The sequence below is a fragment of the Hypanus sabinus genome, chromosome 31 (assembly GCF_030144855.1).
Source record: "Hypanus sabinus isolate sHypSab1 chromosome 31, sHypSab1.hap1, whole genome shotgun sequence".
NCBI lineage: Eukaryota > Metazoa > Chordata > Chondrichthyes > Myliobatiformes > Dasyatidae > Hypanus > Hypanus sabinus.
In genome coordinates, this window is record NC_082736.1 from 36,875,540 (window position 1) to 36,947,628 (window position 72,089).

Sequence of the window (72,089 nt, forward strand, 5' to 3'; positions counted from 1 at the left end):
CTCTCTCTCTCTCTCTCTCTCTCTCACTCACTCCGCCAGCTCCGCTGCCTTTCTCAGCATTTGCACGGCTAAATAAAACAATAGAGTGGAAATAATCCATGATACACTCAAACTGTTGCACTGGTTTCTGCTCAGTATTTTGCCAACTTGCTGTTCCCTGTCTCTCTTCTTGCGAACTTGGTGGCGGTTGTGATCCTGTCCCGGGGAAAGTGCGGTCTCTCCAAGTCTGTCACCTGCTACCTGGTGGGAATGGCAGTTGCCGACCTCCTGGTCGTTATGTCAAATCCACTGCTCAGGATGACTTCTGAGATTTATTTTCCCGGATCATTCCTGCGAATCACTCATGTCTGCAGAATCACTCTATGGTTGGTTTTTGCGAGCACGGCGACCTCAGTCTGGCTGACCGTCGCTTTCACCGTCGATCGATTTGTGGCTATTTGCTGTGAGAAGCTGAAAACAAAATATTGCACCGAGAGAACGGCGGTTGTGGTTATCGGGACAGTGGGTGTGCTGGCCTGTTTGGAGACAGTCCCCTGGGTCTTTGTATTCGAGCCCAGAGAAATAATTGATGGTGTTCCCTGGTATTGTGTTCCTACACTGAGCTTCACAAACTCTCCCGCATGGGTGGCATTTGAAATGTTTCACCCCATTTTAAACCCTTGTGTTCCATTCATTCTGATGTTGCTGCTCAATATTCTGACTGTGAGGCGGATTCTAGCGGTCAGTCGAGTCCGCAGGGGCCTCCGGGGACGAAAGGCTGGAGAGAACGATAAGGACCGGGAGATGGAGAAACGACGCAAATCCATTGTTTTGCTCTTCAGCATAACCGGTAGCTTCATATTGCTGTGGGGAGCAACGGTGGTATTTTCTATCTATAGACGGATTTCGATGAGTTCAATTGATTCTGTCACTGATCCCCGTTACATCACACAACTTACTTCGGTAATGCTGCAGATTCTCAGTTCCTGCACCAACACGTGTATTTACGCCCTGACTCAGAGCAAATTCCGAGAGGGACTAAAGAATGCGGTGAAATACCCATTGAATCGGATCTGTAAACTTATGAAACGTTAGAAATAAATGATCTAATGTATTTCAATTCAGCTGCCTTCGCGTTCCCTATTTTATTCCCCATCTGTGGGTAAATGAAAACAATGTGATGAAGAGAGTTACGATACAAACACCAGGAAATCTGTATGTCCTCGAAATACAGAACAGCACACACACACAGTCAGATCCCGTTTAAGTGTCACGGCCCGAAAAATCGATTGTTTACATTTTTCCACACACAAAATGCTAGAGGAACTCAGCAGCCAGGCAGCATTAATGGAAAAGTGTAAACTGTTGGCCCTTCATCCGAATTCTGTCAAATGTCTACTCTTTTCCATTATGTGTGTGTTGTCTCATTTACAAAGCAGCTGCTTACAGTTGTTCTGAACAGCATCACTGGCCTCACCATCCCAGAGAAATCCACTTTGCACAACACGTGAATCCCTGTTAACCTGAAGCTTGAGGCGAACCTGTTACCACTTTTCACGGTTCTGACAAACCCGCCTGATCGTGGAGCATATTTTCGTCAGTATCAAGCACTGCTTTCCTGTCATAATCCGTCCTTTCCTTCACCCTCCTTTGCTCCTCTTTTTCTACTTGTCTGTTCTCCGACTGTCTGCCAGCTTGAACTATTCTGTCACAGAATTTTAACTCTTATTACAAGTGAAGGCAAAATACGATTACTTTCACTTACAGTTCTGAAATACAGAGAGAAGGTGGGGGAAGAGAGAGAGGGGATAGAGAAAGAGAGAGGGAAGTGAGAGAGAGAGAGGGAGAGGAGAGAGAGATGGTGCATGAGAGAGAAAGCGAAGGAGAGCGCGAGGAAAGGAGACATCCCGAGTGAGAGTACGAGGCCGAGCGAGGGTTTGTGCGTTGGAGAGTGTGAGAGAGAAAAGTCGCGAGGGAAAGAAAGAATGGGAAAGTGAAGATAACCCTTCGAGGAAGATTGTGGAAGGAAGAGAGAGAGATGGAGAGAGAAAAATAAAGAGAAAGAGAAAGAGGTTGAGACTATTTTGATAACTGTAATCCCCAAAAGACTTGGGGGAGATTGCTAAACTGAGGGAAAATTAATGATGACTTTTCACTAAACTATGGCTGAAGAAGAGTGTAACGTTCTCCTTCGGGTGTAACGAACGCCGAATTTAACGTCCGGATAAACCACAGCCAATGCAAATCAGATCGCAGTAAGATTAACCATTTACTGTTCACTCTTCACATTAACATATGGTGAAAACTGTTGATAAAACAATACAAGATTGATACAGTATTTGTTCCTTCCTTAATATCACATTTCAAGTGTAAATACTTGCAAAGGTGACTATAACTACATTACACTAAGGTGCAGTATACAGGGAGAGTTTACCTGCTCCATTGACTACTTTAAATACACTTCCATGCAAACTATCCGCGACTCTTTAACTAACGAAAGCATAAACATTATCTACCGTCGTTACTTCTAACAGGATCGGCATTAACATCTTAGTTCAATATATCGATTATCTATTAACTTACAGCGTTGCTCTCACTGTGATTTCTCATGCCTGCAAAACTGCTTCTGCTCAGGTGAGCCTCGTGGAAAGCCCCCACCCTCGCGCTAATTTCAAACCGGTGTTTTCCCACAAGACGCGGCGAAACCGGATGTGACGTCATCGCATGCCGATATATTTTACATGCAATGAATATACTTTAAACACTCCTAATTCTAACTAGAAAATACTATTGAATGAATTACTAAGCGAAAATATTATAAACTAAATAACTGTCGTAAAGACAGCACAAAGAGTATAGCTGGGACCTTAACGTCCAATGATACACATTGTATTGAAAGGAGGAAATAGCAGAGGTACTTAATGAATAATTCAGTATTTATTATGGAAAAGGATTTTGGTGATTGTAGTGACGATTTGCAGCAGATTGAAAAGCTTGAGCATGTAGATATTAAGAAAGTGGATGTGCTGGAGCTTTTGGAAAGCATCAAGATGGATAAGTTGCCGAGACCGGACAAGATATACCCCACGCTACTGTGGGTGGCGTGGGAGGAGATTGCTGAGCCTCTGGCGATCATCTTTGCATCATCAACGGGGACGGAAGAGGTTCTGGAGTATTGGAATGTTATGAATGATATTCCTTTATTCATGAAAGGGAGTAGAGATAGCCCAAGAAATTATAGACAGGTGAGTCTTACCTCAGTGTTTGGTAAGTTGATGGAGAAGATGCTGAGAGGCAGGAGTTATGAAAATTTGGAGAGGTATAATATGATTAGGAATAGTTAAAATGGCTTTGTCAAAAGCCGGTCGTGCCTTGCAAGCCTGATTGAGTTTTTTGAGGAAGTGACTAAACACATTGATGAAGGTAGAGCAGTAAATGTAGAGTATATGGATTTCAGTAAGGCATTTGATAGGTACTCCATGCAAGGCTTATTTAGAATGTAAGCCGGCATGGGATCCAAGGGAACATTGCTTTGTTGATCCAGAACTGGCTTGCCCACAGAAGGGAAAGAGTGGTTGTAGACTGGTCATATTCTCCATGGAGGTCCGACAACAGTGGTGTGCTTCAGGGATCTGTTCTGGGCCCCTTACTCTTCGTGATTTTTATAAATGACCTGGATGAGGAAGTGGAGGGATTGGTTAGTAAATCTGCCGATGAGACAAAGGTTGGGGATGTTGTGAATAGTGTGGAGGGCTGTCAGAGGTTACAGCGGGACATTGATAAGATGCAAAACTGTGCTGAGAAGTGGCAGATGGAGTTCAATCCATATAACTGTGAAGTGGTTCATTTTGGTAGGTCAAATATGTTGGCAGAATATAGTATTAATGGTAAGAGTCTTGGCAGTGTGGAGGATCAGAGGAATCTTGGGATACAGAGGACATTTACAACGATGTTGCCTGGATTGGGGAGCATGCTTAAGTGAACTCGGCCTTCTCTCCTTGGAGTGCAGGAGGATGAGAAGTGACCTGATGGAGGTGTATAAGATGATGAGAGGCATTGATCGTGTGGATAGTCAGATATTTTTTCCCAGGGCTGAAATGGTTGCCGAAAGAGGACACAGGTTTATGGTGCTGGGGAGTAGGTACAGCGCAGATGTCAGGTGTAATTTCTTCACACAGAGAGTGGTGAGTGCATGGAATGGGCTGCTGGCAACAGTAGTGGAGGCAGATATGATAGGGTCTTTTAAGAGACTTTTGGATCAGTACATGGGGCTTAGAAAAATAGAAGGCTATGGGTAACCCTGGTAATATCTAGGTAGGGACATGTTCGACACAACTTTGTAGGCCGAAGGGCCTGTATTGTGCTGTAGGTTTTCTATGTTTCTATGTTTTGAATGTTTCTATATGGCTGGGTACGATCATCTCCCGCCTTTGAGAGTAATTTAAAGACTAATGTTTCAGAATTCAAACTGTTTTTGTGAGGGTTAAAGGCAAGGATGCAAGATATGAAAGCATTGGATGATCAAGAATGCTGCAGATGCAGTCAAAAAACAAGATGAACCGTAAGGAAAGTTTTAGAAGTGAATATTAGACAAAACAGAGCAGAATGATGTCGGTGATTGGGAGCAAGACTGGAGAGAATAACAAGACATTTTGTATATACATTGGAAAGAACAGCGACCTGCCGAAGAAGGGAGAAATGTAGAACAACTCTTGGGCAGAGGAGGAAAAGCATGCCTGGAGCTGGAAGAAGTGGGCAAAGCAGCAAATGAATAGTTCACGTGAGTGTTCATCAAAGACTAAGTGATGGAAGGTAGAAAGATCAGCAAGGATACGCTGATATTCCACGGCACGTTGCTGAACAAGCTCACGGCATGCCAGAAAGGATAGCAGCATGGAGACAACTAACATTGGCAAGGATAATATCGACAGGAGCTATTTCTGGTTGACTGCCGGTGACTACTGGTGTTCTATAGAGGTCTTTGTTCGGACAGTTTATGCTTTTTAAGTTACATGTCAATGATTTGGATGATGGAATTGATGAATTGATACGAAGACATATGGTGGAGCAGGTAGTTTTGCAGAAGTAAAAAGTCTGCACGCAGAATTCTACATTTTAGGAAAATGGAAACTCTGGCACACACAAAAGAATGGCAGCTGAGCTTGCATTTGTGCTACTTTAATTTCTCCTATCTAATGAACCCCTCTCATGGTTGGTCGCTGCTCAACTCGAGAAACTGCCGCGAATTCTGCCTTTTAAACCTTGATGGCTAACCTGACTGAAAGGTCGCTCTATTTACGCACACCCTCTCGGTGATTGGTTGCTGGTATCTGAAAGGGTCCAGAGGAGGATGAATCCGAGATTGAACATTAGAAGTGTTTGTTAGCTCTGCACCTGTAGTCGTTGCCTTTTAGTAGAATGAGAAGGGATCTCATTTAAAACCATCGAATATTCAGTGATCTGTAAAGAATATGGAGAGAAGATGTTTCCTATAGTGGGAGAGACAGTGACCAGAGATACACCCTCAGAAGAGAAGGAGGTCTTTTTATAACAGAGGTGATGAAAAAAAAAACTCTTTAGCCGGAGGATAACGAATCTGTGGAATTCATTGTCACAGACGGCTGTGCAGGACAATTATATGGGAATATTTATGGGCGTGGTTCACAGGTTCTTGGATAATCAGAACAGCAAAGGATATGGAGAAAAGGCGGGAGAATAGACAGAGAGGTAAGATGGACCAGACTTTCTGCTGCCATGAGTAAGCCGGTAGAGCGACCCTCAGATTTAATACCTTCTGTTTGTGATTAGCCTTGTCTGCAGAATAGAGCCGTGCACTTTGTTACGAAGGATGAACAGCTCTGATGGGCAGAAGGGTGCAGAGTTGCCCATGCCCCCCACCCCCAGGAGAATCACAAACCGTTACTGTTTCTATGCTGCTAATGAGAGAGAGATGGAACAAAGACATGCCAGAACATCTGCTACTGATAAGAGAGGGGAGTGAAACTTGTTGATTCACCACATTATGACTTCTGACAGACTTATGGCTTCTGAGGGGGTTGTTTATCTTGTACCATTCTGTTCTTATAATTCCTCAGTGGATAGTCGGAATGGGCTGGAGTGATGGACAAAGCCAATCAAAATTGATTGACACCTGAGACCCCGTGAGTAGGGATAAAAGTGAGGTCTGGGGAGACACCCCTCAGATACACCAGGAGGCACACTAGTGAGCACTGTTTGAGTGTTGGAACCCACGGGAAGGTGTGGGGCATCGGAGACCGAACAAAGAATCGGTCAGTTTAACTCAGAGTGTTATAGTAGGGCCGGTGGGGGCTTATGTGTGTGTGTCCCCTCATGCCAGAGTGACGAGTCCACCACAGATGAACGGTCCAGCTGAAGGACAGAGGGGTCATACCTGAATGGCCACAACACATCGACGGATCAAGAACGTAAAGGAAGGTTTACCTGTCTGTAGCTGCTCGCTCGCTCACTCTCTCTCTCTCTCTCTCTCTCTCTCTCTCTCTCTCTCTCTCTCTCTCTCTCTCTTTCTCTGTCCCTCTCCCTCTCTCTCTCTCTTTCTCTGTCCCTCTCCCTCTCTCTCTCTCTCTCTCTCTCTCTCTCTCTCTCTCTCTCTCTCTCTCTCTCTCTCTCTCTCTCTCTCTCTCGCTCTCTCTCTCTCTCGCTCTCTCTCTCTCTCTCCAACAGTTACAAAACAACGACCAAAATCTACCTGAGCACGTATGAACTGAAGTGAAATTTATATTCACATATGACAATCCATTATCCCCTAGACATCGATAGAGCTTGTTTATTGTTGATTATTATTATACCCACATTTTTAGGTTTAGTATTGCTAACGTGTATTATCTTTATATTTGCATTATTGATATTGATTTGTGTATTTTACTAAAAAACACTGTTTGAAAATAGTACCACCAGACTCCAACGGATTTTTCGTTCTCTGCTGGTTAGACACCCAGTTCCGGGGTACGTAACAACTTATACTAAAAACGTGATGCAAACACGCAGTGACGCAGCAACGTTGGTCGATAGGTGGAGGGGTTTAATGTTTCGGGTGTGTACCCGTTTGTCACAACCGGGAAAGGGACAGTTTCATACAAGGTTAGCGGAAGTTGTACTGGTAAGAAAAGCGTTGATCATGAGTAACCAATTGATTGACTGTGACGTTTAGAATCGAGTTATTATCATGTTTCGTGTGTTCTGTGCTGTGAAAAACAACTGTGGTGGCCGACCAGCGCGGCAGACTATAATAATGGAAGGAGATCAAGAAAAGTAAAACAAACCTGAGCCTAAAGGTCAGGTGGATGACAGGAGAAGAAGGGCATTTCTGAAAAATGAGTAGAGGAACATACCGAATGCTGCTGTATCTCAGCAGATCAGGCAGCATCCATGGGGAGCAATAACCATATAACATATAACCATAAAAACAGTCACAGCACGGAAACAGGCCATCTCGGCCCTCCTAGTCCGTGCCGAACTCTTAATCTCACCTAGTCCCACCTACCTGCACTCAGCCCATAACCCTCCACTCCTTTCTTGTCCATATACCCATCCAATTTTACCTTAAATGACACAACTGAACTGGCCTCTACTACTTCTACAGGAAGCTCATTCCACACAGCTATCACTCTCTGAGTAAAGAAATACCCCCTCGTGTTTCCCTTAAACTTCTGCCCCCAACTCTGAAATCATGTCCTCTCGTTTGAATCTCCCCTACTGTCAATGGAAACAGCCTATTCACGTCAACTCTATCCATCCCTCGCAAAATTTTAAATACCTCATCAAATATCCCCTCAACCTTCTAAGCTCCAATGAACTTGTTCAACCTTTCTCTGTAACCTAAGTGTTGAAACCCAGGTAACATCCTAGTAAATCGTCTCTGCACTCTCTCAAATTTATTGATGTCTTTCCTATAATTCGGTGACCAGAACTGCACACAATATTCCAAATTTGGCCTTACCAATGCCTTGCACAATTTTAACATTACATCCCAACTTCTGTACTCAATGCTTTGATTTATAAAGGCCAGCGTTCCAAAAGCCTTCTTCACCACCCTATCTACATGAGACTCCACCTTCAGGGAACTATGCACTGTTATTTCTAGATCTCTCTGTTCCTCTGCATTCCTCAATGCCGTACCATTTACCCTGTATGTTCTATTGGGATTATTCCTGCCAAAATGTAGAACCTCACACTTCTCAGCATTAAACTCCATCTGCCAACGTTCAGCCCATTCTTCTAACCGGCATAAATCTCCCTGCAAGCTTTGAAAATACACCTCATTATCCACAACACCTCCTACCTTAGTATCATCGGCATACTTACTAATCCAATTTACCACCCCATCATCCACATCATTTATGTATATTACAAACAACAGTGGGCCCAAAACAGATCCCTGAGGCACCCCGCTAGTCACCGGCCTCCATCCCGATAAACAATTATCCACCACTACTCTCTGGCATCTCCTATCTAGCCACTGTTGAATCAATTTTATTACTCCAGCATTAATACCTAACGACTGAACCTTCTTAACTTACCTTCCATGTGGAACTTTGTCAAAGGCTTTGCTGAAGTCCATATAGACTACATCCACTGCCTTGCCCTCGTCAACATTCCTCGTAACTTCTTCAAAAAATTCAATAAGGTTTGTCAAACATGACCTTCCACGCACAAATCCATGCTGGCTACTCCTAATCATCCTGTCTATCCAGATAATTATTAATACTATCTCTAATTTAAAAATCCAATAAAAAAAAGTTAAAAAAAAGAATACTTTCCATTAATGTGCCCACCACTAATGTCAAACTGTCAGGTCTATAATTGCTAGGCTTACTTCTAGAACGCTTTTTAAACAATGGAACCACATGAGCAATACGCCAATCCTCCGGCACAATCCCCGTTTCTAATGACATCTTAAAAGATCTCCGTCAAAGCTCCTGCTATTTCTACACAAACTTCCCTCAAGTTCCTTGAAAATTGTCCAAGTTTCAAGCAGTGGTGAAGAGAGACAATGGGACAAACAAGGTGCATTGGAGACTGGCGTGAACTGAGCGGTCAGGTGGTTAAATGAGTAAAAGGCAAAGTGTTCAAGAAGCAGGAATCAAGATAGGAGTGTAGAGTGGACCTTGGAAGAAAGGGAATGAGGAGGAGACGAAAGAGGCAATAGGCAGGCGATGAGAAGAAAGGCGGCAAAAAGGAATGAAACAAGGAATGAAAAAAAAAGATAGGGCAAGAGACTGGAAAACCACCGGGTTAAAAAATAATGTTTATCCCTTCAGGCTGAAGATTACTCAGGCAGAATATGTGACGCTGCTCCCAGAAGGGGAAGGGGAATTCCGGATTAAGTGTTTTTTTACGAAAGTAATTCTTGGACGACAGTGACCACAATTCGATAGAAATCACCTTGAATTTCGTAGGAGAAGCTGAACCTGATTTACCAGGATTACAAACACGAAGAAATTTGCAGATGCTGGAAATTCAAACAACAACACACACAAAATTATGGTAGAACACAGCAGGCCAGGCAGCATCTATAGGGAGAAGCGCTGTCGAAGTTTCGGGCCGAGACCATTCGTCTGGACCAACCGAAAGGAAAGATAGTAAGAAATTTGAAAGTGGTGGGGGGAGGGGGAAATGAGAAATGATATGAGAAGACCGGAGGGTGTGGGATGAAGCTAAGAGCTGGAAAGGTGATTGGCGAAAGTGATACAGAGCTGGAGAAGGGAAGGGATCATGGGACCAGAGGCCTCAGGAGAAAGAATGGGGGGGGGGGGTAGCACCAGAGGCAGATGGAGAACAAGCAAAACACTTAATATGTCAGGGTTGGGGTAAGAAGGGGAGAAGGGGTATTAACGGACGTTAGAGAAGTCAATGTTCATGCCATCAGGTTGGAGGCTACCCAGCCGGTATATAAGGTGTTGTTCCTCCAACATGAGTTTGGATTCATTTTGATAATAGAGGAAGCCATGGATAGACATATCAGAATGTGAATGGGACGTGGAATTAAAATGTGTGGCCACTGAATGATCCTGCTTTCTCTGGCGGTAGGGTGTAGGAGTTCAGCGAAACGGTCTCCCAGTCTGCGTCGGGTCTCACCAATATATAAAAGGCTACACCGGGAGCAACGGACACAGTATACCTCACCAGCCGACTCACAGGTGAAGTGTCGCCTCACCTGGAAGGACTATCTGGAGCCCTGACTGGTGATGAGCGGGGAAGTGTAAGGAGCATCAGCTGCAGCTCATTGAAGACGGTGTTAGGGATCTGGAACAACAGTCCGATGGCCTTTAACTCGTACGGGAGACTGAGAAGATTATCGATTTTTGTTATAGGGAAGTAGTTTCCCGAAGTTGCGGCAACACACATCAAAATGCTGAAATGGTGAAAATAAGGCGGTGGGGGCTAGGGAACATAAAATCATGTTCGTGAGCTTGCTCCAGCACCACCGAACTCGTTCCTGCATACCTTGACACTGTTTTATCCCTCCTTGTTCAATCCCTTCCCACCTATGTTCGTGACACTTTTCACGCTTTGCATTTTTAAATGATTTGAAGTTCGTTGCACGCCCCCCCCCCGCCTTATTTTCCATATGAACGTCCAGGAAGGTCTCAATGCTCTCCGCTTCTTTTTGGATTCCAGACCTAACCAATTCCCCTCTAGCACCACGCTACTCCGTCTAGCGGAATTAGTTCTTACTCTCAATAATTTCTCCCTTGACTCCTCCCACTTCCTCCAAACCAAAGGCGCAGCCATAGGCACCCGCATGGGTCCCAGTTATGCCTGCCTTTTTGTTGACTGTGGAACAGTCCATGTTCCAAACCTATCTGGGTATCCGTCCCCCTCTTTTCCTTCGCGACACCTACGACTGCATTGGTGCTGTCTCCTGCATGTATGCTGAGCTCGTTGACTTCATTAACTTTGCCTCCAACTTTCACCTTGCCCTCAAATTTACCTGGTCCATTTCTGACACTATCCTCCCCCTTCTTGATCTTTCTGTCTCCATCTCTGGAGACGGCTTGTCTACTGAAATCTATTATAAGCCTACAGACTCTCACAGCTACCTGGACTATTCCTCTTCCCACTCTGTCTCTTGCAATAATGCTATCCCCTTCTCACAATTACTCCGCCTCCGTCGCATCTGCTCTCAAGATGAGGCTTTTCATTCCAGGACGAAGGAGATGTGTTCCTTTTTTTTTAAAAAAATGGGCTCTGCCCTGACCCCATCCGTCCACCACCCCACTCGGGATAGGGTTCCCCTTGTCCTCACCCACCACCCCACCGGCCTCCAGGTCCAACGTATAATTCTCCGTAACTTCCACCACCTCCAACGGGATCCAACGACCAAGCATATTTTCCCCTCCCCCTCTCTTTCTGCTTTCTGCAGGGATCGCTCACTACGCTACTCCCTTGTCCACTCGTCCCCCCATCCCTTCCCACTGATCTCCCTCCTGGCACTTATCCTTGTAAACGGAACAAGTGTTACACCTGCCCTTAAACTTCCTCCCTCACCATCATTCAGTGCCCCAGACAGTCCTTCCAGGTGAGGCGACACTTCACCTGTGAGTCGGCTAATGTGATATACTGCATCCGGTGCTCCCGGCGTGGCATTTTATATATTGGTGAGACCCGACGCAGACTGGGAGACCGTTTCTCTGAACGCCTATGCTCTGTCCACCAGAGAAAACAGGAACATCCAGTGGCCACACATTTTAATTCCACGTCCCATTCCCATTCTGATATGTCTATCCATGGCCTCCTCAACTGTCAAGATGAAGCTACACTCACGTTGGAGGAACAAAACCTTATATACCGGCTGGGTAGCATCCAGCCAGATGGCATGAACATTGACTTCTCTAACTTCCGTTCATGCCCCTCCAACCCTTCTTACACCATCCCCGATATATTTAATTTTTTCCTGCTACTTTTTTTCTCTCTCTCTGCCCATAAATCTGCCTGTTCTCCATATCCCTCAGCTGCTCCCCTCCCCCTTTCTTTCTCCCGAGGCCTCCAGTCCCATGATCCTTTCCCTTCTCCAGCTCTGTATCCCTTTTGCCAATCACCTTTCCGGCTCTCAGCTTCACCCCATCCTCTCCGGTCTTGCCATATCATTTCGCATTTTCTCCTCCCTCTCCTACTTCCAAATCTCTTACTATCTTTTCTTTCAGCTAGTCCTGACGAAGGGTCTCGGCCTCAAGAGTGAATTTGTGAAATGCTTATAAAATGGTTTTTCAGAGAAGTTTGTCGTTAAGCCTACTAGGGGGTCATGTATACTGGTTTCTGTGTTATTGAATAACCCTCAGGCGATCAGAGAGCTCCAGGCAAAGGAACGCTTAGGTAGCAGTGATAATAACCTGATTTATCTCTGACGTTGCAGTATTTTAGCGGAGTGCTAAGTGCTGGCAAAGGAAAGTTGAAAGGAAGTACTTGCAATGATGACAGTAGTGCGGACCTAAAGATACCTGTCAGCATTTCCCTTCAGGGAAAATCTTGCCTGACAAATTCTTCGAATTTTTCGAGATTTAACAAACAATACAGTCAGAGAACAATCGGTTGAAGACGTGCACTTGGATTTTCAGGATGCCTTTGGCAAGATGATACACATGAGGCTGATTAACAAGCTCCGAGCTCTTGTATTACAGAGAAAAAAAACAGCACAGCGTGGATAAAGCTGTGTCAGATATTTAGGAAGAAAATATTGGGAATAAAGGGAGCCTTATCTAGTTGGCTGCTGGTGACTGGTGGAGTTCCACTGCCCTCTCAGTTGGGACGACATATGCCTGTGATTTGGATGCGGGAACTGATAGCTTTGTTGCAAATTCTGTGGATGATATGACGATATATGGATGGACTGTTAGTTTTCATGAAGTAGAGAGGCTACGAAGGACGTAGGCAGATAAAGAGATTGGATAAAGAAATAACAGATGGAATATAGTGTTCGGAAATGTATGTGATATGGCCAAGCAGTTTTGTAGAAGAAATTAAATGACTGACTTTTTCTAAATGCAGAGAGAGTACGAATGCTTAAGGTGTAAAGACAATTAGGAGCACCTGTGCATGATTTCCTAAAGGGTAATTTGCAGGTTCAGAGTGTAATGAGAAAGGAAAATTCGATTTTAGCATTCATTTCAAGAGGACTGGAAAGTAAAGAGTGTAATGTTCAGACTACATAAAGCACTGGTGAGGCATCACTTGGAGTATTGTGAACAGTTTTGTGTCTCTTCTCTGGGAAAGAATGTGCTGAAACTGGAGGGTGTTCAAATGACGTTCATGAAAATAATTTCAGAATTCAACGGCTTGTCTTGCGAATAGACCATGGCGGTTCTGGGGCTGTGTTTACTAGAATTCAGAAGAATGTGGGATGATTTCATTGAAATCTATCCAATGCTGATAGAGTGGATGTGAACATGATGTTTCCTGTGGTGGGTGGGTCTAAGACCAGAAGACTGCCTCAGATGAGAGGGGTGTGCAATTAGAACGGATTGAGAAGGATTTACTTCAGCCGGACAGTGGTGAATCAGTGGCATTGTATGGGAGTAGAGGCCTTCTTTATTATACTTGAAGCAGTGGTTGTCAAATTCTTGATTTGTCAGGGAATGAAAGATAGGCTGAGACGGAGCGAAATTTTGGCTGAGAGGAGCCTTGGATTAACCATGATGAAATGGTGGATCAGACTCGATGGACATAATCATCGAACTCATGGATAAGTTTAGATGAACAGAATACTACCTTCAATTACCAATTCATAACAGCGGACTAGTGACTCGCAATAATTTAAAATAAAGGCGTCAGCATTTCCGAAATGCGCTGACCAAACCACTGCAGAACATCTCACATTGGTGACTGGTAATTGAAAAGTACCATTGCTGCTTCGCCAATCCCACATATAGACTGTGTACAGTCGGAGGTAGATCATCTCTATCATTTCACGGTTATGATATAGAGGTTACTGACGATGCTGACAATCGAGGGTAATAAATTACACAAAAATGTCGTAAGCCAGATGGGAAAATTATAATTTTCGGCTGTTGCATGCATTTATTTTTTAAATACCATGTATGTTTTTATACCACGCGGAGATTTTGTGAACAGTGTAATTCCGGTTCAAACGCTTAGATGGCTTCTAATCAGACAAAGACGAAAATTTGATGATATTCCAGTCAATAATTTTCCGTGAACAGAATTATAAACTAATCGCACTTGCTTAATTCCCGCTAATCTGTTCTACATTGAGATTCCGAAACAGCAGTTGCTTGTGCTCCGATCAAATTCTCTTCCATATAAATGTTTTGAATTTGCAAGAAGGAACGATCGTGTTTGCATTTTATTTGCAAATCTCTCCCGTTGCTACAAACAGGAACTTCAGTCCATTTTTCAGTTCCGTCCTGAATTTTGTCTGCGTCAGTCCATAGATACAGGTGTTGGTGCACATACTGAGATAAGCCAACATGTATCCACATACTTGCAGGATATAGGTCGGTTTACTCAAATATCTGTCTGTGTAGAAATAGTTTTCGACTTGCCATTTCAGAGATAGCACGACATAGGGCATCCAAAGTAATATAAAATTGGCTGAAATAGCGAACAACAGAATCATTGACTTTCTCCGGTTTGCCACCTCTGGATCATGGCGATTTTCGCTGCTTTTTGCAAACACCTGGCGAACTCTGTTTGTCGCTATAATCCGTTTGACTGTTGAAATATTGAACAGCAGCATTAAACAGATTGGTAATAAGGGACTAATGATGCTGTCAGATACCTGGTAGGCTTTCCACAGGGGTGATGTGAAATATTCAGCTACAGGGACACAACGTTCTCGATCCACTGCAAAATAAAATGGAATGGCCTGAGCAAAACTGGCTGCACTCACTGTTGCTATCACCACTGTTGCTGTTCTCTCGGTGCAATATCGGTTCCGCAGCTTCTCACAGCAGAGAGCGACGCAGCGATCGAAAGTGAAAGCTACCGTGAACCAAACGGAAAAGTTGGAGGCTGCGAGACTCAGGACAAGTAGCACAGAACACGCCGGGTTTAGCAGCAAGAAATTGGCATACAAATAGATAAAATTTATCCTCTGAAATATAATTACAACGATGACCATCATGAGATCGGCTACAGCCATGGCCACAAGGTAGAGAGTGATGCATTTGGACAGACCACATTTCCCACGGGACAGGATCACAATCGCCGTTAAATTAACTGAAATAAGTTATAAAAACACAATTACTATCAACGCAGAATGATTAGTGTGAATTTATACCGGATTGCTCTGTCCATTGTGTGTAGCCTCTGCCAGGGTTGCAGTCCACCTGCGCTCACAAATTTGGGATGCGAGTGGCCCAATCAAGCTGATTCTAGGTTATAATGCACCAGTCATATCTCGCCAGTTTCACGCCTTAACGATGCCATCAGCAGGAAAGCCGGAGGCCGGCAGCACAGCGCCCTCTCGCGCCTCTGGTCAGTAGTGAAGAAAGGGCCGGAATCAACCTGGGAACGGGAAGGTGAACACGAGCTGGCAGGAATTGATAGGATGGCGTATTGCTGAGAATGGCACTGGCAGTGGATAATGTATTAATTCTTCTTTCAAATACTTCTTTGAAACTGTTTATTACAGTAGATTATATTTAAAATTGAATTATTTAATAAGTACATCGACAAAAAGGTCATGATTGCATTTCATTGGAAATCGGGCGATATTTGGAAACGACGGGGGTACCTTGTGATGTGAAATAGCTGGTCAGGCAACCTCAGAGAGACGGAGATGACTTGACACTTGGAAATTAAAGTCTGACGTCATACGCTAAGCGCTCTGTCTAGAAAAACAGAGATGCCAGCCAAGCGAACAAATGTCCCATGAAATGCGAAACAAATTTGCGAACGGATACTGCATGAGAGCTTAAAAGTAATCCTACCTAGATAGGTGTATTCAATAAAACATTCGCAGAAAGTCAAAATGCTCAATATCATTTTGAAAGCAAGGGTCGGACATTGTTTCACACTTCCAGTAGGTAGTTATTTGGAAATATATTGAAATTGAAAAAATGAATAAAGAACGAACTGGGCGGTCTTTGTAATTAACAATAAGACCATAAGACGTCGTAGCAGAATTGGGCCATTTGGCACTTTGGGTTTCCTTTCTAGCTGATAAAATTCCCTTCTCAGCGCCAATTTGTTGCCTTCCCCAGACCCATTCATCCTCTTACCAATCAATCTTTGCCTGAAATAGACGTAAATACGTGTAATGAGCTTCCAGTAGAAGTGGCAGAGGCAGGTTCGGTATTGTCATTTAAAGCAAAGTTGGATAGGTATATGGACAGGCAAGGAATGGAGGGTTTTGGGATGAGTGCGGGTCAGTGGGATTAGGTGAGAGTAGGCGTCGGCACGGACTAGAAGGGCAGTGATGGTCTGTTTCCATGCTGTAATTGTTATACGTTTACATTGCTTCACCCCAGCAATCCGGCAACGAGCCCGACGGAGTCACTACTCTCTGGCTGAAGCAATTCTTCCGTATTTTCTTTCTGAAAAGAGACACCTGAATTTTGATCTGTATCGACGTGTCTGTCGCCCACCATCGGAAACATCCACACCACATCTAAACTACCGCGGCCTTTAACAATCCCATAAATTTTGTTTAGCTTACAGCTTATTCTTCTGAATTACAGTGAATATCGGCCAGAATAATCAAACTTTCTTCATTTGACAAGTCGTTCAATCCTGGAATCACATTCCTGAATCTTCCTTGAACCCTCTGCATTTTCTGCATCTCTTCAAAGATTTGGTGTCCAACATTACTCAGAATATTCCAAACCAGATCTCCCCTTGCTTCATAAATTCGCAAAATTGCATCTTCGACTTTATATTCTCGTTCTCTTGAAATGAATACTAACATCGCATTTGCTTTCCGCTCCACATACTCAGCACGCAAATTAAGCTTTGGGCAAATCCTGCACAAGATGTCTGAAATCGTATGCCCAGATCTTTGTAGTTTCTTAGCATATTCATGCTAGAAGCTTTCATCTAATACAGCGGGATCGAAGCCTGTTAAACTGTCTCATTGATGAGATCTTGTAAAAGCCTTCTAAAAATCCACACACTCAACATCAAACTATTCTTCCTTCTTCATCCTGTTCGTTATTTCGTTAAGGAATTCGAACAGACTTGTCAGGCAAGACTGAGGAAACCATCCTAACGACGTTGTATTTTTCATGTTCCTCCAAGTACCCTGGAACCACATCCTTAACCAATGCCTCCAACATCATCCCAACCACAGAGATCAGAATAAATGGCTTAACATTTCCTGTTCCCTGCCTCTCTCCCCCTTGAGGAATTTTCAATTTGCAATTTTCCAGTATTCTGGAAAAAACTCCAGATTCTTGTGATGATTGAAAGATCATTAATAATGCCCCCAATACGTATCCATATTCTTTAGAAACATTGGTGTGCACACCGTCCAGGTGACTTGTCGTCTTTCTGACATTTCTGTTTCACCGCACTTTATGTATCTTAAGAAACGTCTGATTTGCTTCTGTTTCATATTGATCCCTTGTTTTACTTTCATATTTAGTTTTCACCTGCTGAATGACTTTGATAATTGTCTTAATTTTTTTTTCAAAGTTTCCCACTCTAACTTTCGACTATTTTTTGTTCCAGTCTACAGTGGCATGGAAACGTTCGGGCACCACTGCTAAAAAAGAAGGATTAAGTAAGGTCATTGCCAGCTGCTACATCAAAGTTAATGCACCAACAACGACACAGGTTAAAAGGATGATTCAGAAATGTTTAAGATTTTTTTTTCTTTGCTAGGTTTGGATAATTGGAAAGATCCACCTAGTTGTGTAGCTGAGAGTAGTACCCTACTGATGTTTAAATCAAAACCTGACAGTTATTTCCAATATTATTCAAAAAAGTATGCAAGCTATTTAATCAGCGTATCTCAGTGCATGAACTGAGAACAATCGGACTGAATTCAATAATGTACATTAATAATCTGTTCTGTAGTCCCTTTTCAGACACAGCATCTTTTGAAGTACTGATCCGACATAACCAGCGTCGCTCAAATTGGCACTAAGAATAATGAATTTACAGAATCTTCTCTCTTTGGCCCTTCTGTTGGCTTTGAAATCACATGTGAGCCACGTTTTTGTCATCTTTCCTTTAGAATACTTGTTCCTCTTTAGGATGCATATATCATGTATTTACTGAGTTGCGTCAAGAATTATTGCCATTGTCTCTGTTTGTAAAAACGATCTATGCAATTTCAGTATTATCACTCTGAATATCGTCGCGCTGCCAACAAGTTTAAAACTGTTCAAGCAATTCTACCCAACCTACCGCAAAGATATTGAACCCGTTCGAGTTAGTGTGTAACTAGACCCCTGCACCTGACTCTCAGCCACTCAGTCACCTGCCTGATCGTCCCATTAAAAGCTTCACTGCTGCGTGGTAAATGCAGAAATTCAGTGATAACTATTGTGGAAATCCCGTTTCTCAAACATTTGAAGATCTCCCTCATACCTCTTCTCAGTTTCTCCTCACCTAGACTACTTGAAATATGTAGGTAATATGTACGAAGATTTCTCGTTGCTCACCCTCGTCCCTGAGAACACCCTGGGACAAATCCATTACGTCCTGGATCCTGTCCCCAGGCAGGCAACATCCGTGGTGTCAGGATGATAGGTCAAGCAATATCTTTGCTCATGTACTCCTTGTGAAGGGTCACAACGCGAAATATCTAATATTTATTCCTCTCCATGGATGGTGCCTGATATATATATATATACACATGGATCAAACTCCAATCATATATCGAAATAAAATTAAATCGTTGTATTAACGCGAATTACATTTAGAATCATAGCACAATAACAGAAAAGGTGCACTGGGCAGCATATGCACATTGCCCATCAAGATACATGTAATCTGCGATGTTACGAGCACAATCCGATATTAACATTACCTGGAATACCGAATGCTGCAAGCACCGGGTAGTAAATTCTGGCGAAGTTGAAAATTGCGGAATATCCCATTTTCCGCTTGTATCAGCGATGAGTTGCACAAATTGTCCCAATTGCCTGCATGCACTGATTCTTGGAGTTCTTTTATAGCAGTTAGAACCACGGTTACATCAGTTGGTTCTCCCATTAGTCACATTAGTCACAACCCAATGAACAAACACGAAATAACAACTGATTTTATTCATTGGGTCATTGTCTATCATATTTAACTATCAGATTAGAAAGAAAAAATTGCTTACGTTGATGAAGATTTCATGATTTTCACAAGTCCGCCAAATCTAATCACCGGCACATATGCTCCGAACAAGTAACCCTTTGTGACAATGAATACCACCGTTTCATCAACTGCAGGCATGGGAAATCCCTCCATACCTCTATTAAGAAGCGACGAACCTCTTTTTTCTGTTATGTACACCATACTCTGAGCAGGTGCTCTGTAAAATTACCTTTATCATCGAGTTGATTTATCGTTTTGTACTTGTGTAAATTATTTTGGGTCTCCTTTGGATCAGCATGTGCTGCTATGGACAGCACACCATAGGAAAGATGTACTTAATCTACAGAGAGAGCACTGCAGTTTTACACTGATTTTGACTGGACTACAAGGCTTGAGTTGCAAGGAAAGAATGGATGGGTGGGGACTGTTTTCCTCGGTAGCTGGTGGGCAGTCGAGAGGCCTGATGGAATGTTATAGCACACGAGAGGCATAGATGAGGTAGAGATTATTCATCATTTTTGCAGTTGGTGCATATCGAACTTCAGAAGTTACCGCTTTAAGGGAGGTGATTTGTGGAATATTGTGTAGGTAAGTCCCAGGTAATGACAACAAGTTACACCGTAGATGAACCGAGTTAGCACTTCGAAAAGTGTAAAATAGTGTGGGACACAAAACGGGAGACAGAAGACTTCTACAACATCGATAAGATGGCGACTTTAACGTATCTCCCAGGTATAACCTCCAATCCCACCACCAAGCCTACACAACCCCAACACCCACTGCACCGTACAGAAGTGTCTATGAGTTACCTAGGAGGACAATGAATTGTGCAAACCGAGTTCTAAACTAATCGGATGCTGACATATTGGATATAGCTCAACGCGCTATGGAATGAACACTCCAAACTGCACCAAATCCATGACCCTCCAGTCCACTCCCATCCACGTATCTATCCAATTTAGTCTTAAAACTTAAAAGTGAGCAGAGAAAAGCAGATAACAGAAGAAATACGAAGCGAAGTTGTCCAATAGATAAAAGAAGACACAATTTTTTATCTATATTTAAAGGATAAAATAGAGACGAGAATGGATGTCAGGCTGTTGGAGATGGAGGCTGGAGAGGCAGCGATAGGGAACGAAGAAACGACAGAAGAACTTAATAAGGACTTTCTTCGGTCTTGAAATGTGGAGGACACTGGGTGGGAGGAGGGTTATACAGAAGATTGTTTACATTTACATAATTTATTATTATACCGAAAATTGCTCTTTGCTCTGCCTATTCGTTTGTTTATTAATTATTGTACTGTCTTTCACAGTTTTATGCACTTTATGTAGTCCAGTGTAGGTCTGAAGTCTAATGTAGTTTTGTGTTCTTTCACATAGTCTAGTGTCGTTTTGTGTTGGTTTATGTAGCACCATGGTCCTGGACGAACGTAGTTTCATTTTTAATGTATGCTGTATCAGCAGTTATGGATAAAACGACAATAGAAGCGTTTAGACTTGACTTGACTTGACTTGAAGTAGTATAGTGTGCTAATATTAAGGGGAAGATGCACGGGGACGGGAAAGCCTGAAGTTAAATAAGTCAGCTGGACCAGGTTCACTACATTCTCCGGTTCTGAAAGAGATAACTAAGCAGATTTTAGAGGCATGAAGAATGATCTTTCAAGAATCACTAGATTCTGAATAGGCACCCGAGGACGGGAAAATTTCAAATGACACTCCAGTGATTAAGCAGGAAGGGGGTATATGTCATGAAATATGTCAGTTAGCCTCATTAAAGTGATTGCAGGGATGTTGGAGTCCACTGTACTTGGCAGCACATGATAAAATAGGCCAAAGTCAGGATAGTTTTCTGAAGAGAACATCTTTCCTTACAGATTTGCGGGAATTCTTTGTTGGAGTGTCAGGGTGTGGTCCAAAGGAGACTTCAGGTCGGAAAAGGAATTGACTCTGGGTAGGTTGTCGAGTAAGTTTCTGTGAGGTTTCCCTTTCCTCTTACTGTGTTAGATGCACTTAGTTTCGATAAAATGCCCGTTATGTGTTCTTCATGCTGGATAACGGAGTCCTCGGACATGCAGAGTCTCACATGGAAACTTATTTGCGTAAGGCGCATCTGCTGCAGCTCATTGAAGACGGGTTTAGGGATTTGGAACAGCATTCCAATGACCTTTAACTTGTTCGGGAGACTGAGAAGATGATCGTTTCTTGTTATAGGGAACTAGTTTTCCTCTGTTGTCCTTGAATGTTAGGAAAAGATTGGGATGGTGAATATGCAGATAGCACAGAGCAGCCCTGGGAAATTACCCTGAAGAATAAGTCTGTCATTTTGAATATTGCTGTGGGAGAATAATCTCCCAGGGTAAAACCATGGAGGTCAAGTAATTGGCAGCGAGCATAGATTCGTGGTGCAGAAGGGAAAGAAAGTTAAAAGTTGAGCAGTCGTATTAGAGGAATTAGTAGTGGCAGGTACAGACAATAGATTCTGCGGACATGAATGGGGCACCCGGACGTTAAATGCCAGAGTCAGGAACATCTCGGATTGCGTCGACAAATTTATGGGGCGGTGGCGGGAGCGGGAGCACCCAGATATCTTGGTACATACTGGCACAAATGCCATAGGTGTGAAAAGCAAAGAGGATATGAAGAGATAATTTAGAGAGCCAGATAGAAAGCTCAGAATAAGGACCGCCAGGATAGAAAGTTTTGGTTTGCTACCTGTGCCATGCGCCAGTGACGGTATAAAAAAGATAATTTGATTGAAACACTCGTGTCTCAGAGGCTGGTGCAAGTGGCAGGGCTTCAGGTTCCTGTAACATTGGGAAGTTTTCTGGGGGAGGTATGAAAGCAGGAACGGGTTGCACTGAGCGCAAGAGCGACCAATATTCTGAAGGTCTGGCTTGTTCGACCTGTTGTGGAGATCATACAATAATTCGGCAGGGGGATGGGAACCAAGTGATTAGGACGGATAGTCAAGATGAAAAGTGAGCGTGCAGTGGGATTGTCAGGACAAGCAGGGAGATGTTAGTAGTAAATTGCAGACGGCAGGGTAAATATTAGTGCATTAGGGATGCCGAATCAAAAACTGTAACACGTACAGTGTTCAAAGTGTTATAATTCAATGTACGGGGTATAAAAATAAGGTGGACAATCTTGTTGCACTTTTGCAGATTGCCGTGTATGACAGCACTCAATCGTGGTTGAAGGATGCTTGTAGTTCGGAGCTGGATGACATGTTGTATAAGATGACAAGATGACATGTTGTATAAGAGCGATGGGAAGATATGAAAAGGGGATGAAATTGATCTGCTGGTATCCGTGATATCAAATAATTAGAAAGATGGGATATAGGACTGGAAGATGTTGAATCTTGTTGGTTGAGTTGAGAAATTGCTGGGGTAAAAGGATGCTGATGGCAGTTATATACACGTCCCAAAAGACCAATGCTATAATATTCATGAGAATATATTGCATGCAGATTAGGAAAATCATCCTGGAGATTAAACTGAATTTGTGAAATGCTTATATCATGGCTTTTTAGAGTAGTTCGCCTTTAGTTCATGTGTAACTATACCCCTGCACCTGACTCTCAGCCACTCAGTCACCTGCCTGATCGTCCTATTAGAAGCTTCACTGCTGCGTGGTAAAAGTAGAAATTTAGTGATCACCATTGTGGAAATCCCGTTTCTCAAACATTTGAAGATCTCCCTCATATCTCTTTTTAGTTTCTCTTCACCTAGACTACTTAAAATATGTAGGTAATATGTACAAAGATTTCTCGCTGCTCACCCTCGTCCCTGAGAACACCCTGGGACAAATCCATTACGTCCTGGATCCTGTCCCCAAGCAGGCAACATCCGTGGTGTCAGGATGATAGGTCAAGCAATATCTTTGCAATCTTTGACTCATTTCGTCCTCGTGAAGGGTCACAACGCGAAACATCTAGTATTTATTCTTCTCCACGGATGGTGCCTGAGATATATATGTACATGGATCAAACTCCTCAATCAGATCTCGAAATAAAATTAAATCATTGTATTAACGAAATTACCTTTAGAATCATGGCACATTAACAGAAAAGGTGCACTGGGCAACATATGCAAGTTGCACATCAAGATACAGTTAACCTGCGACGCCACGAGCATAATCCGACATTAACATTACCTGGAATACCAAATGCTGCAAGCACCGGGTAGTAAATTCTGGCGAAGTTGAAAATTGCGGAATATCCCATTTTTTACTTGTATCAGCGATCAGTTGCACGAATTGTCCCAATTGCCTGCATGCACTGATTCTTGGAGTTCTTTTATAGCAGTTAGAACCACGGTTACATCAGTTGGTTCTCCCATTAGTCACATTAGTCACAACCCAATGAACAAACACGAAATAACAACTGATTTTATTCATTGGGTCATTGTCTATCATATTTAACTATCAGATTAGAAAGAAAAAATTGCTTACGTTGATGAAGATTTCATGATTTTCACAAGTCAACCAAATCTAAACACCTGCACATATGCTTCAAGCAAGTAACCCTTTGTGACAATGAATACCACAGTTTCATCAACTGCAGGCATGAGAAATCCCTCTTTACCTCTATTAAGAAGGGACGAACCTTTGTTCTCTGTCATGTACACCATATTTTGAGCAGGTGCACTGTACATTTACCTTTATCATAAAGTTGATATATCGTGTTTTACTTGTGTAAATTATTTTTGGGTCCCTTTTGGAGAACCGTGTGCTGTTATGGTCGAGTTGCAAGGAAAGAATGGTTGGGTGGGGACTGTTCTCCTCGGTAGCTGGTGGGCAGTCGAGAGGCCTGATGGAACTTTATAGCACACGAGAGGCATAGATGAGGTAGAGAGTATTCATCATTTTCGCGGGTGGGGCATGTCGAACTTCAGAAGTTACAGCTTTAAGGTGAGCTGATTTGTGGAATATTGGGTAGGTAAGACCCACGTAATGACGACGGGTTACACCGTAGATGAGCTGAGTAGATGAACCGAGTAAGCACTTCGAAAAGTATAAAATTCTGTGGGACACTAAACGGGAGACAGAAGACTTCTACAACATCGATAAGATGACGACTTGAACGTATCTCCCAGGTATAACCTCCAACCCCACCACCACGCCGACACAACACCAACACCCACTGCACCGTACAGAAGTATCTAGGAGTTCTCTAGGAGGACAATGAATTGTGCAAACCAGGTTCTAAACTAATCGGATGCTGACATACTGGATATAGCTCAACGCGCGATGCAATGAACACTCCAAACTGCACCAAATCCATAACCCTCCAGGCCACTCCCATCCATGTATCTATCAAATTTAGTCTTAAAACTTAAAAGTGAGCCGAGAAAAGCAGAAAAAAGAAGCAATACGAAGCGAAGTTGTCCAATACATAAAAGAAGATACAATTTTTTATCTATATTTAAAGGATAAAAAAGAGAGGAGAATGGATGTCAGGCTGTTGGAAATGGAGGCTGGAGAGGTAGCGATAGGAAACGAAGAAACGGCAGAGGAACTTAATAAGGCCTTTCCTCGGTCTTCACTGTTGAGGACACTGGGTGGGAGGAGGGATATGCAGAAGATTGTTTACATTTTTATCATTTATTATTATACTGAAATTTGCTCTTTACTGTGCCTATTCTTTTGTTTATTAATAATTGTACTGACTTGCAGTTTTATGCACATTATGTAGTCCCGTGTAGGTCTGAAGTATAATTTATATTTGTGTTCTTTCACGTTGTCTAGTGTCGTTTTGTGTTGGATTATGTAGCACCATGGTCCTGGACGAACGTAGTTTCGTTTTTACTGTGTACTGTACCAGCAGTTATGGTTAAAACGACAATAAAAGCGTTTTGACTTGAATTGACTTGAGCTGAAGTAGTATAGTTGCTCATGTTAAGGGGAAGATGCACGGGAACGGGAAATCCTGAAGTTAAATAAGTCAGCTGGACCAGGTTCACTACATTCTCCGGTTCTGAAATAGATAACTAAACAGATTGTAGAGGCATGAAGAATGATCTTTCAAGAATCACTGGATTTTGGATAGGCACCCGAGGAATGGAAAATTGCAAATGTCACTCTAGTGATTAAGTAGGAAGGGAGGTAGATGTCATGAAATGATAGGTCAGTTAGCCTCATTAAAGAGATTGCAGGGATGTTGGAGTCCACTGTATTTGGCAGCACATGATAAAATAGGCCAAAGTCAGGATAGTTTTCTGAAGAGAATATCTATCCTGACAGATCTATTGGATTTCTGTGTTGGAGTGTCAGGGTGTGGTTCAAGGGAGACTTCAGGTCGGAAAAGGAATTAACTCTGGAGAGGTTGCCGAGTAAGTTTCTATGAGGTTTCCCTTTCCTCTTACTGTGTCAGATGTACTTAATTTAGATAAAATGCCCGTTATGTGTTCTTCATGCTGGATAATGGAGTCCTCGGACATGCAGAGTCTCGCACGGATTATAATTTGCGTAAGGTGCATCAGCAGCAGCTCACTGAAGACGGTGTTAGGGATCTGGAACAGCAGTCCGATGACCTTAACTTGTACGGGAGACTGAGAAGATTATCGTTTCTTGTTAAAGGGAACTAGTTTCCATACGTTGCCCGTGAATGTTAGGAAAAGAATGGGATGGTGAATAGGCAGATAGCACAGAACACTCCTGGGACATCAACCTGAAGAATAAGTCGGTCAATTTGAATATTGCTGGGCGAGAATAATCTCCCAGGGTAAAACCATGGAGGTCAAGTAATTGGCAGCGAGCATGGATACGTTGTGCAAAAGAGATAGAAGGTTAAAAGCTGAGCAGTCGGAATAGAGGAATGGATAGTTGCAGGTACAGACAACAGATTCTGTGGACATGAATGGGGCACCCGGATGTTATATGCCAGTGTCAAGATCATCTCGGATCGTGTCGACAACATTATGGGGCGGGGGCGGGAGCGAGAGCACTAGGTATCTTGGTACATACTGGTACCAATGCAATAGGAAGGAAAAGCAAAGAGGATATGCAGAGAGAATTTAGAGAGCCAGATAGAAAGCTCAGAGCAAGAACCGCCAGGATACTAAGTTTTGGTTTGCTACCTGTGCAATGCGCCAGTGACGGTATAAAAAAGATGATTTGGTTGAAGCACTTGTGTCTCAGAAGCTGGTGCAGGGGGCAGGGCTGCAGGTTCTTGTAACATTGGGAGTGTTTCTGGGGGAGGTATGAAAGCAGGAACGGGTTGCACTGAGCGCAAGAGCGACCAATATTCTGAAAGTCTGGCTTGTTCGACCTGTTGTGGAGTAAATAAAATAATTCGGCAGGGGGATGGGAATCAAGTGATTAGGACGGATAGTCAAGATGAAAAGAGAGCGTGCAGTGGGAATGTCAGGAGAAGCAGGCAGATGTCAGTAGAGAATTGCAGACGCAGGGTAAATATTAATGCATTAGGGATGCCGAATCAAAAACTTTAACAAATACAGTGCTCAAAGTGTTATAATTCAATGCCCGGGGTGTAAAAATAAGGTGGATAATCTTGTTGCACTTTTGCAGATTGCCGTGTATGATATCAGGTACAGATCTCAATCGTGGTTGAAGGATGCTTGTAATTCGGAGCTGGATGTCCAAGATTACACATTGTATAAGAGCGATGCGTAGATAGGAAAAGGGGATGAAATTGATCTGCTGGTAAACCATGATATCCAATAATTAGAAAGATGTGATTTAGGACTAGAAGATGTTGAATCTTGTTGGTTGAGTTGAGAATCTCTGGGGTAAAAGGACGCTGAGGGCCGTTATATACACGTCCCAAAAGAGCAATGCTATTATATTCATGAGAATGCTGACATGCATGTAGATTAGGAAAATCATCCTGGTGATTTAACTGAAGAGTGAATTTGTGAAATGCTTATAACATGGCTTTTTAGAGTAGGTTGTCTTTAAACCTACGAGGGGTCCATATAGAATGGTTTGGGTGTTATTTAATAACTCATAGGCGATTAGACAGCTTAAGGCAAAGGAACGTTTAGGTAGCAGTGATAACAATCTGATTTATCTCTGACGTTGGAGTATTTTAGCGGAGTGGGTAAGCTTCCGGCCAAGGTAAATTAAAAGGAAGTACTTGCAAAGATAGAGGTACCGACTAGAAAAGGGGCAGTGTTGGATCTTCTGTTAAGGAATGAAATAGGCCAGGTGACGGAGGTATGTGTTGGGGAGCAGCTCGGGTCCAGTGATCGCAATGCTGTTAGTTTCAATATAATTATGGAGAAGGACAGGACTGGACCTAGTTTTGAGATTTTTGATTGGAGAAAGGCTAACTTTGAGGATATGCGAAAGGATTCAGGAGTGGATTGGGACAATTTGTTTTATGGGAAGGATGTAATAGAGAAATGGAGGTCATGTAGAGGTGAAATTTTCAGGGTACAGAATCTTTATATTCTCGTTAGGTTGACAGGAAAGGTTAAACGTTTTAGAGAGCCATGGCGTTCAGGGGATATTGGAAACTTTGTTAGGAAAAAGGGAGATACTGACAATCAATATAGGCAACATGGAGTAAATGAGGTGCTCCAGGAATATAAAGTATGTAAGAAGAATCTTAAGAAAGAAATTAGAAAAGCCAGAAGAAGAAATGAGATTGCTTTGTCAAGTAAGGTGAAAATAAATCCGAAGGATTTCAACAGTTATATTAATAGCAAAAGGATAGTGAGGGATAAAATTTTTCCCTTAGAGAATCAGATGGAGGACATTTTGAACAATTTGTTTTCTTCGGTAATCACTTAGGAGAAGGATGTTGAATAGTGTAAGGAAACGGAAAGAAGTAGGGAAGTTATGGAAACTATGACGATTAAAGAGGAAGTAGTACTGGCACTTATAAGGAATATAAAGGTGGATAAATCTTCGGATCTTGACAGGATATTCCCTAGGACCTTGAGGGAAGTTCGTGTAGAAATTGCAGGAGCTCTGACAGAAATATTTCAAATGTCAAGAGAAATGAGGATAGCGCCGGAGTATTGGCGTATTGCTCATATGGATTCGTTGTTTAAAAAGGGTTCTAAGAGTAAACCTAGCAATTATAGGCCTGTCAGTTTGACGTCAGTGGTGGGTAAATTAATGTAAAGTATTCTTAGAGATGGTATATGTAATTATCTGGTTAGGAAGGGTCTAATTAGGAACAGTCAACATGGATTTGCGCGAGTACGGTCAAGTTTGACAAGCATTTAATTTTTTGAAGAGGTTACGAGGAAAGTTGACGAGGATAAAGCAATGGATGTTGTCTATAAGGACTTCAGTAAGGTCTTTGACAAGGTTCCAGAAGGAAGGTTAGTTAGGAAGATTCAATCGTTTGGCATCAATATTGAAGTAGGAAAATGGATTCAACAGTGGTTGGATGGGAGATGCCAGAGAGTAGTGGTATATAACTGTTTGTCAGGTTGGAGGCCAGTGTCTAGAGGTGTGCATCAGGGATCTGTACTGTGTCCAATGTTGTTTGTCTTATACATTAATGATCTCGATGATGGGAAACTGGATTAGTATGTATGCAGATGATACTAAGGCAGGTGGCGTTGTGGATAATGAAGTTGGTTTTCAAAGCTTTTAGAGAGATCTAGGTCAGTTAGAAGAGTGGGCTCAACGATGGCAGATGGAGTTTAATGCAGATAAGTGTGAAGGGCTACATTGGTAAAGCATTGGTAATTCCGAATTTGGAGTATTGTCTACAGTCCTGCTCACCGAATTATAGGAAAATGTCAACAAAATAGAGAGAGTACAGAGAAGTTTTACTAGAATGTTACCTGGGAATCAGTACCTAAATTACAGGGAAAGGTTGAACAGGTTACGTCATTATTAAGAATTTTTATTAGGAATTTATCGTGGGGGATTATATGGGAGGTAGGGTTTGAGGGACGGAACAAAATTGTGGGCCGAAGAGCCTGTAATGAGCTGTACTATTTTATGTTCTATGTTCCATTCTTTGTAGCGTAGAAGTTTGAGGGCGGACTTGATAGAGGTATTTAAAATTATGAGGGAGATAGGTAGATTTGAAGTGTACAGGCGTTTTCCATTGAGAGTAGCGGAGATTCAACCAAGAGGACATGAGTTGAGAGTTAGGAGGCAAAAGGGTAAGGTTAACACGAGGGTTAACTTCTTTACTCAGAGTGTGGTAGCTGTGTGGAACGAGATTCCAGTAGAAGTGGTAAAGGCATGTTCGGTATTGTCATTTAAAGTTAAAGTTGGATAGGTATATGGGCAGGATAGGAATGGAGGATTATGGGCTGAGTGCGGGCCAGTGGGAATACGTGAGAGTAATCGTTCGCACGGACTGTAAGGCCGAGATGGCCTGTTTCCGTGTTGTAATTGTTATGTGGTTAATTATGACAGTAGTGCAGAAATAGTTTGAGCTACTGGGAAATTGTGTAAAGTGCAGGATAGATGTATTCCAAAAACAAATGAAAAATACTCAAATGAAAAAAATAGTACAAACGTGGCTTTAAAGGTAAGTCAAAGCTTATTTAAAAACAAAATAAAGGGCGTACAACAAAGTAGGAAGTAATGGGCAAGATGAATTTTGAAACCAAGCTAGCAATCTCCATCAATATGAAAGGAAAATAGATTTTGTCAAGTATATAAAATATAAAAGGGAGATAAGAGAGGATTAAGGCCTGCCTGTAAAGGACATCGGAGAAATAATAACCTGGGACAAGAAGATGAGATAGGAAATAAATGAATATTTTGCATCAGATTTTGCTGAGGAAAATACTAGCAGTGTGCTAGGTGTTGAAGGATCTGAGGGAAGAGAAGTGAGTGAAGTTACATTTACTAGTGGAAATGTGTTCAAAAGGCTGAAAGAACTGAAGATATATAAGTCTCTATGACTGAATGAACTGCAACTTCGTGTTCTCGAACAAGTAGCTGTCGAGATTGTGTGAGGAATAGCAATGATCTTTCAGGAATTATTGGAGTTTGGCGTGTTTCCGGAGGATAGGAAAATAGCAAGTGTCGCTCTTCTGTTTCAGAAACGTGGCTGGCACCAGAAAGCAAATTACAGATCAATTAGACTGACAGTGGAAAGCAGATGTCAGAGTAAATTGTTTAGCATGAGGTTATGGAGATCTTGGTGACACAGGACAAGATAGAAGAAAGTTACTATGTTTTGTTGGGGGAAAACTTGCCTGAACAGCGTGTTGGAATTACATCAGAAGATTGAAAGTAGGATCGATACAGGGGTTTCACTAGATGTTGCATATTGATATTTTCAGAAGGCCTTTAACAAAGTGCCAAACATTAAGCTGCTTACCAATTTAAGAGCACGTGGTATTCGAGTAAAGTTACAGGCATGGGCAGCGTGTGGGGAAAATGTGTTACTTTTCGATTGGATGTCAGTGAATTGTGGTATTCCGCAGGGATCTGTGTTGGGACGGCTTCTCTTTTCGCTGCATATCAATAATTTGGATAATGGAGTAGATGGGTTTGTTGCCACGTCTGCAGATGATGGGAAAATTCGTGGAGGGAGTATTAAGAAAACAGAAAGGCTACAGATGGAGTTGGAAAGATTCGGAGAATGGGTAAGCAAGTGGCAAATGAAATACAATCCCTGAAATCCAAACTCTGAAATACAAAAGGGAATTTGGAGTATTTGTGCAAATCACCTTAACGAATAACTTGCTGATTGATTCCAGATTGATGCAGACAAATGCATTGTTACCACTCATTTCAAAATGACCAGAATATAAGAACAGAGATGTTATACTGACGCCTTAAATGACACTGTTGAGGCTTCTCCGTGACGATGGTGAACGGCCTGTAGCTCCATATCTGAGAAAGGATGCGCCTGCAATGGAGAGGGCTCGGAGAAAGTTCAAAATGAAGATATCCGGGAATGAAAGGGTTATTATATGAGGAAAGTTTGATGACTCTGGGTCTGGACTTGCTGGAATGCATAGGGATGGAATGAGATCTCTTTGAAAACATACTAGTGTTGGAGGGCTCAGTGTGAGTGTATGTGGAAAGGATGTTTCCCATCGGGGTGGGGGGCGTGTAACACAAGAGGGCACAGCTTCTGGATTGATGTGCATCCATTCAAAGCCTGAAATAGGGAGAAATGTCATTAGCCAGAGGCTGGGTAATTTGTGGAATTTATTACCACAGGCATTTGCGGAGGCCAGTTCGTTGAATATATTTCAGTAAGAGATTGATATGTTCTTGAGTGGTCAGGGAATCAAACGTTACGAGTAGAAGGCCAGGGAGCAGTGCTCACGACGGCAAGAAAATGGGTTTAGCCATGATTAAAAGGCGGAGCAGTCTCGACGGACTGACTGGCTCAGTTCTACACCCTGTTCTATGGATTTATGGTCTCATATTTAAAGAAAAGCTGTGTCTAAATGACGGATGGATGACTGAAGACAATGGACAATTTTCGCACAAGGATCGAAGAAAAACTCACAAAATGCTCAAGGAACTGGGCAGGTCAGGCAGCGAAAACGGAGAGCACTAAGTAGTCGACGTTTCCAGTCGAGACCCTTCATCAGCACTAGGAAGGAAGTGGAGAGAAACTGGTGGAATAACGTGGGAGGATGGGAAGGAGCGCAAGCAAGGAAGTGATAAGTGAAAAGAGCTGAAGGGAAAATGCGAGAGGATTGGAGAGTGCGGTGGTGAGAGCGGGCAGGGAGCTGGTGGAAAAGTCAAAGTGTTGAACACGAAGTACTCCAAAAGAAGATGGGAATGGTCCACTGGATAAAGGGGAAGAGGAGGAACTAGATAGGCGATAGGCAGGCAACGAGAAGAGAGTAGACAAAACGGAATGGTGAGTTGGGAATATAAATAAAGAGAGTGAGAGTGAGGGGGAAATCATCGGGTTAAAGAAATAGAGTTTTATTCCGCCAGGTTGAAGAGTATTTTGACGTCATATCAGGTATTGCTCTTGCAATCAATGAACTGCCTCATCGTGGCATTACAGTAGGGGTTGCACCGAAACGTCGGATTCGGAATGGATAATGGCGTTAAGAATGTCGACCAGTGGGAATTCCTGCGCGTAACTCATGCAACAAAGGAGCTCGACAAAGCCATCCCTCATTTCATTTAGTGTCTCAACCATTTAGAAATGGCCACAAAGGGACACACGATAGATGACCCCGATAGAATTGTAGGTTAATCCTTCCCTTAACAGGAAGGGTTGTTTGGAAGTCTGAGGGAGTTCGTGGATGGTCAGGTGCACTACTTATTCCGCTTGCAGGGATACATTCCAGGAGGGAAATTGATGGGAAGGAACTATTTGTCGCAGGAATCACGGATAGAGTCGTCCTTGCATATAGTGGGGAGTGATGGGGTTTAGCAGAGGGAAAGAAGGGATTTGTGGTAGGATCCTGTTGAAGACAGCGGAAGTTATCGATAATGACGTACGGGATGCGAAGGCTCATTGATTGATAGGTATGGACAAAGTGGCACTGTATCTCTATCAGTGGCCGGGAAGATGCATTCAAGATGGATGGCAGTGATATTGGGCAGAAGTGAGGAGCAATAATGTATGGTAGAGAAAGGAAGGAAGAAGTTAAGCAAGTAAAAACATCGGTTTGATGCTGTGAGCCCCACTCTTCCAAACAACAGAATGGCTGATTGCTCTTTCCCTTCGGTTTCCAGTTCCGAATGTGAGTTGCATTCCAGCGTAACCCGGGGATTGCTTGTATTGGTTTTTCCGACAAAAGTGAGTTTTGAAAGGTAGGGGAGTCACCTGGTCTAGTTCGTGAGCTTCCCAGCTTTCCGGAAATTGTCGCTGACGAGATCGTGGAGGTATTCTGGTGATCTTTGAAAAATCACCAGATGTTGGAATGGTGCTGGAAGACTTGAAAATTGCAAATGCCTTTCCACTATGAAAGAAGAGCGAGAGGCGAACTATAGGCCACTTCGTCTGATAAGAATAGTTGGGAAGATATTGGAGTCGATTATGAAGGATGACTTGTCAGTGTACCTGGAGGCGCATGAGAAAGCAGGCCGCAGTCGGCATTTTCCTAAAGGGAAAATCTTGCCTGATAAATTCTTCGAATTTTGCAATATTTAACAAACAATACAGTCATAGGAAAATCGGTTGAAGATCTGTACTTGGATTTTCAGAATGCCTTTGACAAGATTATACCCATGCGGCTGATTAACAAGCTCCGACCCGTTGTGTTACAGAGAAAATAAATCCGCGTGGATAAAGCAGTGTCAGATATGCAGAAAGCGAATATTGTGAATAAAGGGAGCCTTATCTAGTTGGCTGCTGGTGACTGGTGGAGTTCCACTGCCCTCTCAGCTGGGACCAAATATGTCTGTGATTTAGATAAGGGAACTGATAGCTTTTTTTACGAAATCTGTAGACGACATATGTAGGGACAGTTAGATTTCCTGAAGTAAAGAGGCTACTAAATGACATAGACAGATGAGAAGATCGGATAAAGAAATGGCAGATGGAATATAGTGTCGGGTAATGTGTGCAGTATGGCCATGACATTTTGTAGGAGAAATTAAATGGTTGACTGTTTTTTTATATGCAGAGAAAATACAAATAATTAAGGTGTAAAGTCCATTGGGAATACCTGTGCACGATTTCCTAAAGGGTAATTTGCAGGTTCAGTGAGTAGTGAGAAAGGCAAATGCGATTTTAGCATTCATTTCAAGAGGACTGGAAAGTAAAGAGTGTAATGTTCAGACTTCATAAAGCACTGGCGAGGCATCACTTGGAGTATTGTGAACAGTTTTGTGTCTCTTATCTCGGAAAGGATGTGCTGAAACTGGAGGGTGTGCAAATGACGTTCAGGAAAATAATTGCAGGATTCAACGGCATGTCTTATGAATAGACCATGGCGGTTCTGGGGCTGTGTTTACTATAATTCAGAAGAATGAGGGATAATCTCATTGAAATCAATCAAATGCTGAAAGACCATTATAGAGTGGATGTGAAGATGAAGTTTCCTGTGGTGGGTGGGTCTAAAACCAGAGGACAGCCTCAGAACAGAGAGGTGTGCATTTAGAACGGACTTTAGGACGACTTTCTTCAGCCGGACAGTGGTGAATCAATGTCATTCAATTGGAGTAGAGGCCGTCTTTATTATATTTAATGCAGTGGTTGATAAATTCTTGATTTGTCAGGGCATGAAAGTTAGACTGGGACGAAATGAAGTTTTGCCTGAGAGGAGCCTTGGATTAGCCATGATGAAATGGTGGAGTAGACTAGATGGCCATAATCACCGAACTCTGCTCCTATATCTCTCGGAATGATGAATAATTTTAGAATAATAGATTGCTCCCTTCCATCACCAAAACTTAACAGCGGACTAGTGACTCGCATTAATTTACAATAAAGGCGTCAGCATTTCCGAAATGCGCTGACCAAACCACTGCAGATCATCTCACATTGGTGACTGGTAATTTAAAAGTATCCTTGCTATTTCGCCCATTCCTGTACGGACAGTGTACAGTCGGGTGTACATCATCCCCGTTATTTCACTGTTATTATATTGAGGTTACTGACCGATGCTGACTCTCAGAATTAATAAATTACACAAAAAAGTCGTAAGACAGATGGGAAAATTATAATATTCGGCTTTTACGTGCATTTATTTTTTAAATACCATGTATATTTTTATACCACGCGGAGATTTTGTGAACAGTGTAATTCCGGTTCAAACGGTCAGGTGGCTTCAAATCAGACAAAGACCAAATATTTGACGATATTCCCGTCAATAATTTTCCGTGAAGACAATTATAAACTAATCATACTTGCTTGATTCCCGCTAATCTGTTGTACATTGAGATTCCGAAACAGCAGTTGCTTGTGCTCAGATCAAATTCTCTTCCATATAAAAGTTTTGAATTTGCAAGAAGGAACAATCGTGTGTGCATTTTATTTGCAAATCTCTCCCGTTGCTACAAACAGGTACTTCAGTCCATTTTTCAGTTCCTCCCTGAATTTTCTCTGCGTCAGTCCATAAATACAGGTGTTGGTGCACATACTGAGATAAGCCAACATGTATCCACATACTTGCAGGATATAGGTCGGTTTACTCAAATATCTGTCAGTGTAGAAATAGTTTTCGACTTGCCAGTTCACAGCTAGAACGACATACGGCATCCAAAATAATATAAAATTGGCTGAAATAGCGAACAACAGAATCATTGACTTTCTCCGGTTTGCCACCTCTGGATCATGGCGATTTTCGCTGCTTTTTCCAAGTACCTGGCGAACTCTATTTGTCGCTATAATCCGTTTGACGGTTGAAACATTGAAGAACAGAATTAAACAGATTGGTACTAACGGTCGTATGATGCTGTCAGATACCTGATAGGCTTTCCACAGGGGTGATGTGAAGAATTCAGCTACGAAGACACAACGCCATCGATCCATTGCAAAATAAATTGGAATGGCCTGGGCACAACTCGCTGCACTCACTGTTGCTAACACAACGGTCGCTGTTCTCTCGGTGCAATATCGGTTCCGCAGCTTCTCACAGCAGATAGCGACGCAGCGATCGAAAGTGAAAGCAACCGTGAACCAAACTGAACAGCTGCAGGTTGCGAGACTCAGGATAAATAGTAGAGAACACGCCGGATTTACAAGCAAGAAATTAGCATACAAATAGATAAAATTTATCCTCTGTAATATAATTACAACGATGACCACCATGAGATCGGCTACCGCCATGGCCACCAGGTAGAGAGAGATGCATTTGGACAGACCGCATTTCCCACGGGACAGAATCACAATCGCCGTTAAATTAACTGAAATAAATTTAAAAAAAACACTATTACTATCAGCGCAGAATGATCATTCTGAATTTATACCTGATTGCTCTGACCTTTGTGTGAAGCCTCTGCCAGGGTAACAGTCCACTTGCGCTCACTTACTTGGGTTGCGGGTGGCCCAATCAAGCTGATTCTAGGTTATAATGCACCAGTTATATCTCGCTAGTTTCACGCCTTAAAGATACAATCAGCAGTAAAGCCGGAGCCGGCAGCACAGCGCCCTCAAGCGCCTATGGTCAGTAGTGAAGAAAGGGCCGGAATCAACCTGAGAACGGGAAGGTTAACGAGCTGTAAAGAATAGGTTGGCGTCTTGTCGAGAATGGCACAGGTAGTGGCTAATGTAATAATTCTTCTTTCAAATACTTCTTCGAAAGTGCTTATTGATCTGGCTTACATTTAAGATGAAATTCTTGGATAAGTCCATCGACAAAATGTCATGATTGCATTTCACTGGAAATCGGGCGATATTTGGGGACGGTGCTGGTGCATTGTGTCCTAGCAGGATGTGAACTATCTCGCCGGGCAACCTCAGGGAGACGGTTGATCTGACAAATGGAAATAGATCATCAAACTTAAAGTCTGACGTCATACTCTGAGCGCTCTGTCTAGAACAACAGAGATGCCAGTGAAGAGAGCAAATGCCCCATGAAGTGCGAAACGGCAAATTTGCGAACGGCTACCACATGAGAGATTAAAAGTAATCCTGCCTAGATAGGTGTATTCAGTAAAACATTCGTGGAAAATCAAAATGGGCACAGAGCAGTCAATTTGACTTTGAAAGCAATGGTCCACACTTTCAGTTGGCAGTTGGTTGGATACATACTGAAGTTGAAAAAGTGAGCAACGAAAGAACTGGACGGTCATTGTAACTGACAATAAGTCCATAAGAGATAGGAGAAGAATTGGTCCATTTGGCACATTGAATTTTCTCAGCCATTCCATTATAGCTAATTCACTTCCCTTCTCAGCGCCAATTTGCTTCCTTCCCTCAGACCCCTTCATGCTCTTACCAATCAAGAATATGAATCTTGGCCTGGATTATACGTGAAGAATGCTCCTACACAGCAATTCAACAAAGAACCCGACAGAGTCACTGTTCTCTGGCTGAAGCAATTCCTCCTTTTCGTCTTTCTGAAAAGACACCCTGTATTCTGATACTCATACTCAGCATACAAATTAATCTTTAGGCAATCCTACGCAACGTCTCTGAAGTCCTTGTACGCCCAGATCTTTGTACTTTCTTTGCCTATGCACGCTAGAAAATTTCATCTAATACCGCGGTATCGAAGCCTGTTAAGCCGTCTCATTGATGACATCTTGTAAAATCCTTCTAAAAATCCATATGCACGACATTAATCGATGCTTCCTTCTTCATCCTGTTCGTTATTTCGTTAAGGAAATTCAACAGATTTGTCAAACAAGATAGAGGAAACGATCCTAACTTTGTTGTATTTTTCATGCTCCTCCAAGTACCCTGGAACCACATCCTGAACCAACATCATCCCAACCACAGAGATCAGAATAAATGGCTTCACATTTCCTGTACTCTGCCTCTCTCCCCCTTGAGGAATTTTCAATTTGCAATTTTCTAATATTCTGGAAATATTCCAGATTCTTGTAATGATTGAAAGATCATTAATAATGCCCCTAATACGTTTCCATCTTCTTTAGAAACATTGCTGTGCTCACTGTCCAGGTGACTTGTCATCTTTCCGACATTTCTGTTTCCCATCTGAAGAAACTTCTATTTTGTTTTCTTTTTCATATTGACCCCTTGTTTTACTTTCATATTTAGCTTTTACCTACTGAATGACTTTTATAGTTGCCTTCCGTTGGTTTTATAAAGTTTCCCAATCCTTTAATTTTCGACTCTTTTTTGTTTAATTCTACAGTGGCATATAAACGTTCGGGCACCCCTGGTCGGAATGAAAGATTAAGTAAGGTAATTCCCAGCTGCGACATTAAAGTTAATGTACCAACACCGACACAGGATAAAAGGATGTTTCAGAAATGTTTAAGATTTTTTCCCCTAAGTTTGGATACATGGAGAAATGTATCTAATTGTGTAGCTGAGAGCAGTACCTTACAGATGTTTAAATCAAAACTCGACTGTTATTTCCAGTATAATTCAAAAAAGTATGCAAGCTGTTTTATCAGTGTATCTCAGTACATGTACTTAGAACAATCGAACTGACTCCAATAATGTAAATTAATAATCTGTTCTGCAGTCCCTTTTCAGACACAAGGAACTTCGGAAGTAATGATCCAACGTAACCAGCATCGTTCAAACTGGCACTACGTAAAATGAATTTACTGTATCTTCGCTCTTTGGCCCTTCTGTTGGCTTTGAAATCACTTGGGAACCACGTTTCTGTTATCTTTCCTGTAGAATACTTGTTCCTGTATAGAATGTATCTATCATGTTCTTTCCGACTTGCTTCAAGAATTCATGTCATTGCCTCTGTTTGTAAAAACGATATACGCAATTTCAGTACTATCACTTTGGTTATCATCGCGCTGCCAACAAGTTTAAACTTGCTGAAGCAATTCTACCCAACCTACCGCAAAGATATTGAACTCGTTCAAGTTAAAATGTAGCTAGCCGCCTGCACCTGACTCTCAGCCACTCAGTCACCTGCCTAATCATCCTCTTATTAGCTGCACTGCTGCGTGGTAAAGGCAGCAATTCAGTGATTACTATTGTGGAAATCCCGTTTCTCAAACATTTACAGATCTCCTTCATATCTCTCCTCAGTTTCTCCTCACCTAGACTACTTAAAATATGTAGGTAATATGTGCGAAGATTTCTCGCTCCTCACCCTCGTCCCTAAGAATACCCTGGGACAAATCCATCACATCCCTGATCCTGGCCCCAAGCGGGCAACATACGTTGTGTATCTATCGTGGCAACAGAACATCATCGTCATTCCTCTCTCTAAGGAACTTCCTATCAATACTGCTGTTCTCTGTTCCTCTTCGCCATTGCACCAAATTCAGTGCGAAATACCCACTCATTCAATCTAAATTTGTATGATAATTGTTGAGGGAAAGTCCAGAAGGATACTCTCCACTGGCCGTGCATTTTCCCTTCTGAGAGTCACGCAGTTACCTGTCCCTTGCTATCTAGTGGTAACTACCTCACGCTAGTTAAGGTCTATCACCTGTTTCTCTCGAATAAGTCGACGGCTAGCGGGAAGAAAAGGACACACTTTATACACGCCCTTCCGCAGACAGTCGTGCTCAAAATGACAACGTAATGGAGTAGTAGCAGCTGTCATTGGCTTGAACACAAATCTATTATTGTTTGGAGAAACATAGGTAAATAATTGACAATCTACTCTGTAAACTCATATTTTATTTGCACGACTGCATTTTCTACGCTATTGGGGAGGACCGATGAGAAATTCATGTCGGCTGATTGAACATTAAATCGCAGATTGCAACATATTTCAACTGAAATATTCATTATCGTGTGGCCGCTTTTTATGTAATTTACTGCAATCATAAAACGGAATTAAACTGTATTACCATTTATTTATTTCACTCCGTAACTCTGCATGGAACCAGGTTACACCTTAAACCTATCTCCTCGAATTTCCCCGTCCCTGCGAAAAACGTTTACGGTATTCTGAGTGGAATTCTGCCCTGTCTAACCAGGTTCAGGAAGAACTATCCTGGGACAGAACGGACTACTGATGACTGCCCTGGCGATAATTGCTGTCACTGTCAGGACGATACGTCAAGCAATATCTTTGCAATCTTTGCTCATGTAGTCCTCGTGAAGGGACTCAGCCCGAAACATTTAGTATTTATTCCCCTCCATGGATGGTGCCTGATATGTATATGTACATGGATCAGACTCCTCAATCATATCTCGAAACAATATTAAATCATTATATTAACGCGAATTACATTTAGAATCATAGCACAATAACAAAAAAGGTGCACTGGACAATACATGCACGTTGCGCATCAAGATACAGTTAATCTGCGATGCCCCGAGCATAATCCGCTATTAACATTACCTGGAATACCAAATGCTGCAAGCACCGGGTAGTAAATTCTGGCGAAGTTGTAAATTGCGGAATATCCCATTTTCTGCTTGTATCAGGGATCAGTTACAGAAATTGTCCCAATTGCTTGCATGCACTGATTCTTGGAGTTCTTTTATAGCAGTTGGAACCACGGTTACATCAGTTGGTGCTCCCATTATTCACATTAGTCACAACCCAATGAACAAACACGAAATTTCAACTATTTTTACTCATTGGGTCATTGTCTATCATATTTAGCTCTCAGATTAGAATGAAAAATTTGCTTACGTTCATGAAGATCTCATGATTTTCACAAGTCCACCAAATCTGATCACCGGCACATATGCTCCAAACAAATAACCCTTTGTGACAATGAATACCACGGTTTATCAACTGCAGGCCTGAGAAATCCCTCCTCAACCTCTATTAAGAAAGGACGAACCTGTTCTCTATCATGTACACCATATTTTGAGGCAGGTGCACTGTACATTTACCTTGATCAAAAGTTGATATATTGTGTTATACTTGTGTAAATTAATTTTGGATCTCGTTTGGATCACCGTGTGCAGTTATGGTCAGCACACCATAGGAAGGATGTAATTCATTTACAGACAGTGCACTACAGTTTCACACTGACTGCAGGGCTTGGGTTGCAAGGAAAGAATGCATGGGTGGAGACTGTTTTCTTCGGTAGCTAGTGGGCAGTCGAGAGGCCTGATGGAATTTTATAACATTCGAGAGGCATAGATGAGTTAGAGAGTATTCATCATTTTCGCGGGTGGGGCATGTCCAATTCCAGAAGTTACAGCGTTAAGGTGAGCTGATTTGTGGCATTTTGGGTAGGTAAGACTGGTGTAATGACAACAGATTACACCGTAGATGAAGTGAGTTCGCTGTTAGCACTTTGAAAAGTGTAAAATTGTGTGGGACACAAAACGGGAGAGAGAAAACTTCTGTTACATTGATAAGATGGGAACATGAACGTATCTCCCTGGCATAACCTCCAACCCCACCACCACGCCTACACAAACCCCACACCCGCTGCACTGTACAGAAGTATTCATGAGTTATCTAAGAGGACAATGAATTGCACAAAGCAGGTTCTAAACTAATCGGATGTTGACATACAGGATTTCACTCAACGCGTAGTGGAATGAAATCTGACCTGCATGCAAATCCATAACCCTCCAGACCACTCACATTCATTTATCTATCCAATTTAGTTTTAAATCTTATCAGTGAGCCTGCATCTACCACATCAGATGGCGTCTCGTTCCACACAACCAAAACTCTCTGAGTGAAGAAGTGCCCCCTAATGTTCCCCCTAAACCTTTCCTCTTTCACCCTGAAGCCATGTCCTCGCGTATTTATCTCTCCCAGTCTGTGGAAAGAGCCTATTCGCATTTACTCTGTCTATCCCCCTCATAATTTTGTAAACCTCTATCAAATCCCCCCTATTTTCTGAGCTCCGAGGAATAAAGTCCTAACCTGTTCAATCTTTCCCTGTAAGTCAACGCCTGAAGACCCCGCAACATCCTAGTAACTCTTCTCTGCACTCTTTGAATATTAATGATATCCTTCCTATAGTTAGGCGGCCAGAACTGCAGACAATATTCCAAATTTGACTTCACCAATGACTGATACAACCTCAACAAAACATCCCACCTCATATACTTAATACTTTGATTTATGAATGCCAGGATACCAAAAGACTTCTTTATAACCCGGTATATCTGTGAACCCACTTCCTGGGGTTTATGCATCTGAACTCCCAGATCCCTTTGATCTTCCGCACTCCTCAGTGCCTTACCATTGCCCTATCTGTGTATGTCCTACCTTGATTTGTTCTTCCAAAATGCATCACCTCACACTTGTCTACATTAAGTTCCACCTGCCATTTTTTGGCCCATGTCTCCAGTTGGTCCTAATCCCCCTGCATGCTTTGAAAGCCTTCCTCACTATCCACAAAGTCTCCAATCTTAGTGTCAACAGCAAACTTGCTGATCCAATTTACCACATTGTCATCTAGATCATTGATATAAACAACGAACAGCAATGGTCCCAGTACAGATCCCTGAGGCACACAACTAGTCATAGGCCTACAGTCTGAGAAGCAATCATCCACTACCACTCTCTGTCTTCTCCAACACAGCCAATTTTGAATCCAGCTTACAACCTCTCCACGGTTACCTGGTGTCTGAACCTTTTGAAATAACCTCCCATGTGAGACCATGTCAAAGGCCTTATAGACAACATTCACAGCCTTTCTTTCATCTTTCTTGGTAACCTTTCTTGGTAACCTCCTCAAAAAGCTCTACAAGATTCGTTAAACACGATCTGCCACGCACAAAGTTATGCTGACTATGCTTAATCAGCTCTTGGCTGTCCAAATCCTTGTATATCCGATCTGTCAGAACGCCTTCGAATAATTTACCTATTATTTACCAGGCTCACTGGCATGGAATTACCTAGCTTACTTTTGGAGCCTTTTTTAAACAACGGAACAACATTTAGATACCCATCAATCCTCCGGAACGGCACCTGTGGATAAGGACATAATTTTACATAATTCTGCCAGGGCCCCTGCAAATTCTACACTAGTCTGTCTCATGGTCCGAGGAAATATCAATGCCCGGGGGAATTACCGACCTTTATTCGCTGTAAGCAGCAAGCACCTCCTCCTCTTTAATCTCTATATGTTCCATGACACTACTGATTGTTTCCCTTCCTTTCATATACGCGATGTCAGTTTCCTGAGTAAATAGTGATGCAAAAATCTCTTTAAGATCTCCCCGAGCTCGTGATGCTGCACACACAGACGACCATTCCGATCTTCTGGGGGTCTAACTTTGTTCCTTGCTATCCTTTTACTCTTCATGTACTTGTAGAAACCCTTCGTGTTTACGTTCAAATTAACTGCCAAAGCAACCTCATGTCTTCTTTTTGCCTTCCTGATTTCATTCTTTTCCTTCTCTTACATTTTCTGCACTCTTCAAGTCAAGTCAAATTGCTTTATTGTCATTTCGACCATAACTGCTGGTACAGAACACCGTAAAAACCTGACAACGTTTTTCAGGACCATGGTGCTACATGAACAATACAAAAACTACACTGAACTACGTAAACCAACACAAAAAGTACACTAGACTACAAACTGCATAATGTACACAGAACAGTTCAGGCGTTACAATAAATAATAAACAAGACAGTCGGCACAGCAGAGGTCAGTTGGTTGGTGTTCGCCCAGGGAAGTGTGAGGTATGTTCATTTTATTAGGTCAACTATGTTGTCATAATATGGTAGTAATGGCAAGAATCTTGGCAGTGTGGAGAATCAGAGGGATCTTGGGGTCCGAGTCCATTGGACACTGAAAGATGCTGCGCAGGATGACTCCGTCGTTAAGAAGGCATAAGGTGCACTCGCCTGTATGAACGATGGGATTGAGTTTAAGAGCCGAGAGTCAATGTTACAGTTGAAAGCTATCTGGTCAGACCCCACTTCGATTTTGGGCCTAGTTCTGGCCACTTCACTACAGGAAGGATGTGGAAACAATAGCAAGGGTGCAAAGGAGACTTACAATGATGTTGCACAGATTGGGTAGAATGCCTTATGAAAATAGGCAGAGTGAACTCGGCCCTTTCTCCTTGGAGCGGAGGAGAATGAGAAGTGCCGTGATAGAGGTGTATAAGACGATAAGTGGCATTGATCGTGTGGTACAAAACAGTACCACGAAATAATAAACAGTACACTATATGCGAGTTAGTAAAGAAACAAAAAAAAGATCCATTCTCATGAAGCAGTCTAACACGCAACATTGGAGCCCACTGATAAGGCCGTTCAACCACCATCGACTTTCTCCGATCGTTACTGACCTTCAAACTATCGCTCCATGTCCACTCCGCCCGGCAGTCTACCAACTGTGTCCATTCGCGTCTTCTCTCCTCATCTATCCCTGGCAAAATACCGCGAATTCCCGGTTCCCAGACACACAAGAAAGAATAACATCCCGGTCAGTGGTAAAAATGCTCCGTTATCTCTAGTCATAACCCAGACATGGCTGCTACAGAGAAACAATTACCTTAGCGGTGAAACATCACAGAGAGGCCACTCGATTAGCAGTGTAACCTGACAGCACGTTACACTGTCCGCTGACCAAACTTAGTCATGTCCTCATGATCCTGAGATAATTTCCCAATCCTTCCTGAAAAACAGAATGTCCAATCCAAGTTCTCAAGGCAGTGACATAGGTCCCCAAAACGGTCGGGGTCATACTTTGCTCTCCTGGTGTTATGCAGGCCAGCCTATCTAGTGGCCTCCGCACCCCCTCGCCTAACTCATCTGGTTTAGAACTATTGGGGATACTTCTGGTCTACCTGGCGAGGCCACCGCCGACCTCTCACTCGTGCCAACGTGCCAACCGCTCTGACACGTGGTTAAGCCCCGCTTTCGCCCCTGCAGAGTTCCGCTGCAGCCCAGGCTGCCCACAGATACCCGCGCCCCTCCGACTTCTCCTGACTCAGCGGGAAAAGGGCCTGTTGTCTCTTCTTCAATCAATGGGGAGTTAGCGAAAGGCGGTGTATACCACACATCAGGGTCCTCATCCTCCGAATCAATATCCGTCTCAGGGGTTGGGGGGGGGGGGGGTGTCGGCCTAACTTTGTCTGCTGTACGGCCTGCAGTCTCCCCACTTTTCTGCAGAGACCTCTTACTAAGTTAGGCTCCAAGTCGATCTCTGGTTCTACCTGCTCCTCTTGTCCCAGTGGCAGCAGGTGGTTCTGATGGAGAATCTTGATAGGGCTATTACCGTCCTCTGGTTTCATCCGGAAAGTTGGTGGGTTTGGCATCTGACTCTCCGCCACAAGGGGCGTAACCGCCGAGCGGTCAGAGAACTTACGTTTTAAGCTTGCCCCAAATTCCTTATGAGGACTCGGTCACCCGGCAGGAGCTAAGAGAGCCTCACCCTTTGATCGTACCTCTGATTTCCCTGATTCTGCTTGGCTTCTGCGACCCCAGCTAATTCATAAGCCCTTTTAAGCTCTCTTCACATATCAGACGCCTACTTCAAATAAGACATCGGGGATAAGTCACCCTCGTCAGTCCCATAACAACGTTCAATGGACAACCATGGCTCGCGCCCAAACATAAAATAATATGGCAAGGACCCAGCAGCTTCATTTCGTGTACAGTTGTAACTGTGAACCTGATACCCAATATATTGAGTCCACTTGCTCTATGTTCTTAGGAAAAAACACCCACTTTTCTATGTCAGAACTATAGAAATAAGTTAACTATGATGTCATTTTTTCTGTTTATAATCTCTTCTCTGAAATAAACGGAAAAGATCCTTAACACAAAATACTCTATAGATGCTGAAGTGAAAGCAACGCGCACAACATGCTAGAGGAAATCAGCAGGTCGGGCAGCATCCGTGGACAGGAATAGTCATCTTATCGGTCAGGACTGTTGGTTAAAAATAACAATAATCATTCCTATTAGGTAGAGCAGAGGCGGAAGAAGGATCATTTTGAGCAGGGATATTCGGCCAAGCCAAGAAATAGGAAGAGTTCTCCATCACTCAAGATCTTGTCTGATTTTGTCAAATAACTGTGTAAAGTTAGCTTTGAACTCTTGATCAAAAGCAGTTGTGATAGATTTGCCAAAGTAAACAAAACCTATCTGCAACCATTTTCAGTGGAAAACAGCCTGAGTGTGGGTACCTATTGCAGATTCCCCAGAGGCACAGCCTCTGATTTATAAAAGTTGATTTTATAACCTGAAAAGGCGCTAAATGAATTGATGCATTGTACAAGGTAGTGCACTGATATAGCAGGGTTTGATAATATAAATAGAACATCATCCGCATACAATGTAATTTTATGCGACTTTAGTCCGATGTCTGGAGCAGATATTTAGAGGTCTCGCCGAATAGCCTCAGCCAGTGGGTCGATCTCTAGTGTGAAAAGTATTGGTGATAAAGGGCAGCCATGCCGTCTATCCCTCAGAATAATAAAATTATCCAACCTAATATCATTAGTGAGAATCGCAGCCAAAGGGTCATTATAAAGAACCTTCACCACTTAATAAAATTATTGCCCAAACCAAATCGTTCTAAAGTGAAAAAAAGATACGGCCATTCGACACCATCAAAGGCCTTTTCTGCATCGAAGACATCAACAAGTCCTTCCACTGCGTGTTGCTGACAAGCCTGAATCACATTAAGTAATCTCCTGAAATTGTTAGATGATCTACCGCCTTTTACAAAACCTGTTCGATCCTCTTTTGTGATAAAAGGTAAAATAGTTTCTAATCACAACGCAAAGGTATTAGATAAGATTATAAAGTCAACATTTAACAATGGAATAGGCCTCTAGGAGGCAAATCTTCAGGGCTCTTTCCTTTCGTAGGGGAGATATTAGATTCTCTCAATGATGGTGGGAAGAGTCCACGATTATATACATGATTGAACATGTTTAGCATAGGCTATGATAATAACCCCGTGACCCCTTTATAGAATTCAATAGTGAGCCTATCAAGACCAGGGGCCTTCCCACTTTGGAGCTCTCTCACAACTTACTGTATCTCATGTATAGATAACGGAGCATTGAGGAGGGACTTGTTCAGAAAAAATGCCAGGGAGATCTAAATTCCAGATATAGGAATCCATCCTAGATTGTCCATTGCTCAGATTGATACAATTTAGAATAAACACAACCTTGATCATTTTAGAAATACTGGCGAGGTCTCTTGTCCCATCCCTAAATGAAGCAATAGTTTGAGGGGCATTTCTCGTTCTCGCTAAATAAGCCAAATGCCTACCTTGCTTTCACCATGTTCAAAAAATCGTTGTTTAGCAAACGTCAATTTTATTTGGCTGCTTGTGTAAGTAAAGAGTTTAGTGCGCAGTGCAGGGCAGTGATATTCTGTAACTTGGCTGCAGAAGGCTTTTTAATATAATCCTTTTCAGCTGCCGTAAGCCTTGTTTACAAGAATTAATCACATTACATTCGATAGACTTCTAGATGATTTGGAATTAATAACCATAACCATATTTGGAATTATTTGATTTGGAGTTAATAACCATATAGCCATACAACAACTACAGCACGGAAACAGGCCATCTCGGCCCTTCTAGTCCGTGCCGAATGATTAATTTCACCTAGTCCCACCGACCTGCACTCAGCCCATAACCCTCCATTCCTTTCCTGTCCATATACCTATTCAACTTTACTTTAAATGACAATATAGAACCTGCCTCTACCACTTTTACTGCTTCGTTCCACACGGCTACCACTCTCTGAGTAAAGAAATTCCTCCCTTGTTACCCCTAAACTTTTGCCCCCTAACTCTCAACTCATATCCTCTTGCTTGCATCTTCCTTACTCTCAATGGAAAAAGCTTATCCACGTCAACTCTATCTATACCCCTCATAATTTTAAATACCTCTATCAAGTCCCTCCTCAATCTCCTACGCTCCAAATAATAAAGACCTAACTTGTTCAACTTTTCTCTGTAATTTAGGTGCTGAAACCCAGGTAACATTCTAGTAAATCTCTTCTGTACTCTCTCTATTTTGTTGACATCTTTCTTATAATTTGGTGACCAGAACTGTATAAAATACTCCAAATATGGCCTTAACAATGCCTTGTACAATTTTAACATTACATTTCAACTCCTATGCTCAATGCTCTGATTTATAAAGGCCAGCAGACAAAAAGCTTTCTTCACCACCCTATCCACACGAGATTCCACCTTCAGGGAACTATGCACCATTATTTCTAGATCACTCTATTCTACTACATTCATCAATGTCCTACTATTTACCACGTATGTCCTATTTTGATTACTCCTACCAAAATATAGCACCTCATACTTATCAGCATTAGACTCTGTCATCTTTCATGCCACTCTTCTAACTGGCCTAAATCTCATTGCAAGCTTTGAAAATCCACTTCATTATCGCCAACGCCACCTATCTTAGTATCCTCTGCATACTTACTAATCCAATTTATCACCCCATCATCCAGATCATTAATAAATATGATAAACAACATTGGACCCAGTACAGGTCCCTGAGGCACACCAGTAGTCACCGGCCTCCAACCAGACAAACAGTTATCCACCACTACTCTGTGGCATCTTCCATCCAAGCACTGTTGAATCCATTTGACTACTTCAATATTAACATCAAAAGATTGAACCTTCCTAACTAACCTTCCTTCCTTGCGGCCTCACTGAAGTCCATATAGATAATATCCACTGGTTTACCATCATCGACTTTCCTCGTAACCTCTTCAAAAAATTCAATAAGATTTGTCAAACATGACCTTCGACGCACAAATCCATGCTGACTGTCCTTAATCAGAACCTGTCTATCCAGCTAAATATATATACCATTTCTAAGAATAGTGTCCATTAACTTAATGGATTCCGGATTGTCTCAGCCGCTTCATTACCTGGTCGAATTCTTTGTGCTTCCAAAGAACGGCTGCCAAAAGATCTTGAAAAAACATAAACCTGGAACCCTCATATATTAAAGCCTGGGCATCTGTCCCGCGGCGTGTCGAAGCCCCCTTCACTCTTTGCTTATCACCGAGATTATGGAATCGGACGAGGACGTGTCGAGGGCGTTGGCCTGGGCCCGGTTTTGGAGCCAGTGTACGCTGAGCTTTTTACACTTTAATGCGTCTAGCCTTGCTTTTCAAATCAAGGAAATTAGGCAGCCCGTCCTCAAAAAATTCGCTGATTGGCTGCCGTCTGTATCTTCAGGTAGATCGATGATCCGTATGTTCTTCTCCCTGTCTCTGTTCTCAAGATCATCGATACGGACAGACAGGTTTTGAACTTGCTTTTTTGGCGCCCGGATCTGCCTTTGGGCCTGATCAGCTACAATCCCTACCGCGGAGACTCGGCCCTCGGCCTAGGTCGTTCTTATATCAAGATTTCTAAGCTCCAATGTGTGGCTTTGGAGTGTTAGGGAGAGTGGCGACAGTTTCTCGTCCATCATTTTGGATATTCTCTCCGTAAATGCCCGCTGACGAAAAACAGGGCCCAACAGGTTTGTAGAGCTAGGAACAGCTAGCTCCCCAGCCCCGGGCGAGTCCTTTGTGCAGTCTACCTTGGCCGCGTTTTTTTAGAACTTTCAGATGGCATGGTGTTGAAGCAGCTCAAGAAAATACCCCTCAATATTCACGTTATTAAATCCGACACTTGGGCACTTTTTGAAAAAAAGTTGAAACGGATAGGTTTAGATAAGAAATTACCTGTGTTTCGGTGCCGAGCTCAGCAAAGCAAACCTTTCACTGCGCCACCATTTTGGAAACCCTCGGAAAAGATGTTATCTATGCTGGGGAGGTCTATGACCAGAGGGAACAATCTCAGAATCGATGGAGGTCCCTTTATAACAGAGATGAGGAAAAATATCTTTATCCAGAGAGTGGCGAATCTGTGGATTTCATTGTCACAGAGAGCTGTGCAGAACAAGTCAATGGGAATATTCGTGACGCAGGTACGTAGATTTTTTAAAAAAAATAATCAGGGCATCAAAGGTTCCGAAGGAACGGCAGCAGAATCCGTTGATGGTCAGACTTGCGGCCGCCGTAAGGAAGACGGGACAGGGGGCCTCAGTTCTCAGACCTCCTGCTTCAGAATGTCATTACCCTGCTGAACCAGAAGGAATATCTTCACTCAACTTCATGCTCTTCATCACTGAATTGTTCCCACAATCACACTCACCTTCCAGGCCTCTTCATCTCATGTTCTCGGTATTATTATTATTATTATTATTATTATTATGATGTTGTTGTTGTTGTTGTTGTTGTTGTCGCTGCTGCTGCTGCTGCTGTTATTATTATTATGTATTTCATGCATTTTGTGCAATTATACACACTTTTGTTTTTCCACTCGCAGGATTTCTGTCCTGTTGGTGCGGTCTTTCATTGATTCAATTGTGGGTGTTTAAATAGCATAGTATGCTCACAAGAAAATGAATCTCAGAGTTGTATATGGTAACATATGTGCACTTTGATAATACACTGACGTTGAACTCTGAACTGCCTAATTCTGCTCCGAAGTCTTATGGTCGCAATTTAATAATTGCATTAGCCCTTCTTCCCCTCCCTCTACGATATTGCTGCTCAGGACCTCAGGTGGTCGGGTGGGTCAGAGGGGCTCGGCGAGTAGGGTAGGTCTGCCTATGGTGCCTGAGGAGAACATAACCTCCCCTAGTGTCCAGTGGAAATGTTGCGGGGCCTTCACCAGGGTTGGCAAAGTGGAATCGCAGTGGTCCGTCAAGGAAAAGTTGATCACACTTAATGCACAAGCTGGGTATGCTGCAGATATCCACGAGCAACTGCGAGAGAGGGCAAAGCAGTTTCATGAGTACATTGTGCTGTAAGTCGTTTTAGGCTACATCTGTATTGTATACAATTCCGATCTGATCAAGATTGGTGGAGGCGCAGGGTGTTTGAAGAAGCAGGCAGACTTGAGAAGGAGTTCGGCAGATTACGAGAATGGGCAAGTAAATAGCAAATAAAATGCAATGTTGCAAAAAGCATGGTCATGCACTTTGGTAGAAGTAATAAAAGTGCAGACTATGTTCTAAGTGGGAAGATAAGCCAAACATATGAGATGCAAAGGACCTTTGGAGAACAGCCACAGGGTTAATTTGCAGGTTGAGTTGTTAATGAGGAAGGCCAGTGTAATGTTAACAATCATTGTTCACCTCGAATGTCTGAAGGAGGTGACGACATGAAGATATCTGGTCGTACATGAGTTATAAGAAAGTACTGAGGGTGTAGAAGGACTCTGACGGTATTGGATATTTGGCAATGTCATGGCAAATTGAATACAGTGTTCGAAAGTGAATCGCCACTTTCGTTGTTGGTTGAATGGAAGGGTTGACTATTTTGTAAATGGAGAGAAAATACAAAAATATGAGGTGTAAAGGGACTTGGATTCCCTTGCAGGTTTAGTCTGTGAACAGACAGGCAAATTCAGTGTTCGCATTCATTTCACGAGGTTTGAAATGTAAAGCCAGGGATTTAATATTGAGATTTATGAAGCAGTACTAAGGCTTCACTTGGAGTATTGTGAGCAGGTTTGGGTCCGGTCTGTCGGTTCCAATACTCTGAAGCTGGAGATGTTTCAATGGAAGTGCAGGGAAATGATTCTAGGATGAATGGCTTGTCGTATGAATAGCGTTTGGTGATTCGGGGATTGTATTGATGGATTAAGAAGAATCAGCTGTATCCTAGAATGATGCAAGACCACGAGAGAGTGGATGTGGAGAGGATGTTTTCTGTGGTGGGAGTGTCTCCGTCCAGAAGACAGAGTCTCAGAAAGTAGGACCGTGCTTTTCGAACATATTTGAGGCGGAATTTCTTCAGCCAGAGAGTGGTGGATTTGTGAAATTCATTGCCACAGGCAGCAGAGGAGGCCAGGATTTTTAAATTATATTTTAGACAGCGGTTGATCAATCGTTGATTTGTCAGGGCATGAATGATACGGTGAGCCGGCAGTGAGAAACATTGGATCAGCCGTGATGAAAGGCCGCAGCAGACTTGATGGGCAAAATCACCGAATTGCCCCCCTATATATTACGGTCTTATAGATACGTTTAAAGGAGTTGATTTCTAACTTTTATTACCAAGTTATAACAGCAGATGAGTCCCTCTCATTAATTGACATCAAAGTCGTCAGCATTACTGAAGTGAAATGACCAAACCCGACCAGATCACCTCATATTCCTGACTGTTAACTACTAAGGTAGCTTGGGTACATCGCCATTCTCGGTATGGACATAATACTGTGAGGGTAGATCATCTAAATCATTCTACAATTATTATATTGAGGTGACCGACCGATGTTGACACTCAGAGATAATAAATTACTCAAAAATGCAATAACACAGATGCAAAAGTTGCAATTCTCGGATTTTACATGCATTTATTTTTATTAATTATTTATGTTTTGACACCACATGGAGATTTTATCAACAGTGCTATTACTGAAAAAAAAATCGGATTAATTCAGGCTCAAATGCTCAGATACCTTGCAATCAGCTATAGACAAAAAATCAATAATATTCCAGTCAATAATCTTTCCGTGAAGATAACTTTAACGTAATCCCTGTTACTTTGTCCCCTCAATCGGTTGTATCGTGAAATTCAGAAACAGCGGTTGCTTGTAGCTCAAATCAAATACTCTGCCAAATAATTGTTTTGAATTCGCAAGAAAGATTAATTTTATTTGCAAATCTCCCTCGTTGTTACAAATACGTACGTCACGCCATTTTTCAGCTCCTCCCTGAATTTTCTCTGCGTCAGTCCATAGATCCACGTGTTGGTGCAGGTACTCAGATACGATAACATGTAACTACATTCCTGAAGAATATAGGTCGTTTTGCTGAAAGAACTGCCTGTGCAGATAATGCTTTCGATTTGCCAGTTCGCAGAATATATGACAAAGGGCATCCAAAGTAATATAAAATTGGCTGACAGAACGAATAACAGAATCATAGACTTTCTCCGGTTTGCCACCTCTGGATCATTATGATTTTCGCTGCTTTTTCGAAGTAGTTGGCGAACTCTATTTGTCGCTATAATTCGTTTCACGGTTAAAACATTGAAGAGCAGAATTAAACAGATTGGTAGCAGCGGTACTGCGATGCTGTCAAACACCTGTTAAGCTTTCCACAGGGGTGACGTTAAATATTCCGCTACGGGGACACAACGCCTTTGATCCATTGCAAAGTGAAATGGAATGGAATGGCCTGGGCACAACACGCTGCACTCACTGTTGCCACCACCACTGTCGCTGTTCTCTCGGTGCAATATCGGGTCCGCAGCTTCTCGCAGCAGATGGCGGCCGTGCGGTCGAAACTGAAAGCAACCGTGAACCAAACGGAGCAGGCCCAGCATGCGAGACCCAGAACATGAAGCGGAGAACACATCGCAGTTTCGATCAAAATACCAGCAAACATATAGAGAATATTTACCTTCTGAAATATAATAATAACGATTAGTACCATCAGACCGGCTGCCGCCATGGCCACCAGGTAGAGTGATGCATTTGGACAGACCGCATTTCCCGCGGGACAGGATCAGAATCGCCGTTAAATTAACTGAAATAAGTTAAGAAAAATCAATTATTATCAGTGCAGAATGATTAGTGTAAATTTATAGCGTAGTTTGAATGGTAGTCGATCGGGCCGTTGTGTGTTGCCTCTGCCAGGGTAACAGTCCACCTGCGCTAACCGATTTGGTATGCGAATGGCCCAGTCAAACTTTTTCTAGGTTATAATGCACCGTTTATATCTCGCCAGGTTAATATCCTTAAAAAAAACATCAGCAAGAAAGTTGGATGCTGACAGCGTAGCGCCCTCAGGCGTCTCTGTTAAATTGTACAATCCCGCCTGATACCAAACCCCTGTTGGGAAGGTTATCAAGGGTGTCACGAATCTGATGGCGCCTTGCCGAGAACAGTATAAGTATTGGAGAGATTGGCATTAATTTCAGAAAAAAGACGTTATTAAAAATCTTTAGATGTTTAATTAATTTGTTTCCATTTAAAGTGAAATTATTTGATAATTACATCAAAAACGCCAAAAATGCATTTCATTGGAAATTGAGAGTTCTTTTGAGACGGTGGGAGAACCATCTGACCTCATTGGAGTCGGTAATGACTTGTTTCATGGAAACAGATGCTCAAACTTAAAGGCAGAGGTCACAATCTGACCGCTCTGTCTAGAAGAATTGGGATGCTAGTAAGACAGTCTAAATGTTGGTTATCCCACGAAAGGCAAAAAGCTAAATTTGCAAAGGGGCACTCCATGTGTGCTTGGACCATCGAATCTCCTGCACCATTTCATCATCGCGGATCCATTTTCCTTCTCAGCCCCAATCTCGTGCCTCCCCCTGGATCCCTTCAAGTTCTTACAAATCTACAAAATTAACAAAATTAACCTTTGCCTGAAAAATAAGTGAAGACTGGGGTCCTCTAAAGCCCGCTGTGTCAACGAGTTCCAAGATTTACTACTCTCTGACTGATGCGTTGCCTCCTTATCTCCGTTCCGAAAGGACACCCCTCTATTCTGAGGCTGTATCATCGTGTCTGAGATTCTCCCAACATCGGAAACATCCACTTCACATCCAATCTATCGAGAACCATCATCACTCAGTCGGTTTTAGTGAGGTCACCACTCGTGCTTCTGAATTCCAGTGAATAAAGGCCCAGAAAAATTAAACTCTCTTCATATGATAAGACGTTCTATCCTGTAATCATTTCTTGAACCTCCTTTGAACTCTCTCTCCTTGAGCACATCCTTTCAAATATAAAGGCCCAACGTTGCTCACAATGCTCGAAATCAGTCCTCACCTGTGCTTGATAAAATCTCAAAATTCCACCCTTCCTTTAAGTTCCCATCTCTTGAAATGAATGCTAACCTCACATTTGCGTCCTCACCACAGGCACAGCCTGCGAATTAACCTTTAGGTCATTCTGCAAAACGTCTCCGAAGTCCCTTTTCGCCTTCTGTCTTTCTATTTTCTTTGTTTATGCACCTCATCTATGTAGGTCCCTCAGTGTCCTCTCTACTTCCTCAAGCTACCTGCCCCTCCATCTGTCTTCGCACGGTCATAAATCTTTGCAACACAGCCATCAATTCTACCAACTAATTCATTGGAATATAATGTAAATGTCATCGCTCCTAGCACAGATCAGTGTGAAACGCCAGGGGTCACCGGCAGGCAACCAGAAAAGACTACATTTACTTCTTGTCCATGCCTCTTGTCAATCAGACACTGATTTTTTTTTTCCATGCTAGAGTCTTTGTTATAATACTATGGGTTCGTGGATTGCTAAACAGGCTGACTTATGGCATCTTGTCAAAGGCCTTCTGAAAATCCTTTTACTCGACAACAGCGATACTCCTGTTGCCTATTCCGCTTGTTGTTTCTTCAAAGAATTCAACAAGACATCTGCCTCCTCACTTCGCCCTTGAGAACGTTATGAGACTAATCCAATAACTCCCTGATCCTAGCACCAGGGAGGCAACATACGATCGGGGCGCTGCACACAGAACCTCATCGTAGTTCATCTCACTAAGGAACATCATATCAATACTGAAGGCCTCTTTAACACTCTGACTCATTGCCAGATACCCAGTCATTCTATCTCAAGCTGTATAATTATTGTTGAGAGCAATGTCCACAAGGGCAATCTCTACTGGCCGCGCATTTGTTCTTCTCTTGAGAACCACTCGTAAAATTCATCTTTCATTTGCAGTACTGCGCTTTCTGCGCTTTTCAGGAGGAAAATATGTTTGCTGATTGAACATCAAATTGCGGATACCAAGGTAAGTCAACTTAAGTATTGAAGTACCTGTGAAGGCCGGCCACATTTTTATTTAATTTAATTGCAATTATTAAACGGCGTGAAACGGTATTACCATTTATTTATTTCATCTAATAACAGTGCATGGAATCAGTTTGCCCCTTAAACCAAAACCATATGTATCACATAAAGACGATATATTTTTAATTCCCCGAGTCTCCTCGAGTGTCCACGTCACTCCGATAACTTTTCACGGTATTTTGAGCGGAATTCTTCCAGAGCTCCTCGAGTTCACAAGAGATATCCGGACACAGAGCAGAATAGTGGTGATCGGGCCTACGAAGTCATTGCTGTAACTGTCAGGAAGGAACGTGAAGGGGTACCTTTGCAATCGGTCCTCATGTCATCCTCGTAAAGGGTCTCGACGCGAAACGTCCGATATTTATTCCGCATCATTTATCAAACTCCTCAGTCATATCTCTTTGAAAATTAAACCATTAAACTGAATTTAGAATCTAAACTAACTGCTCAGCTTTATTTTCATCGTACAATAACATAAATGATTCACTGGATAACATATGCACCATTGGTATCAAGATAGAGTTAATCTGCGATGCCCGGAGCATGATAAAAAGATGTAATAGTACGTGGAACTCCGAGTGCTGCAAGTACCGGGTAGTAAATTCTGAGGATGTTGTAAATTGCGGAATATCCTATTTTTTACTTGTGGTAGCAATCATTAGTAGGAATTGTCCCAAGTACCTACATGTCCTGATTGGGGGAGCTCTTATACACCAGTCGGAACAGCGATTAAATCAATTAGTTCTCCCTCTGGTTGCATTTGGCAGAATCCACTGAACAAAGACGCAGTATGATCTATTTTTACTCACTGCGTCATTTACCATATTTATCTACCAGATTTTACAGAGTAATTTCTTTGTGTTCATGAATATCTCATGATTTCAACAAGTCCAATAAATCTGATCACCCGCAGAGCTGTTCCACACAAGCAAACCCATTTGACAATAAATATCATAGATTAACCACCCTCCGGCTTGACAAATCCCTCCTCGTCTCTGTTCAGAATGGACGAAGCTCTGTTCTGTGCCATATGGACCAGATGTTGAGGAAACTGCGCCGTATGTTTCCTTTTGTCATAGTAGTGTCAGAGGAGTTCAAATATCATGTTATACTGTACACATGCAAATTATTAGTTGGGGCACCTTTGGATCACGTGCGCATTTGTGGTCAGCACACCCGAGGAAGGGTGTCATTAAGCAGGGGACGGTACACGATAGTTTCACATGGATTTTGCCTGGACTGGAAGGCTTGAGTTACAAGGAAAGAATGGATAGATGGGGACGGCTTTCGTCAGTGGTTTGTGCACAGTGTGGAGGCCTGATGGAATTTTTAAATACATGAGAGGCATAGATGGGGGACACATCTTTTTCCAGTGTTGGACCTGTCCAATTCCAGAAGTTACAGCGTTAAGCTGGGAGGATACAGTGATTATTGGACTCTCTTCGGAGCAGGTGAAACCTGCCTAATGACAACGGGTTACATTGTACATCAAGTGAGTTCACTGCTCTCACTGGAAAAGTAAAATTGTGTTGGACACAAAAACGGAGGACAAAAACTTTTATAACGTCAATAAGGTGGGGATCTGACCGTATCCTCCTGGGATAAAGTCCAAACCCACCACCACCTCCTACGCCCCCCACACACTCTCTACACTATACCCAACTATTCATGTGTTATCTGTAAGGACAATGAACTGCAACAAGTAAGACCTTCACTAATCCGACACGGGCATACTGGATATAACTCCACGTGCTGTGCATTGAGTATGCTGAACTGCACGCAGTCAGTTCTCATCTCTGCTGTCACAACCGAGAACAGCACCAGAAATCAACGCTAGAAATACGTAAAACTCTGATACCAGACTGCAAGTTATTGCTAAGATCAATCACCTGCCTCCCTGTCTGTATCTTTCAGGATGTACAGAAGGGAGATCATAAAGCGAAACCTCTTGACAATCTCAAGTTCACTGCAAAAAGGCACATTTCGAGTCTTCGCATGGGATACACGTGCATAAAGAAAACAGGGCAAGTAAATCGTGGATTTATTTTTGCATTGAATGAAAGAGGTCGTATTTGCGAGAAAAGAGAGTTGGAATTAGTTTTCCACCTGCAGAGATGCAACCTATTGAGCACAATAGAGAACGTTCATGGTCTCCAATGTGGCATGAGAACAGGATAGAGGGTTCATCGAAGATGGAGCACTTCAATACGGAACACAAAGAAAATGAAGGAATCTCGCAGGTTCATGTGGTATATATGGAGAGGCATAAGTAGACGATGTTTCGGTTGAAACTCCCATCACGATCCTCCAGCCTGGTGCAGGTTCAATGCCACTGAAACCCTTGTGTTTAGAGATAAGGAAGACGCAATGTTTGTCAACCTCTGATAGGACCAAAACTTTGTTGTAGGTTTTGCAAGAATGCATGCTTCGAAGTCTGGGAGTCAGGGACTGTGCTTGCACCCATGCAAAACTCTCAAACGGTAAAGGCCACACAGAGATTGGTCCACTACAATCCAGGTTTGGGTGTTCAGCCCAGGTCTGACCAGCAGAACTGGAGTAAAATAGCGGAAATATTGGACATAACTGCCTAATACATTCTGATTATCGAGAAGCCCAGTTGAGTGTCGTTTCATTCCTTGTCTCTCGAGTCTATCATGCTCAGCACCTTCTCTCCACGTAATTGTCCAAATGCATTTTAGATGCCACATTTCCATGTGTCAGTACCACCTCCTGATCATCAACTTCCATATGCACAGCAAATAATGAATAAAAACACACCTCTGAAGTTAATTTTGAATGTTTACTTTCACCCGAAAGGTACGATCTTTTGTTTTGGAATCCACTCTCCCGGAGAAAGAAATTCATGCTTCTGTCGCTCTCTGTCATGAATTTATAGACCTGCCTGATGTGACCTTCATTTCAGAGTTTTCAATGTCTTCGATGATTCAGCCTCTCTTAATCACTTAAGCTGCCTTCTCCTGTATAATCTCAAATCTCTTTTGCCACACTCCGCTTAAATAGCTTCCTTCTAATGGGCAGGGAATTCGAAGCTCTGTGTGGTGGTACTGCTGACTGGAACTTTACAAGCGTGATGAAGTCCTGATGGTTTCCTAAAGGGGAGATCTCGCTTGTCAAACTCGTTGGAATCCTTTGGGGAAATAACGGACAGCATAGACAAAGGAGAGACAGTGGAAGTTGTTCACTTTGTTTACTTAGAATTTCAGAAAGCCTTTGAGAAGCTGGCACACCGGAGTCTGCGAAGCAACTTCGCAAAAAGGAGACAGACATTGACAGAACAGAGGCTTTCCGGTAGGAGGCAAACCGTGAAAAGGAAGGAGGCCTTTGGTGGTGGGCTGCCGGCGACGAGTAGAGTTTCTCAGGGTTTATTTAAAGTCGCGTTATAGTTTATTTTGTTGGAAACGATCCAGATGACGGAATTAATGGCTTTGAGAAAAAGCTTGCGGAAAATACAATGATAGGTGGAGGGATACTAATGAGCAACAAGGAGGAAGTCTGCAGAGGTACTTGGACAAACTGGGAGAGTGGGCAAATAAGTTGCATATAGAATATGGTGTAGGCCAGTTAATGTAATGGAATTTGAAGGAAGGAGTCAAAGCGCAGAATATTTTGGACAAAGAGGGAATTCGGAATCCGGAGATGTAAAGTTTCGTGGAAAAGTGTGGGACCGATGATGCCTGCCTGAACGTTGAATCGTTAGTAATGAGGTAAATGCAATGTCCCCATTTATTTCGAGGATTATAGGATATAAAATAAATGACTCAGACTTTAAAAAGTTATAGTTACGATCACATTTGGCTGCCGAGCCATCTGTCCGAAATAACTGGTGGTCGCCTTTGTCCACTTTCGTATCAGCTAAGCCACATGTGGACAGGACCCGAACTTGGTTGCCCGAGGCAATGGTAGACATGAAAAGTGGCGCTTATCCTCCTTACCATCACAACCACCCTCTCCCCTGGCTATCATAATCTTCTGGACACATGGCTGCCTCTTCGAACTTTAAGCCCCATCAGTTCCCTGCTTGGCAGAAGGATAAATTCAAGACAAGGTAACAGTAGTTCCAGTATATAGTGTCTGATTCAGGCACCTACACGTTCCTGATATTTGCCAACCAATGTTTGATATCTGAGAGTACAAGGACTGTGTTTTAAATTTCCACATGGCAACATCGTAATGCAGATATGCACTCCTGACATCTCCTCTGTACCAACTTCCATGCACATTAAAACTGTGTCCTCTCGTGCTAGCAATCACAGCCCTGGGAAAAAAAATCCTGTGACTATCCATAGGATCTATGCATTTCATAAACTTATACACCTCTATCGGGTTACCTCTATAATTCGCCGTTCCAAGGAGAAAGGGCTGATTAATTCACTCAACCAATTCTCATAAGGCATGTCCCCAATACAAGTAATGTTATTATAAATCTCTTCTTCACTTTTTCCATAGTTTCTACATCTTTCTTGCGGTGAGCTGACCAGAACTAAGGACAGTACTCAAAGCCTGACCAGGGTTCTCTATAGGTGTAACATTACCTCTCGACTCTTAAACCAAATCCCACGGTTGATGTTGGTCAATGCACCGTATGCCTTCTTAACCATTGTCAACCTGCGCAGGACCCTGAAGCCAAGATGCCTCTGATCCTTCACATTGCCAAAGTTCTCACCATTGTTACTATACTCGGCCGCCATATTTCACCAAGTTGAACAACCTCGAACTTATCAGGGTTTAGCTCCATCTTGCCACATCTCAGCCCAGTTGTGTATGCTATCGATGTCCACCTGTAATTTCGGATAGCCCTCCATACTATCTACAACTATCCACGTTTGTGTATCAGCAAATCTACGAACTCATCGCTCCACGTCCTCTTACAGAAGACGAATCCTGGATCAGATCACTGACGTAAACCACTGATCACTGAATTCCGTGCGGTATACGACCCGTCTACAAGCACTCTGCCTTCTGTGACCAAGCTATTCTGAATCCACAATTCAAATTCCTCTTGGATCCCATGCCTCCTTACTTTCTGAAAATGTCTTGCATGGTGCAGCGCTCGGAGTAGTTTAACAAGTGCTTTGCTGAAGTCCATATACATTACATCTACCGCTCTGCGTTGTTAAATGTGTTTACTCACATCCGCAAAAAAATAAATCGGGCTCGTAAGGCATGAACTGCCTTTGACAACGCCATGCTGACAGTTCATAATCATATTACGACTCTTCAAATATTCATCAATCCGGCCGCTCAGGATCTTCTCCATCCACAACAACTGACGTAAGACTCACTGTTGTATAATTACTTCGGCTATCTGTGCTCCCTTTCTTGAATAGCGGAACAACATCTGCCACCCCCCAATCCTCTGGAATATCAGCCGACTTCCTTCATCTTTTCAAGGGTGCTTTCACAGCCCTTGTGAAATCATGTACCCATGGATCATCTGGTTTCTTCCGCTCTTTGGAGCCACAAGCTTTCCTTTATGAAGTACAACTCCATGCTTGACAAACACTACCATGTCCTCTTTGTATACTTCAAACTCTGCACACTCTATCAATGTTCTGAATTATTTATCCTTCTTCTGCTCCTCTGTTAAATTCATAACCTTAACCTGTTTCTTTTTTATTTTTGCAGCCAATCACCTCAATCTGTGGCTGTCATTCCTGCCCAAATAAAGCTCCTAGCATCGCCAATTCGTCAGCCTTTCTATTTCTCACTGAAGATAATTTGGAGCGGGTTTTCATCTTTATGACTCTATATTCCTTCGCTTTGCCTCTTCAAATGCATATTTTAATAAAGCAGGAGATGGGAGGGGCTTTCCATCTGCGGAAACATATTCCCTGGCTTTCACTGAAAGAAGCGTTCTGTAAGGCTGTAAAGATACATACTATGAGAGTATATGACTGACCCTGGCGGAAAACGTTCAGGGGGGCGATTCACATAAACTACAGCAGCCAATTCTGAGGCCTGTGTACTCATGGAGTTGGGTAACTTTATAGCTATACGATACCTTTCCTGGTCACATTCATGTTCCACATACATGCCTTGCTCTGTACACCTCTGACCAACCTGTATTGATGAAGAGCTATCCACAAAAAATTAAGGTAGGGGTTTTCGTTTTCCTTTGTGTCTTTGTTCTGAGTCATTGCAATACCTGATCTGCTTCCACCCCCTCTTTTTTTGGATACATATATACCCTTAGGATAATTTGCTATTAAAAGCTGACACACATATTCAGTTCGTTGCTACACCTGGTTATTGAAGTAATGTTTACTTGTGTTATTCCTCACATTGTGGCCACTTCCCCAACTAGTATTTCTGAACATATCCCCTCCAATCAAAACAATGCAAATCTTGTAGACTTGCAGAATTTCCTGATTTTTTCATTCTGAGTCAGTAACAGCTAACTATCCAAACCCAGATCTCCCTGTGCCTCACCCACATGGTGAGTCTCCCGCTGAACAAAGAGATTTATTCTCCAGCCCACCCCTGAGACGCCAATTCTGTTACAACAATCACCCCTTGTAATAACGATCAGTAAAGTAGAGTCAGTTTTAATATTTCCCGTAAAATCAATTGGATTTCCACACTTACCCACCTGTGTGCACCCTCCATGAACAGTCAGTGGAGGGAAAAGTTATTATCCGGAAAGGAGTCTACGCTGGCCAGATGCTCCTCGTGGTCCCGATCTCCACAAGTCGGTGAGGTGCTCCTTATCCGTGGTGTGTGGTCTCTGGCTGCCGGAGAGTAATTGCTCCTGCCTATTGGAGCTCCTGAGTCTTATACTGTTCCTTCTCAGTTGAGGCATTGCATTTCTAACCCATTGGCTCAAAGTGATCTGATTTACCTGGGTCACCATATTACCGGTCATTGTACAGGGCTCTGCCCACCCCAATATTGTATAGTTCTGTCTGTACACTCTGACTGTTTCAAGCCTGTTAAATGAGGCAAACCAATCAGAGACTAACGGGATTACAGATTGCTGGTCAGGCATTTTATATGACAAGCAGCTAATCCTCTGGAAATGATCTCATATTTATTGTTTTGATTAGATTGTCCCAGATTCAAGAATCAGATCAGAGTCCACACACTTTAGATAACAAATGACTACTTGTTTGAGATTGGTCTCAGCTTCAGCACATCATTTCTTGAAATAACCTCTGTCCACATTCACTTGCACTGGTTAGATTATCCAAATGTCAGGATCAGTTTAGGGTCCAGAAAAAGTGAGAAAAAAAGACAACTGCCTTTACTGTTTCCCCTGTCCATAGTTAGACTGTAGTTTCTTTTGGCCAACAAATGCTCTTACATTTTTGAACAAATTCAATATTGCTCATCATGCCAAGTTCCTGAATGTCCCCGTCCTTCTCTACCTTCCTCGGAGGGACAGGGAACTCCTGAATTCTGACCAGGGGACTGTACGTGATTTTCACATGTCGGATTGGACTTCAAAAGTGTCATTCGCTCCCAAAACCACTGTCTATGATTCCTAGCCAGTTTTGCTGTAGTTGGCCTTCCAGAAATATCCATTCATCCAACTGCAGGTCCAGACTTATCCCAATCATAACCATTTGAAAACCTGCAGAATGAAAATCCTTAAAGCCTTCCCACTGAAGCTCCAATCAATCAGTTCGCTAGGCTCATTTTCCAAAACTAAGTCAAGTACGTCGCCCTCCCTGGTGGACAATCTACCTTCCTGAACACAACTATCAAACAGTGGCCCATTCAAGCCTCAGATGGTAAGGGAGACCCAGTCATTCTGGGGAGATTACTCACCCACGACAGCTGCTCTAATGTTTTTACATCAACCCATAATCTACTGGCATATCTGTTCTTCTCTCCTACTGACGATAAGGAAGTCTATAGTTTAATCCCAACACAGTGATCGCACCTTTCTTATTCCTGAGTTCTAACCATATTGTCTTACTGGATGACCTCAACCTTGTGACACACAGACTGATCAACAGAACATCTCCCCAACCCCTGTTACCACCCTCTGGACTATTTGAATCAACTGAATAAGAATGAGTTCTATTATCACCGGCAAGTCACGTGAAATTTGTTAATTTAGCAGCAGTTCAATCCAAATCAGTATCCAACGGAGAGAACAAAATAATAATAAATGAAAGAAAACATAATAATAAAAACAGTAAATTATTACTTATACTCTATTGAACAGATTATTAAAAATGTGCAAAAACAAAAATACTGTATATTAAAAAAAAGAGAGGCAGTGTGCAAAGATTCAAAGTCCGTTCAGAAATCGAATGGCAGAGGGGAAGAAGTTAATCCTGAATCGCTAAGTGTGTGCCTTCAGGCTTCTGTACCACCTGCCTGATGGAAACAGTGAGAAAAGGACATGCCCTGGGTGCTGGATGTCTTTAATAGTGGACAATGCCTTTCTGAGACACCGCTCCTTATAGCTGTCCTGGGTTATTTGTAGGCTAGTGCCCAAGATGGAGCTGACTTGAATTACCACCTTCTGCAGCTTCTTTCAGTCCTGTGCAGTAGCCCCTCCATACCAGACAGCCTGTCAGAATGCTCAATACGGTCAACTATAGACGTTTTTGAGTGTATTTTCTGACATGCCAAATAACTTCAAACTCTAACAAAATGTAGCCACTGTCTTGCCTTCTTTATAACTACATCATCGTGGCTCCAGCAAGATTCTCTGTAAGAATATTAGTTCCCCTTCAATGTAACACATCCTACATGAACCAGTCACACATATCGAAGAAGAGAACCCAATGATAAGTGTTCCCGATGCCATCCCTCCTGCCGCAGATTGTTAGACACACTTTTAGGTGTAATTAATTGCTATCTCTTACCTCGCAAGCGTGAGCAACGTGAAGTAATCTTGAAGTCACCAACCCAGATTTCCTACTTCTTAACTTTCTGAGGTAATCTCTAATTTCTCTTTGCAGGACATTGAATCTCTGTTGGTAGTTCTCATGAGGACTATGATCTCTGGCAGCTAACCCTGCCCTTTAAGAATGGCCTGTACCTTCTCAGAGACAACTGGCATGATGGAGTCAAATTTAAGAGACTACCAGACAGGTATATGAAGGAATTTAAGGTGGATGGTTATATGGGGGCAGGGTTTAAGGGTCGACACAACATTGTGGGCCGAATGGCCTGTACCGTGCTGTATTGTTCTTTGTTCTTTTCAACATCCTGTAATCTGACATTTCCGCAGATACTCCTGTCTGAGTCCCCCCGTAAAGAGTTTGCGACTTGTGATTCATATCCTTCCAGCCGTGTATATTCAGGTGTTATCTGATAGTCTCTTTGTGTTGTAAAATTAGTTCATTGAATTCTTTTTTGATTCAGCTATTTTTTGATTCGCAAACAAAGTAGGCTGCACACAGTTGAAACTAGACTGTTAGAAACTGTACGATTTTAATACAGAAAGGAAATGAAATGTCTACAGTAGTAATAGTACACAATTTAAAATTATATTTGTCATCCACTAAAAAGCTGATCTTAGTGTTGTAGGAGAAACACAGACCCGACAACTTCTCTCTCTCTCTCTCTCTCTCTTCCTGTCTCCCTCATGATATCCCATTCGCTTCATTCTCTCTCTTTTTCTCCGTCTTCCTCACGATGTCCCATTCACTTCTCTCTCTCTCTCATTCTCTCTTTCACAGTTTCTCCCCCACGACTTCTCCCTCGCGCTCACTCTCGAGTCATCTCCCTTACGTCCTTTCCCTCACGTACTCACCCTCGAGCTGTCTACCTTTTGTGCTGTCCCTCACGACCTCTTTCTGGCGCTCACTCGTTCACGATGTAGGATTCACCCTCTCCCTCTCTCTCTCTCTCTCTCTCTCTCTCTCTCTCTCTCTCTCTCTCTCTCTCTCTCTCTCTCCCTCCCTCCCTCTCTCGCTCTCTCGCTCTCGCGATGCCTCATTCGCTCTCCCCCTCGCGATGTCCCCTGATTTCGCTCACGCTCTCCACCACGCGCTCACTGCAACGTCATCTCCATCGGATTCCCGCCCTGGCGCGGTCTCCCTCTCGCACTTTTCATCATGTGCTCTCGTTTGCGTCCGCTTTCCCCCGATTTCTTACTTGTTCCCTCCTTCGCGCCATCAGCCCTCCGGAAGTCTCCTGCTCGCGCTCACTTTCTCTATCTATATATCTCACACAGAGGTACAAGAGAAGGTAACTGTTCTTCCCCTTCAGTTGTAAAATCAAGTTAAATTCCTTTAGAGGAAGTTAGTTTAAGGTGGCCATGAGAAGACGAACCGACAGGTACAGGTAACAGGTACAACTCAAACTTCGCTTTAACAGGTCGGGACGTGGGGTGCAAAGGAAATTTATCTGTGACGGAGAGACAAGTGAAGCCGTCGGGATCAGCTGTAAACTTCGGTTCTGTAACTCCAAGGCAATACACACAAAATGGAAAAGAGTAAACAGTAGACAGGACTCTGACGAAGGGTCTCGTCCTGAAAGTCGACAGGTAACCCTTTTGCATAGAAGCTGCCTGGCCTGCTGAGTTCCTCCAGCATTATGTTCGTGGAAAAGAGTGAAGAGTCGACATTTCGGTCCAAGACCCCACATCGGAAGCTGATTTTGTGTGTGTTGTTTTGTATTTCGGGCATTTGCAGATTTTCCTGCATTTGTTTTGAAAATCTGTTCATCACATTGTTTCCATTTACCCACAAGTGGGTGTCAGAATAGGGAACGTGAAGGAAACTGAATGGTTATGCTTTACAGCATTTATTTCTAAAGTTGAATGAGTGGGTATTTCACCGCATTCTTCAGTTCCTCTCGGAATTTGCTCTGAGTCAGGACGTGAATGCCCGTGTTGGTGCAGGAACTCAGAATCTGCAGCATTTCCGATGTGTGGTCTGTGATGTTATCAGGATCAATAAAACTCAATGAAACCAGACTACGTAGAAGAAAAATACGACGTATTTCCCCCATAACAATATGTAAATACTGGTTACCCTGAAGAGCAACACGATAGATTTGCGTCGGTTCTCCATCTCCCGGTCCTAGTCATACGTCTCAAATGCCGACCATGAGGGAGAGTTTCTGAAGCTCTGTGTAGGAATACAATACCAGGGAACACCATCAAATAGTTTCATAGGCTCGTGTACAAGGCCCCATGCGAGTACACTCACTGTCCGATTGATCACAGCCACCGTTCTCTCGGTGCAATATTTTGTTTTCAGCTTCTCATAGCAAATAGCCACAAATCGATCGACGGTAAATGCGACAGTCAGCCAGACTGAGGCCGAAGTGCTAGCAGAAATCAACCATTCACCGAGTCTGCACAGGGAGTAATGAACAGGAACGATCGGCGAAAATATATCAGAGGTGCCACCTCAGCAGCGGATCCGAGATAACGACGAGGAGATCGGCCGCTATTCCCATCAGGTAGCGAGTGACACATTTGGAGAGACCGCACTTTCCCCGGAACAGGATCACTATCGCCATCGGGTTCGCCGGAAGAGAGACCGGAAACAGCAAGTTGAGAAAATACTGAGCAGAAGCCAATGCAGCAGTTTGAAGGGACCCTGTAATGTTTCCACTTTATTGTTGCACTGAGTGGTGGGAGGGTCGAAAGACGGCGCAGAGCTGGTGGAGACAGAGAAGGGGTTTACATTGCAACAAAAAGTCAATATGATCAGAATACGGATTCGTTACTGTTGACCGAAATGTGCAGTGGCAGCGGGAAACTAAAATAGTGTAGCTACATTCTCAGAGTCAATACTGAATGAAACATTTTCTACTGACGCCTTTCGAGTCTCGGCTGGATGAAATGAATAAATCCGGACGCTGATGGCGGGATTCATCCATTGGACAATGATCAACTTCCATGGCGATCCGTGTCAGCGAAATAACAGACGAAGGACGGAAGTGAAACAGGAAATGCTGGAAACACTCATCCTGTCAAAACAGAATATGTGGAAAAACTGTTAAATTGTCTCACCGCAGAACTGTTCTCAGAGAGACGCCTGACACGCGTATTAACTGGTTTCTCTTTCCATACAAGATTGCCACATCACTGACTTAACAATAGAACATTTACTGATTCCAACAGATATAGCACAGTCTGACACAACTTCACAGTCAGACATGACGCCTCGCAGTGAATCCATCACAGGGAAATAGGGGAGAGGAATTCAACGTCCCGCAGCAAACTCGGTGCCGTAGTCTGTCTGTAACGGTGTCAGACGTTGGTATACCAGAATGCATCTCACAGAATTGTTAACTATGACGCAACACGTCAGTTGTATTAATTGGGTCGGCAAGGGCGTCTTTCTGTTCTACGTCGTCATAGCACAGACATTTATTAAAAATCCATAACACGAAGCTCCTCACATTTGTTAATGTGTCAAAATTAAATGCTTTAATTTTGCACCTAACTCAGAAACCGCTCACATGTAAATACAGGCAATCCATTGGTATAACCTCCAGGCAATCAGCACAATATTTGCAAATGCAGTGCAGTTTCAACAAAACAAAAGCACCCGAAAGAAAACCAAGCATCCTATTATTCATCACAACCCGCTTGAAGAACGCTGACTCATCCGGTTAGTCCCACATAAATCGGCAGGTTCGCTCAACTCCTGCAGCGATTTGTATCCCGGTATTCGCACCCCATTCCTCAAATGCAGAATGTCGGGACTAGAATGTGAAAGCTTGAATCACCGGCAGAATCAGTCCCAGCATTGGAATTAGACTTCAACATCTACTCACGGTAGCTGACACAGCGACTTACGGAGAATTCAAAAATCAGAAAAAAATGAAATAAACGTCTTCTATCCGCCAGATGCCAAGCTACACCATTTCAGTGAGAATCTGAAATTTCTGTTGCTCCTGTATTCACAGCTCAGATTGACATCTGGTGCATTCAAAGTAGTCCTGATTTATACATGGGATCTTTTTTTAGCGGTACGTCTTATTAACTTACTTAGTTGCATTGCTTGAACAAACATTTTAATTCAAAACACCATTGTCTCTCATGTAAGTATTGGGGCGATTGGAGACAAACACATCAACATTATTTGGCATTGCCTCTGCAGTATCTCAAGTGGAATTAGGGCGGCAGAGTTAATTTCAACGTGTGAGCTTTATCACGGAGCAGCTACATTTACAGATATCATTTTTTCGTTGGCTAATTATTCATCTCTGAACGGAAACCGGAGACACTGAGTGATCCCTTCCTTTGACCCTGCAGTTTCCCAATTTGCTCTGTCCTTCTGCCCTTCAGCTTCTTCCTAGTGACATTCTCACACGCAGAAGCGCGCACGCGCGCACACACACACAAACAAACATACAGGAACAATTGTACAATTGTATTTCTATGTTATTCTGAATGTCCTGTTGGACATACTATTTATTATAAACTACTATGAATTGCGCATTACACATTTTGACAGAGACGTAACGTAAAGTGTTTAACTCTTCACGTATATGAAGGATGTAAGTAATGAAATTCGAAATTATTTACAATAGTGAGACCGAAGTCTAGATGGAGACAATGAAATGAGCATGTTGTTAATGTACCAACACGAGGAAATCTGCAGATGCTCGAATCCAAGACAAGATTAGAAGCTCTGCTGATCTCCTCCGTTGATGTTTCTGACGTGACCGTCTTTCGTGGGCATCTCAAATCCGTCAAACGTCACAAGAAATTGAGAAGAAATATTTCAATCTGCAAAGTAATGGGCAGACTGATTAAATAACAAAAGCATTAATTAAAATAGGCAGATGGATAGGTTCAGTGTTCAGTGTGGCTGGAAATGAATCAGAGAAAGGGAAGTGTATTGACAGCATCTCCACAGATTAATACGTTAGTGCAATACAGCTGTGGCAGTAAGCAGGTTGGGCCAAGATCTCCTCCTATGACCCAGGTTGCAGCAAAAAGAATAGTGGACAGAAAGATTGGTATCAGGTGCATTGGATTCCGTCCGGATTGGCGCAGTGATACCTGAAAGGCACAGGTGGCTTTTGACCACAGTAGTGGACGTATAAGAAGAAGGTATCAGAGGGTATCAGTCCTGTTTAATCGTTAAAATGTCCAAAGGACAGCTGAAGAACGATAGTTGATTATCGTCATATAAGTAAGCCGGGCCCTCCGTTAGCTGTATCTGTACCCATAACCTATACCATATGAAATCAGGATCACTGGCTAATAATTTCCTACCTAACGTTTTGAAAAGTGGAAAAACGTCGATGCAATGTTCCAGTCCTCCAGAAACATGCCAGAATATAGTAATTCTTAAAATTAATGAAGAATCCAAATTTTTGAGCTATTTTTTGAGGGCATGTGCTGTAGTCCGCAGGGTCTTGCTGTCTTATCAATCTTCAAAGCTTTCAGCATCCCAAGCAAATTCTCCTCGCAAATATAAAATGCATCCATTTCTATCCTTTCAAACTGTCTAACAACTGACATGCGTCTCGTGTCTTTCACAGTAAAGTGATTTGCAAAACATTCCTCCGCCAATAACTTGACACCGTTACTACCTCTCCAGCGTCATTATCCTGCAATCCGATATATGCTCACTCCTCCCTTTTAACCTTTGTGTATATGAATACAGAGAGAGAAAAAACAACAAAAGTTGGTGTGCTCATTGATATTATTACTCTTTAACCTTTATATTTATTTTTAAACCATAACACTATAAGATAACGGAGCAGGATTAGGCCATTCGGCCCATCAGGGCAGCTCCGCCATTCAATCTTCCAGTCATCCCCATTCCCCTGCCTTCTCCCCATACCCTTTGATGCCCTGGATAATCAAGAACCTATCTATCTCTGCCTTAAATGCACTGTGTGTCTACCCAATGCACCGTCTCTCGCGGCAACAAATTCCACAGATTTACCTAAAGTAATTTCGACGCATCTCTGTTCAAAATGGATGTTCTTCAATAGTGAAGTCGTGTCCTCTTGTCCTGGATTCCCCTAACATGGGACATAACTTTGCCCTATGTACAAACGTTTGTAATCTGTTCAAGCTTTTTTAACATTTAGAATGTTTTTATGAGCTATCCCCTGATTCTCTTAAACTCCAGGGAATACAGCCCAGGAGCTACTAGACGTTCCTTATACGGTAACCTTTTCATTCCTCGAATCATTCTCTGAACCCTCTCAAATGTCAATATCAATATATCATTTCTAAAATAAGAAGCCGTAACTCCACAGAATTTTGCAAAATTGGCCTCATGACTGCCTTATAGGGCCTCATCCTCATTCATCTGCTCTAATTTTCTATACTTTTAGAAAGAAATGCCAACATTGCATTCGCCTTCTTCACCTCCGACTCAACCTGAAGGTTAACCTTTTAGGTATACTGGGCAAGGAGTTCCAAATCTGTTCGCAGGTCGGCATTTTGAATTTTCTCTCCACCTAAATAATAGTCTATCCGTTTATTTCTTCCACCAAGTGTATAGCCATACACTTTCCAACATTGTATTTCATTTGCCACTCCACTTTTTTGACCAATCCCCTAAACTGCCTAAGTGTCTTTGCAGCCTATCTGTTTCAGCAACACTATTCGCTCCTTCATCTATCTTTGTATCATAGGCAAATTCATCCACACATTCATTAATCCCAAATCATTGGCATGCACCATAAAAAGTAGTGGTCCCGACACCCAACACCAGTGGAAACAGGCAGTCAGCCGGAATAGGATCCCTTTATTCCCACTCTCTCCATTCTGTCGATTACCAATGCTCCATACATGTTAATAACTCCCCTATAATTCCCTCTCTGATCTTGCTAAACATGTGGGGCACTTCGTCAAAAGCTTCCTGAAAATCCAAGTACACCACGTCTACTGCCTCGGCTTTGTTTGTTCTGCTTGTAACTTCCTCAAAAAATTAGGCAGGATTTTCCTTTCAGGAAACCATACTGGCTTTGGCTTATCTTGTCATGTACCTAAAGGTACTCCATAATCGCATCCCCAACAATCAATTCCAACAACTTCCCAGCCACTGTTGTCAGGCTAACAATTCTATAGCTTCCTTTCTGCTGCCTTCCAACCTTCTTAAATAGCGGAGCAACATTTGCAATTTTCCAGGTATCCGGTAAAATGCCAAAATCTATCGATTCTTGAAAGATCTTTGTTAATGCTTCCGCAATCTTTTCAGCTACTTCCTTCAGAACCCAAGGGTTCATTCTCTCCATCAGCTCCATGAGGTTTATCCACCATTAACCCATACAGCTTCCTGAACACCTTCTCAGTCATAACGTTTACTGCAGAACCTTCACTTCCCTGACACTCTTGAATGTTAGGTGTACTGTAGATGTCTTCCACTGTGAAGATCAATACAAAAGATTTCTTTCACTCCCCACTCTTTCTGCTTTCCTCAGGGATCGCTCCCTACGAGACTCCCTTGTCCATACCCCGCCCCCCCCAACGCCATCCCTTCTCACCGATCTCTCTCCTGGTACTTATCCTTGTAAGCGGAACAAGTGCTACACCTATCCTTACAGTCCCTCCCTCACCGCTATTCAGGGCTCCAGACAGTCCTTCCAGGTGAGGCGACTTTTCACCTGTGATGTCGACTGGTGTGCTATACTGCGTCCGGTGCTCCCTGTGTCGCCTTTTATATATTGGTGAGACCCGACGCAGACTGGGAGACCGTTTCGCTGAACACCTACGCTCTGTCCGACAGAGCAAGCAGGACCTCCCAGT